Genomic DNA, 72,089 nt, shown 5'->3' with positions numbered 1-72,089 from the left:
CTTTCAAAAAGAAGATCTGGTTACTTGGTTTGAAGAAATCACGGAAAGGGAGAAAAGTGAAGTGCAAATAGTTGCGGAGTGTTACGCGAGAACTACGGTGAATATAGCGACAGCTCTCGGATTCTTCTCGAGAATGTGTAGTCTACAGTCACTGGAGAGGCTAGAGTCTGAACACCATTTAGTGACGGCGTTGAGCGTAGAATCATGGCCTGGGGTGTTGCAGGTGACTCAAAAACACATCCGGAGCTGGAAGGTTGGTCTCGAGGCGGAAATGGGGTTTCCCATGAGCGAAGCTTATGGCCTGCCATTGAACGCAAAATCCCTGATAGGGTCAATGATGGCCAACTTGTGCGGAAGCCACTACCCACTGCACATGGCGATGGTGGAAGCATCCAGCCAGAGGGTATTGGTGGACAAGGCCTTCTCAGTGCCCAAGTGTGTGAGGTTGGCTCGGGTATCGCATCACTCGCACAAGTTGTTGAGGAAAATCAGAGAGACAGTACCGAAAGGGTTGAGAGATGACTTGAGTGAAATCTGGGGAGAAGAGCTTTTGAAGTTGGAAAGCGAGAACACAAGCGATCACGAGAGACAAAACGTGACCGGAAAACCCGTGGGGGTGCTCCAAACATGGAAGAGAACGACACGATACATGAGAAAATGATGGAGCTTGAGCCTCTCTTGGAAGCCTCGGGAGAGCGTAACCTCAGGAGCATTGAGATCACCCATGGAGAATGCCCATGCCACTGTTTGGCACAAACGGTGTGGTATCCAGGTCATAAGAACCTTTGCCTGGTGTGGGATATGGAAGAAATTCGGTCGATCGGACTACCGGATCACCGGCAGAAGGTGACGCTCTTAGTAGTGAGTACGATGCTGGCTCTGAGATGGATAGAAGAGAATATAACGAAGTATCGGAAAGCGACAACGCCAACGGCTGAATCAATATATGCGATAGACTACAGCAGGAGACTCGAGTTGTTTGAGACTGCGTGCAAAGTATTCGCCATACCAACGGAAGTCAGACACGTATGGAGCCGTTTGAGGTACTTTCCATGGTTTCGGGCGACACTGACGTCTTGGTTGTACATGACGACGAAAGATCACATGAGAAAGCATCAAAAGGAGTATCGACAGTTCCAGGCCGAGATTGGGCCGGAAGCTTTCAAGAGACCCCTGTTAACCCATCGAAATGCGATCACGACAGGATGGAAGAGAGTGGGTAAAATGTCTAGAGACAATACCAAAGCGAGGGAATCAATACTAGAGGAAGACTTGGCGAAGAACGTGAGCTTGAGCCTGCACAACTCCTTTTCTTTGAACAGGGAATCTAGGGTGAAGGCACTACCCAACCAGGCAAAGAGGTTGCAGGAGCAAAGAGAATGGATGCGATCCTATGAACAGCTGAAGGCTTGGGAGGAGATCGTGATTAGCTCCGATGATGAAGAAGAACTGTTGAGACAGTTTGCCGTATCTAGTACTTCAGGGAGCGGCACCTCCAAGGCGAAGAGTGCGAAATGAGCGGATGGTTCGAATGGATCTTGAGTCTTGAGAGGGAAGGGGGGCTTGAGTGTGGATCCGGGTGAAACCTGGGTTCACGAAAAAGAAATTTTAACGAAACAGATATTGTTATTAATATGCTATATCTATTATATAAATCAAAATGCTGCATGACAATTTCCTAATTGAATGGGACAAAAGAAATTTTAAATAATTGGCTTGAAAAGCGAGAAATCAAGGGTGCAGGTGTGTGCAGATTTTGATTGCTGTTTAGCGATAGTGTGATAATTTTACATGGCTGTGAATTTTGGGGTGTAGATAAGCTTAAGTCTGCTGCAAACTTCTGTAAATGACCACTGGCACTGTACCTTGAGCAACACTCGGTTTTTTGGGACTCACTGGCAGACGACAGCACGCGATGAGGACATCGATCTTGAGTCCGGGGAGTATGTGCCAGTCGGTCATATTTGGAAGTTTGACCTTGAGAAAAGCAAGAGCACTTAATTTTGGGGTGAAATTTAATTTTTCAAAAATTCGAATGGAGCCTGTCATGCACGATTTTCTCGCGATAACTGAAAACCGAAAAAGAGAAATGAGAACGATCGAATAACAATCGCGGGAAAGTTGTCAGATAAAAACAAGTGGGAAATTGCTATTCGCAATTTCCATCATAGTGAACAAGAAAAGAGCTGTCCTATCTGAAATAGAAGACAGAGTATTCTCGAGAGAACAATTATTCGAACTGGACTAGAAGGAACCTTCGACGGAAAGGTTGACAGCTTGAGTGTCCCAATGGTTCACATAAAACTTCATTCTAGAGTTCAAACTTACCTCGGCCATTCAAACTGATAAACATTGAACTTACCTAGTTATCTTAGTTAATTCTAGAGTTGCTCACCCATTTAATTACCTCCTGTGCTTGAGCGCATCAGCATGTGAGTCCTTAATTTAAATTCCTAGAGTGTGCTTTATGATTGTCATGTTGAGATATGGCGAGTTTTAGGTTGATCCATCTGAAATGGATCAAAGTTCCACTGTCTAATAAAAAGTAACTTAATGGATTGTTCCGACCCGGTTTTTAACGGCGTTCATGTATTTTGGGTATCTAGAGACCTAAGTATGGGGACGTTCTTAATTCTAGAGTGGGGGGATATTTTGGTAGTAGCCTTTAAGCTGTAACGGGTCGTAGTCTCATGTCACAAGCGAACCGAATTGGCTCCGACTGATTTGAGGTAGAAAAACACAAGAGATAGTGTCCCTGACTCTTGAGCCAATGGTTATAGGGCCTATTTTTCTTAAGCCTCATGTGTGACTACAGTAGACGAATGTTACAAATAATGAACAAATAGCTCATCTAGACTGTCAGAAAGACCTTGGACTAATCGTATCAAATGATCTAACATGGAGCCAACATATGGAAAAAGCATGCGTAAAGGCAAACAGAGTGTTTTTCATGATAAAGAGGAATACATCAAATCTACAGTGGAAAGCAAAGTTAAACCTGTATAAATGGATGGTCATTCCCGTAATAATGTATGCTAGTTCTTGCATAGGTCTATGAAAATACGTCATGACACAATACGAGATAATTCAAAAAAGGGCGGTAAATTGCAGGCATTTCGGGTTCGGGTTCGGGTTTTCGGGTATCGGGTCGGGTTTTCGGGTTTTGAGACAAATTTCGGGTTTCGGGTCGGGTTTCGGGTTCAACAAATTTTCGGGTTCGGGTTCGGGTTCGGGTATTCAATTATGTCGGATTTCTAAAACCCGACTTTTGTTTGCTGTTTTCGGTTTCGACAAAAACTTTCCCAATTTTTCTTTTGTTTGAGGTTTTTTACTTTTTTAATTTTTATTTCTATTTCATTTCTGAATGCGATTGCATTGTACGATGAAGGAAGAGTGGCGGATTTTTGAAACCAAAAATCCAAAGTTGAAAGACAAGTTTCTGTGCGGTTTCATTGACAAGAAGAAAACAGAAGCGCGGAAGTGCGTTCGTTGCAAAAGTGTATTTTCATGTAAAAAGAGCAATACGTCAGCTCTTGAAAGGCACATTAGCACCTGCACTTCCACTGAGTCGGAAGATGTAAATCAAATTTCCATAAGAAAATTTCTGAACTCGAATACTGAAAAGTTTTCTTTCCATTCCCAATTCGTATATCTTGACAATGTGTCAGTAACAAAAGTTAGCAGTTCCCCTCGCTTCAAGAAACTGTTTCAAAAGTCTGGCCTAGCTGTACCAACTTTTGATGATCTCAATCGGACACTTAATGCCAAATACTTCGAGCGCATAGATCTCATTAAGAAATTACTAGAGGGGAGAGAGAAGTTAGTCTTGGCTCTAGACAAATGGACGAACAATCATCACGAAAAATTTATTGGTGTCTATGTGTATCAAAAAGGCAAGAGCATTTTTCTTGGATTAATTAATTACGATTTTTCATGTGGCGCAAGGGAGATGAAAAAATATACAAAAGAACTCCTTGCCAAGTTTGGCATCGCAAAAGAAAGACTCGCCTGGCACATGTAATCAATCTGATTGTAAAAAAGTTGATAAATGCCAGTTTGATTCATGATGATGTTATTGAAACCGACAATGAAGTTGCTATTCAAACGGATGAAGAGATAGTGATTCAGAATGAAGATAGCAACAACGAGAACGACACCGACGAGGCCGATGAAGACTTTGACACATTGAATACCCGTAGCATCGAACCGTTTGATTTTTTGCAATTTTGTGAATGAAATACGACAAGCTGTAAAAGACATCCGCACACCCAACAATAATGCAACCTTCATGTTTATGCAAAAACAGTTCCAGAAATCAGAACTAGATGTTGTCCTTGACAACGAAACACGATGGAACTCCACTTATTTGATGCTAGAACGTTTTCTCAAACTTCGCGGGTCAGTGGAAAAGTTTTACCACGAACGACGTTTTGATTGGCAACATTAAGACTGTTTAGTTAAGGTGTTGAAACCATTTTACGAAGTAACACTAGAGCTGCAAAAGAAAGAAATACCGAAGGACTTTGACTTCTATCTCAAGACCGTCGAATATGTGCGAACATTTGTCGAACGTGAAAGTGGTTTGGAGATGGTCCGTGATGACATGTTACAACTACTTGACAAATGGTGTGGTTCCAAAAACGCAGTTGTCCAGGCGTTTAACAAACGCGGTAAATTATACAAGCGGTTGGCGAAAGAAATTGATGACAATATTGAAAAATTGCAACAGACCGAGCATACTTATGCAACGCCAACTTCTTTCAAAGACTTCTTACAACTTGAAAGGGCAGTTGGACCAAAAGAGGAACAAATACGAAGAACATTGAGACAAATTCCCGCAACAAATTCTGACATTGAGAGAGCGTTCAGTTATGCAAAGTACTTGAAGAAGGATATTCAATCGCGACTTAAGACGGAGAATTTTACACGCAACGTGTTCTTGAAACTCACCGAGGAATGCGTTTAATACGTACTTGTACGTTCCCATTTCATAATAATACAGCTTTATATTTCCGTTGAACTTTTTTGTTTTCTATATACATTCCCATTTTAATACACATTTATTGCATAAATATTGTTTTTACAGCTATTTTTATTGTTCACTGTAAGAGAAAGTTACACTCTAAAAACGCATCAAATTTATTGCGTCAACGTTCATACCATTTAATCTACCTGAAAATCGGGCATGTCGGGTATCGGGTCGGGTAATCGGGTTTTGAGATCTTTTTCGGGTTTCGGGCCGGGTTTCGGGTTTGAAATGAATGTCGGGTTCGGGTTCGGGTTTGAAGAAAATGTCAGGTTCGGTTTCGGGTTTTAGCTTATCGGGTAATTGGGTTTTGGGTTTGAAAAATGTCGGGTCCCGAAATGCCTGGTAAATTGGATTTTGCATAGTAAACATACCAATTACAAAGATAAACCTAAACGACTACAAATTTTACCACTGCCCATGTACATACAATTGAACAACCTGTTACTGCTGGCAAAATTAATTTTGAAACGATACGATACTTATATGATTGATGTTCCACAATACATAGATTTCTCTCGCTATCCTATGTTTCAGCTAAAGCGTCCATCAAAGTACAGGTGTGAACAAAATTTCTTTTACCAGACATGTCGTCTTGCGAATGCACTTAGGATAGATTTGCGAAATTGGTCTGGAATGAAAGGCGCCCTGCTCCAAGTGTTCTGGAACAAATTTGCTCTCTATGACGAAAGAAATAAATGCACATGGAAGCTTGCATGTGATTGTGCGACAAACAATTGTAGAACTAGACTTGCGATATGAGACGTGAAGGATGACACTGGCCTGGACCCCTTGTGGAAACACTGAATCCCTACTACTGCTACTATTACTACTATAGAGAGTTGCAAAAAGTTCGGACAGACAGAATTAATTAAAAAGAGCAACTGTCTAGACATCAATGGAAATTAAAACTGAAATAAACATAACGTCGACAGTTCATAAAGCAGAGTTTTCGCTCAAAACCTATAACCACGGCGGGCAATTGCATTTCGAAGCCGAGTAGGCACACTAAGGGCAAGAATTTGCGCATAATCTTCTGGCAAAGAAAACCAAATACCGCGAACTTTTTGGGCAGCTTCTTCAGGAGTTTTTGGAGGATCTAAAGCCATTTTTTTCTTTATTCTCCCCCACACATTTTCAATTGGGTTTAGATCAGGGCTATTTGAGCAGTGGAATATTTTTTCTCGTAAATAGTTTTTCGTCACATTTGCAGTATGGGGTGTGGAATTGTCTTGTTGAAAAACAAACGTTCTTCTTGGGGGGTTCAGCATGTCCACACTAGGGAGCAAAAAATTTGGTAAAGTTTCTTCTGTATAATGCTGGGCGTTCATCGTGGAATAGAAAGTTTCAATACAGCCGAAACCAAAAAATGAAAAACAACCCCAGACTGTCACATTTCCACCCCTCTGAATTTGTGTATCGATTGAAATTCGTGTTTCAAATCGCTCGCTTGACCGTCTCCAAAAATATATCTCCGAGTTTTTTCTCGTTTTCCTAAGTTTCACAACCATTTCCTCGGAAAACATAACCCGACTCCAATCGAAATTCAAATAACGATTTGCATAAAGTATTCGTTTTTCTCTTTGTTGTGGCGTCAAAAAATTTTTGCGATGCTTTTCGGTAACGAAATCCTGCTTTTTGAATACGTCGTCGAATAGTAAACCTTGAGACGGGAAAATTATTGCTCAGGGTGGCTAAGGTTTTTCTGCGATCAGTTTCCAAATTTTGAATAATTTCATCATCTTCACCTGCGTTCGTTTTATTGGGGCGGCCTAATCTCTTTTTTTGTTGAATAAAAGTCCTTGATATTCGTCTTTGTAAAGCATCATAAACGGTAGATTTCGACTTTTTAACCAATTTTGCTAACTGTTTTATTGTAAAATCTGGATTTTCATCGCAATATTTAAAAATTAGGTTTGCATAATCATCGGATAATCGACGACCTCGCATTTTGAATTTGGTCTGACAAAAAGTTCAAGGTTGCTCGGCTTCAGATTTTGCATGCAAAAAAACGTCGAAAAGCACTGATTGCTCATTTTAATTAATTCTGTCTGTCCGAACTTTTTGCTACTAATTATACTAATCGCTTAAAACCGTCAATTCGGAAGGTTCGCTGCTAAAATCGGAAGGTTCGCTGCTAAAATTCCGAATCTGCTGAATCTGCATTTTGTCCATTCTGGTCGAATGTCACACGAATTGGCTCCAACAGAATGAGGTACAAAAACACAAGAGGTTATAGTGCATATTTCTCTTAACCTCATATGTGACGTAAGCGGACGACTGTTACAATTTTTAGCTGGGCCCTTAGTTGTTATTTATCAAGACATTCGAAAATTTTGGTTCACCTAGTTTTTAAACTCAAATTTTCGACTTAGGTTTTTATGTTTGTATCGCTAATGGTGCTGTTTTTGTTAGTGTGGTATCGCTAATGGTGCGAAGCTCTGCTTCGCCTCTAGAGTTAAATATGGACTGTGCAGTTGTACACTGTCCTCATTTTAGGGTTTTGAGTCTGAGTTAAAAATGCGAAGATCTGAAACTGTTTTTCGCAGATTGGACCATTTTAGTTTGAAAAGAACCCTATAGTTGATATTCTTTTTTTAAATCGTTTTAGTATTTGAAAAAAAGTGTTGTTGGATGGCCACCCGTCTGTTGTAATGGTTGCATTCGTTTTGTTGTTTTTTCATACATTGCTTAACACGCATTTTCTACGTACATTAATCTGTTTGAAGCACCAGGGGAGCGTTACTCGCTAGTTATTTTGAAGTCACTGCAATGCTCGATGGATATGAACAGATGTGTTTCAGATTCATGGATAACATCGATATACTCAATTCAGTTAAATTATATCGATGACTTCAACTCCTCTCTCTGTTTTCGATCAGGTAGTAGAAAAAGTAAAATCTGAAATACAGAGGAGTGAGTTCTCTTCGAAAGAAATTGACTTTATTCGAAATTCTCTGGAAAGTATACGATCTGAACGTGGAAGCTTTCATGGATTGAAAAAGAAAGATCTTGCCAAGCTTGTTGCGAAAGAGCTTAGTTCTACTGATCTAGCACTCTGCAACGATCCTGTTCTTGATAGCGAGCCGGATAACGTTCACGTGTCACAATTGATCATTAGTAATTTGCCATCTACTCAAGTTCAGGATTCTAACAATAATGAGCTACCACAGTCAGGTTCAAAAGATGCGCTTGATCATCAATATGAGCCAGTTACCATAGCGGCGGAAGAGTTAGAAAGCTGCGGGGATTCTCAGCTTTTAGCTTCCAACCTAAAAGAGGTAAAATCAGGTTACGGTGATATCAATAGTTCAAGCACACCATGTTGGAATAAATATGAATCACATTGGTGTGCCGATGATCAAATTAGTACACAAATTGCGCCTTCAAAACGACAAAGAAATCGTCACAATGAAGTTATATTCCCTCAAAGAGATGACCCATTTGAAGTCGTTCCGTCGTCTGATTCTCTGAAATCAAAAAATAGCTGTACACATCTTTCAACTGATTGTTCAGATACAAGTGTTTCTATCTCAGTCTCATCCGAAAAATCAGTGAAGTCAAAGTCAGATACAGTTAGTCCTGTGCTGCCGGAAAATGTCATTGTTCTACCGTCAAATAAGTACCCACTGCCATCTGAAGTTACTTCCCCGAATTATATGACGGGTCGTGTTTTGATTAAAGATATCGTCTCATACATTTTGACAGAATCTAGAAGTTTGGATCCCAGTTACTGGGAAGTGATTTCTATACTTTGTGCTCTTCTGAAAGACGACCCAAAGAATGGCTTTGATCGGTTCAAGTCACCGGATAGTTTGCTCGAAGAAGTCAAACAGAACTTGCGTCATAACAGGAACTTTCAGAAACTGATAGACAATGTCTCGACTATCACCACTCACAACAGTATTAGTACAGGTGCTTTATACGTTCCCGAATTAATTCAAAAATGTGATCACACAAATGAAGAAACTGAACCTGATAATGATTTCTTGTCTAAATGTAATTTTGTCAATGCGAACAGGAGTTTGACGTCTTCAGCGGAATCTGGAAGTATAGTATCAGATTCATATCAAAACATGTCAAAAACTACAACCAGTGAGCCCAGAAGAGCGGGACCAGAGGACGCACCAAATCCTAATGAGTCGCATTATCTAGAGAAAATATGGCCACGTCAGACTTTAAATTCAGAATCGAGGCCTAAAGATACTAAAGAGATTCCCAGAAAAATTCAGGGACAGGATCCTGGATTGCCTCCCGGTTTCGAAACATTCCCCCAACATAGCTTTTCTTATGCCACTACCACACAAAGAGGTGCTTCGGAAAAACAGGCTGCTTATTCCACGTCGATCATCCAATCAGAAGTGTCTAGTTTGAAGTCAGTTTCCAGTTCATTGTCGCAATCTAAGATGAAACGCGGCTTGTCAGATTGGGAAAGCTTTGAAAGTTCCTCATCCGTTTGTAAAGAAACATCGACTGATGCTTCGTCAAATTTAGATAGTCTGCCATTGCTACAGAGACGTCCCTCAGTTGAAGCGAAATCATGTTTTCAATGTTCCAATTCATTAGTTCAAGACCAGGGTAAGTTGGAACAAATGACATGTGGTCACTTTCTACATCAGAGCTGTGCAAGGTTCAATTCACCTGGATGTCCCGATAACTGTGCAAATAGGTCTCCAAGTGATGTCAGTAAAGTGCTAGACTTGGAAGAATGGTGCACGGTCAATCCAAAGAAAGCTGTCCACGTCAAACCGACCCCAGAAGAAACTACCAAAAAGGGGTCTCAGAAAAAGAAGACGAAAAAAGGAAAGATTTACGAAAAAGAAGGTTCAGATTCTACTAGCAATATTCAGTCAGTTACTGTTCAGAACAGCTCTTCAGACAATCAAGCAAAAAGTGGTAAATCAAACATCGATTCACGCAATACAAATCAGGTAGCTTGTGCTGGCGAAAAAATGGTTTCCACATCATCTGCTTGGAAGCAAGTTCAAGTGCCGACAACGTTTGAACGAGATAATTCAACCGAGTGCCCAATTTGCTACTATGAGCTAGACAAAGCGCCCAATATTGAGCTAGTGTGCAAGCATCTGTTCCACAAACACTGCGTACAGAAATGGTTCAAGATCCAAGGGAAGTCGTGTCCAATTTGTCGCAAATTCGGAATGACGCCGAACGAATATCCACCCATAAAATGAAACTTTCGAATTTGAATGCAAAGGGTTGTTTTAAAAAGCCAAAGACTAGTAAATGATACTGAATTCTTACTATCTATCAGAGGCCTTTATAGGAACTGTTTCTTGCCTTTTTATTGGTGTTCTTTAAACTATTTTACTAGCAGTGAACTATTTTGCTATAGTCTTGCGAGCCACGAATTATTCATGGTCAAGCTTTCGTTTCAATGTATTTTATAATTTTTGGATAATTCAGGAATTAGAGAACGTCTTTTTAGAGAGAAAATAAAACTTATTTTAATTTTTCAATAATCAATCATGAAGCTGCTTTTTTGATATATTTAAAGGCATCTGTCAATAAACCTTGTCATGGTTAAGTGTTTTTGTAGCGTATGTGTTTGCGCGTTTAACGCATGCCTTTTTTTTATCTTTTGAATACAGCTTTATATCGGAGTTTGCAATTGTTGCATGCATGATCAACAGAAATTGCTAGTGTATAAACTTTGTTTGAGAAAAAAATATCTGACCAGGCTTAAGAGTAATTGCCGTGTCACCATATATATGATCCGACAATTGAAAAAAGGGAGACGTTTGTTTTCGGATGTGTTTTTTTTTTTCGTTTTCCAGGCAAAATTAGGTACCACATATAATCAGCAGAATAGATCGAATGATGTGTCATATTAATGATCATTCAGTCGTGATTCGAACGATATTTTAAAATTGCCCATTAAATTTCTCAGTGTCAAGAAAAGTATGTTTAAAATTTTTGATATATGATCTAATTTCGAAGGAATTAAGTTAGCGAGCTGGCTCATTTTGTTTGTAAACCAAATCAGTTACCAGAAATATTCTTTGGAATGGGTGGAGTGGTATATCATATTAAAAGCCATTTCACTTCTGATTCGAACGACACTAAAAATTTCAAAAAATTTATCCCAGTGTCGAGAAATATTGTTGAGTTTCAGATAAATTTTGGAACTTATATATTGGTCCGAATATTATGTACTACTTGCACAGCAACCGGCTATCCTTGTTGTTCCGACCATTGAAAATGGGGGGAGTGTTGTATTCGGGTGGTTTAATTTTTCTCAACTTTTTTTTCCACTCAAAATCAAGTAACGCTAATAATCATCGGACTGGGTTGAATGATATGTCATATTAAAGCTCTTTCAGTCGGAATTCGGACGACATAAAAAAGTTTTCCCAGTGTCGAGAAAAATCGCGGTTGGAAATTTTCTATGTTCCCTCTAAATTGAGCGAGCAGGCTCATCAGAGTAAATTAGTGGTAATTAAGCCGTTAGTTTTTATTCAAGCCCTAAGAAAGCTAGTAAGATCAGATGTCAATTTTTTTGCGCCGTCTTGTAATGAAAAAAAAAAACGCATTTTTTTCGATCTTCTTTTTAAAAATTTTTCGAAGAAAATGGTTTTCCAATATGCCTTTTTCACTATGAATATAAGAAGTTTCTAAAATCTATCCTTTCGTTTAGATCCTTTTATCACACCACGCTCAAAAAGTCAAATTAATTTTTTTTTAAATGTAGTTTTTTAAGAATATAGTCGGAGGATTCTGTGCTACTTGCACAATAACCGGCTATCCTTGTTTACATTTGAAATTGGTTTGACTTATCTTTATTTTTTTTATTTCGTTCAATTTTTTTTATTTATTTTGCTTTCGTTCAATTGGATGTTACCAGAACACTATGGACTGTTTTAACAAATCGAAAGAAATTTGCTTGCCATGAAATCAATCCGAAACATGTTGGTATATCGGTTTTTGATATTTCATCATCACGCTGCTTATCACTGATGCAATGTGATATCGGCATACCAATAGTTTATATATTCTTCAATTGGCGTTCCGATTAAAATGTTTTGGATCATTAGGTGGGGTGGGGGGAAATTTTTAAATTGTTTTCATAGATCCGCATGTTAATAGGCGTCTGTATAAAAATTTGCACGTATACAGTTCACTCACTACACATAAAGGAACTCTCGGAGAGATACAGTTTTCAAGATACGAACTCAGTTTTCAAGATACGAACGTGTTTTTTTTTTCATTTTAATGGTAAGTTAACCCATTTTGATTTGGTATAATTTCTGTTTTTTTTTTGCTTATTGGGGCAATTGTTTTGGCCTCATCTCATGTCGGCCAATTAGCGTCATATTGCCTCGTTTGCTGACTGAAAAAGTTTTCATGTGCATGTGTGATTTAAGGGGACGTCGAAACTTTTTTTGAGTTAGCAAGTTTGTTATGAGAACTTTTTTCGGACCAAAGGTGTCTGCTCAAGAATTAGCGGCTTTGTTAACGCTTGGTAAATTTTGTTTGGATGCTTTTTTGCGCTTGCGATTAGCAAGCGTTATCAAACTGGAGTAAGACTTTTTCAGCGTGTACGGCTCACTTAATCTGGAGGAAACCAATACGTCTGGGACGCCAAAGGTACTGGGTTCGAAACTGACTGGACCTGTTTTTTTTTAAAACGGGAAATAGTCCGTTTCAAAAAAATTGTCGGCTTATTATTGTCTGCTTATGTTTCGTCGGCTTAGTTGTTACATCTCGGAATCTTTTTCTTTGCTGCGCGCATTTTTCTTTATATTTTCTGGATCGCGCAAAAAGCTAAATTTCTTAACAGTTTTTCTTGATAACAATTTTTTTCCGGCTTTTTACAATTTTTTCTTTTCTTGGCTTGATAGGTTGCGGCGTAATTTGTATTGGATTATTGGTCTCATTTTGTGTCTATTGATAAGCGAAAAAATTGTGTGCGTGTTTGTGTTTTGAGGTTGAGGAGGACTTAACATCTTTTTAGTCTTAATGTTTTGTTAATTTTTTGGGCTTTTTTATTTTGCTTTCTTGGGCTTAATAAGTTTCGGCATAATATATCGGCTTAGTGTCCTCATATTGTTTCCTTTGACGAGCAAAACAAAGATGGTGAGGTGGACTTATTAACTTGTCAGAAGTCTTGTTGGTTTTTTTTCGGCTGTAAGGGTTCCTGGCAAGGTATTTATTTATTTAAATAGATCTATTTTTTCTTTATTTGTTTTGTATCGCACGGGATGCGAAGCTCAGCTTCGTCTCTGTGTTAACATTCAGTTGTCTTCATTTGATTTTTTTTCTGAAATTGAACTTTAATCGTGGCAAAGCGAGACAACGAGATGAAAAGAAATTTAGTAGGAACTTTGCATAGTGTTAAGACGTTGACTTTGAAAGCGTCAGATCATGTACTAGATCCCATGCCATGGCAATGATAGTGTGTGAGGACAAGCTCTCAATTGACCTTTAGCTGCAGGTCTACTATAGCCTGACCGATTTCGGCTGCAATAGTGGTACTACGTGAAAGTTCTAGACGCAAAAAAACGGACTTGAGTTGCAAACAAAGAGATTCGCTCAACAAAATAACACAGTCTAAAATGTGTTGAGATAATAAAAATGGACTATCATTCGACAGCATTGTTAAGGCTTACTGATAGCGAGTCGCAGGAACTGCATAAAAAAATAAAATTGTTGGTCGAAAAATTTTATAGCGTAAAAATTGCCGTCAAATTGATTCTTAAAATGGAGTCAATTTTTCAATTGTTTTGTGCAATACGAATCAAACAATAATTTTAATGAAAACAATTTTTTTTACCTTCTTTGACGTAGTCAAAAGGCGTTTGAAAAAACAACATGCGCCGTCTTTCCTTCCCATTTCGTGAAGTGGACGGAATAATAATAGTCCAACTATTCTAGAGTTGAAATTGATTCATTTTGATATCTAACCAAGCATGTTACAGGTTCTTACTTTTTTGTTTCTTTTTTATTGCTGCTTTTTCTAGACTATCGATGTTAGAAGGTTGTGGGTTAATAGATACCGAATCCGTATACCTTACTGAGGCTCTGGGTGTTCAAAAAGTAATCAGATTACTGTGAAATAACTTTCCGAAATACTGCAATGGGGAAGCCTAATGAGTTATAACCGAGGTGGTTAACTCATAGAGTAATTTCGGATAGGGTACACCGTCTGCTCGTCACGCTATCTTATTTTCGGCCGGATAGATTCGTGCAACTTCTTAGTCTAATACCGATCCTAATCTTACTCTTATACTATCTAGTCTCAGGGTGTTTAACTAGTCTCTGCTAGGCTCAATAGATCTAGGGTATACTGGTTTATTGCGGCTGCTGAAGTCTTCTTGGAGAGTCAACTAATTTCTAAGTTAAATTCAAATCTCTCTGGTGCTGAAATTACAAGTAATTCCAGCACTTACAAATAAGTGGGTTGTTAGTTAGATGGATCATGATTGGTTAATATTAAATACTTTACAGTGGTAAAATATCTAATTTATCCAATCATAAAATGTAGTTTAGATCAGATTCCACCCATCCGGGTTTTACAGAGTTTTTTAGAATAGTCTTTCTGCAATTCAAAAGATGGATGATGGACGTTGGTATTTGGCGAACATCATATTTCGTCTGGGTTCTCTTGTTAGAGAAGTTCCAGATTCAATCGTTGTGTCTTCTCATGACAACGACTGGGTTTTCGCAACAAACTCAAATCTGATTTCAGAATGGTTGGCTATGACAGGTTTTTTCGTTTCATGTAGAGAACTTCTTTGTGTTTGACCTTGTCTGGGAATGGCGTGGAGATTGTGCGTGGAGGGGATGCCTGAATACTCGGATCTGTACGTATACTTGAACATCGAGGTGGTCATTGTTCTAGTTCAATGAAGTCCTTTTCTGCGAAGTCAAGTCGTACTCTAAATCCTTTGAGTTGTGATTGTGGGCGGCATATTGATTGTGGTTGGCCATTCTTTTTCGAGTGTAGTGGGGTCATTTTGTCTTTGGATGTTCGTCTTTGGTGTTGTATGCTGATCTATATACTGCAAGATATAATTTACATTTTATAAAATTTTTATTAGTTTAGTGTTTTAGTTATGATTTTGGTTAGTTGTTTTCACAAAAGCTTTCTGTTTTAGTTCAGTTATTTTGAAGAGTTACTCACCCTTGAGTACCTCTTATTAAAAATAGGAGTGTGGTCACAAAGCGTGGATGTAGCGCGTTGGGTTAGGCCGGCTATAGAGCATGCTCAGGACGTCCTCTCTGGTGGGTTAGGCCAGGAGTGGGAGTATGATTTCGTGCGGTTTCTGTGAGAGGTCCTGTTATGTGATAACGTTTTATGTTGGGTTTATTGTGGTTTTTCTTATGTTTCGTTGGTTGTGTCCTTTTTTTCAAAAATCAAATTGTTTTTGGTATGGTTTTGTCTTTCGACTTTTTTGTGTTTTATTATTTCTTTCTTAGACTTTATAATAGTCTTCAAAAGAATAAATTATCCAGTTTTAAACCTGGTTAATCCGGTTTGGGTACCGTTGGTTTCCTTTTCTTAGTCATGCTGTTATTCTATGTGTTGTGGTGTTTAGTAAGCTGCATTGGTTAGTTTTGTTTAGTATATAATTCCTCTCCAACCGGGTTAAAGGAAAGTTTGAAACCTGTTATCGTGTGTTAGAGTTGTTGAGTGTGAAAGCTTGAAACTGAAATTCATTATTTAAACAATTCTTCGTGGGCGAGCTGTGCGAGTTTGGATAGAATTCTTGTGCGAGTGAATGAAAATATCAAAAGGTTAGTACTGCATTTGCGTTTTATTAATTTACTACATAGAATTTCAATTTTATTGCTTGTTTTGGGGAAAAATTAAGTTACAAATTTTCATCATTATTAGAATTACTGCTTTTAGGGAAATAATTTATAAATTAATTTATTACATTTGTATGAATTTTATTTAATTTAGCTGGTGCAAAAGATTATTAGAGTTTGGGACAATTTGAAGAAGTTTTCTATTTTTTATTTTTCTTTTGTGTATTTTGCAGATGATCGTGAGATGAAGACTAAAAATCTAAATAAAACATGGATAAAGAATGGTTAGTGTTTTATTTTTAAATTTATTAGTATATGTATAAATTATACTTACCTGTTAGTCGTCGGGGAAAAAACCGTGGGGAAGATGTCGTGGATTATGTCGGAATTTGTTAGTAACTTTGCTAGTATGCGAATGATGTTTTTAGTTTGAAGCAGTGGCCAAAGCAATTGAAGTGCTTTAATGGTTTTTAGTTCTTCAGTGCCAACTGCAAAATCATAAGGTGTGTTTTGGATGAGATTATATAATTTGTGGTTATATTTAGTGTTGTGGATGAATTCTAATATGGGGATTTCTATAGGTTGAACAAATTCATGTGGGATAAGGAAGGGTCTGGATTCTTCTGCGTTGAAGGTCTTTGTGATGGGACAAAAAATATACATTTGGGTTATGGGATCATAATTGCGAAGAATACCGTGAAGGTTAGTATCTTTGATGCAATATGTGAAGTTAAGAAAAAATGGTGATGTGTATTTAGAGTTAATAAATTGAAAACGATGGTGTGGTTGTCTTGATGGAGTGTGTAGGTCAAAGTGATTTTGTATAAAGCGGTAATATGTATATGTGTGGGTTTGTTTAGTGCGTAACATAATGTCATGTGAGCAGTGCAAATCTCGTTCGTGTGGTGCAAGGAAATGAAAGATTAGTGAAAATAATTGAAATCTTTCTTTAAAACTTTCGTAAGCTTGTGTGTAGGTTAGTGCTTCAGAAATGATGTGGTCGAATTTGCGATCAAATATATTGAGTGTAAAAACATATGGTGTTTTGATGAAAAATTTTTCTGTGATTTGTGGGTTAGCGAAGCGATCATCATCTAAAAATTGGTCTTGGTTAGTTCGGATGATGTTATGATCGTAATATTCTAGCGTATATTCGTTAGCTCGGGGTGCAGTGTATGTTTTTAGTGATTTTTTATATCCGATGTAAGTAAATTGTCTATGTGTTAGTGGTGTAGTGAGTCGATATAGCATATATTGATTTCGTTCTATATCGATGTGAGTATTAGATAAAGGTAGGCAAAGGGGGTTAGTAAAATGATAATATGATGTCCAATGAAGTGTCGGCATTAAAACTTGTTCATCTACAAAGCTACGTGTATCGTTAGTATCTGTAGGGGTGTTCAAAGTATACTGTGGAAATGAAGGTAAGGTGATTGCTAAAAATTCTTTCGTGTTAGTGTGATTTGGATGATTAATATATTCACGGGCTGTTCCTGGTTTTGTTGGAAATGGATGGTTTGGGAATTTTCTTTTGAAAGTGCGGTAAGCTCTATTAGTGCTAATTGATGATTCGGTGGATGTGGATGATGGTGCTAATGATGCGGTATAAGCTGAAGAGGGTGTAGGGGTAGGTGGGTTTGATGATTCTATTGTGGATGAAATCTGATTTATAGTGGGGTTTTCAAGGTGGAAGGGTTGTTGTTGTAAGGTGATAAAATTATCTAGTTCTTGGGAGATTTGGGGGGTGTCTGGAGAATTGGATGATCGATCTGAATGAAGTGAAGAGTAGGTTGGGGTAACTTGTGAAGCATAGGAGGGTGTAGAAATGGATGGGAGTGGGTTATATGGTGGGATTGGTTGAAAAGGGGGTTTCGAAAAAACTGAGGGATTGGTTTGAAAATTATTGGATGGAGATGGTTCAGAGTCTGCAAATTCGTCAGGGGTTTCAATATCTGGGTTATTGAGTTGTGAGATGGAGTATAAAACTGAGATGTGTGAATTAGTGTCTGAATTCATGCCTGATGTTATATTATTGGTTGGGAAATCGGGTGGTGGGAAAGCAAAAAGTGGAATTATTGTAATTGGAGTGTTGAGGTTGGTTGGGTGTGAATTTGAGCGGTGTAGGGATCCAAGTTGTCGGCTCATCGTGGGCTAAAAAAATTATTATTTTGAGACTGAAAAGCGGTGGTATGGGGTTGTTCTATGATTTGTTCGTATGTATTTTCATCTAGTGAATGGTGTGTCATTATATGTTGAATGGGACTTGTGATATAGTTGGTCTAAAATTTGAATTATTTGTTATTGCTAAATTTCGAAAATTTCGTGGGACTAGTGATAATGGATGGTTATGTGGTAGTGGTGGTAACTGTGGTGCTGTAGGCGTAATGTCTACATTGTTATGTTCTTCGTCGTATGTGTTCTGTCTTGTTGCTATTTTTGTGTTGTATTCCTTTATTTGTGCATCTAAAAGAATTTTGTTTATTGATGATGAAAAAATTCCAAAAAATCCTGCAAATAGTATGCGTGCTACACTTGCTTGTCTATTTACTTGTGTGTGTATAGCGCATGTATTATAGATTCCTTTTAAAAGCGAAAAAAGATATCCTATAAAGTTAAACATTGCGTATAAAATAGTCAATTTTTCTAAGATGTAGTAGGGCCATCCTAGAAAATCGAGAATTTCATTTTTTAGTGTAACAAAGCTAAAAATATTTATAGGTGAATTATCTTGTGGTCGGTATTTTTCACCGTTTAGATATATATAGTCTTTAATGTCTTTAAAATATCCGCTATAGTCTTGTGTATAAATATCTGCAAATCCTGCTGTTTCGGCAAGTTTGCGTAAGTTTTGGTCAATTGATTGTCTTTGTATCGTGTCCATTTGTGTTAATAATTCTTGGAATTGTTGTGTTCTAATGTGATGTTGTATATCGGATTTTGAATATATTCCAATTGATTGTAAGTCAATATTTGGGTTTCGAACAATAGCTCTAATGCTTTCAGGTGAAAATTTTTTGAGTGATTGCATTAATGTGGGATATGGAGTAAGAAGATAATATTTATCTTCATCAGGGTTCAGTTGAACTACATTGTGGCTTTTTTCTGATCCACATGGGACTGCGGTATCCCAGAAATAGGTTCGTCTTGAAAGTGTGTCAACGAAGTGTACTTTATTCTTATAAAAGATAGGGATTCTTTTATAGCATCGTTTATCTTCAAAGTGGTGATACTTTTTTGGTACAGGTATAAAACCATAAAATGTTTCCTTCATAATCTAAAAAATTTGATCTATTTCCTGATAGTAAATATCCTGCGTAGGGTATTTTTAATACTGCTAGTGCAAGTGATTGTAGGATTTGTGTCCTTTCTAATTCGCATAGCTGGTGAAGTGTTTCTAATTCAGATAGTGACATTTCTTGAAAAATTCGGCTAATTGTGTAGTCTAATTTCATATCTAGGTGAATATCATAGTGGATGTTACCGAAATATGTACTATTCATTAGTGATAATTCTTGTAAACGTGTGCTTCTAGTGTCATGGGGCTTTAGATGTCCACCAGGTTGATTTTTACTTTTTTGAAAATCAACTGGTATATATGATGTTCCTTCGTTTATAGGGTGACTTGTGGCGTATGGGTCGATTTTTACTTTTCCAGTGTTCATGTCGAATCCTTTTTCGTATTCAACTAATATCTCGGAGTATTGTGTTTTGTGAAGTGGATTTCTGTATTTACATGCAAGTTCTGTTTCTTGATATATTTGAAAACGTGTCAATTTATTTTCTATATTGTGTATGTTTCTAAAAATAGAACTTTGTCTTCGTGATGGATGGACTTGTTCATATGGAATTGATTGTATGAAATATTTTTCGTGAAATTTTATCATACGAGCGTGTATTTTTGCTACTTGAAATGTTGTACATGTGTCTTCAGGGAACCAAACAATTGTTGCTTGTGTTCGTGTTGTAGGGTCACAATAGCCTTGGTCGTTTTTACAAGGTAATCTAATTCCTTGATAGATCATTGTGTTGTCTGATAAATCGCGTGTGAGTTGTATTTTTTCGAGTTGTATTCTCCAATCAAAAAACATGATTTCTTGATATCCTTTATTTTTTGTGTCTGCTTTGCAGTTTGATGGGTCATTTATACCAATGTGTGATATCCAGTGTTTATCGTGTATATCTTAAGTTAATCTTCCGTGTGCGCCGTTGTATGGGTATTTTTCATCTAATTTTATATGTCCTTGATATCTTTCAAGTTTGCTTGATGTACAGAATCTGCAAAAACTTGGAAATATACTAATTTTCTATCAGTGTTTTTATTTCTTGTGATATTGAGTCTTAGTAACTCGTTTTTACAATCTTCGGGATTGAGATGTAGAAGTCGTTCGATATTACTTTGGTAGAATGATTCGTGGTCAAGTCGGTTTTTATTTCCATTTGAGACTTGTGAACAATGTACTTTCTTTTCGGAAAATGTCGCTGTGAATTTATATCCTTTACCTGTTGTTGCTCGGGCTTTTGAATAAAGTGTCGCTATTACATTTGTTGTTTCTATAGCTTGTGGTTCTGTTTCGCATTGTGATACTTGATTTATTGCATATTTGTGTAATGTTTTTTATTCGTTTTCGTCACAATCGTAATGTGTTACTAATAAATCTTGGGGTCCTGTGCGGGGGGAAGGGTTTATGTTTTCATTTGAGGTTATTAAAAAAAGGAGTTGGAGAAAAATTAAAATTTTTAGAATATACATGTGTATGACAATCTGAGTATGGGTTATAAAATGTGATGTAACCAATTGTCTTTTTGGTATATCTGTCGTATTTGTATATTACTTCAGTTGTTATAAATGGTGGTGGTAGGGATTGAGCTGTTATATTTGGTGGATTTAATGGATAGGGATGTTGAGTAATGTTGTTTAATTTAACCGTGATTTCAAATTTTAATTGTAGACTATTCTGTTGGAGTATTTGGATGTTATGAGCACGAATGTCTTCGTGAATGTCTTGTCTATATTGTAGTCTATTTAGTGCCCAGTTGTAGAGTCGGTTACTTTCTAGGTGTTGTCCAAATAATGGTGGAGGTGCTGTGAATGTATTCCAGTCTAGTCTTAAAGGAATATTTGTTGATGATTGTTCTCGATATCTAGCGTCGAGGTTATTTGGGAAATTTAAGTTAAAAGGTGGTGGTGAAATCTGGCTTATTGATGGTGTTGATGGTAGTGATAATGTTTCTGGTAGTAATGAGGATGTTGTTGTATCCGTAGAAATATCTATTGGATCATTGATTAAATTTGGTTCACCTTGTGTGAATGAATGTGTTGTCCAGTATGGTAGTCGTGATGTTTGGTTTGTAGGGTTAAAGGGTTTTTCACGTATTTGTTCAGATGTTGGTGTTGAACCTAAGTAATCTGATGGTAGGCTTGAGGTGCTACGTTGTGAAAGAAGCGTAGGGGTTTCTGGTAATATACCAATGGGGTTTTCTGGTGTACTTTGTGATGGGGATTGAGGTATATCAAAATGAACTCGGGGAGTTTGAAAATTTCTGTTTCGTCGAGGATGTATAATTTGTCTATTTATTTCGACTGTATTTTGGTTTTGACTAGGATTTCGTATTCTACTTAATTCTTGTGGTAGTGTTGGGTATAAGTTATATGTTGGTTCGCTTAGAGGTGCTTGTCGTTGAACTGGTTCTAGTGGTTCTGATAAGCGAGCGTGTCGTTCTTCAAAGGTATATGGGTTATCTTGAAAAGAAATTCGTGTAGATGTTTGGGGGTTTTGGGTAGTTGAAGGTGGGGGTCGGGTTTTCCTGGGATGATGTCGGTGAAGACTGACTGTGTGATTGTTGGTTAGCAATTTTTGATGGTTTTTGATCTATTCTTTTAGTGAAAAAATTTATGTTTATTGTAGTATTCTTCTAAAAAAAGTATTAGGAGGATTGTTGCTAGGGCGAATGTGATAATTGCTTTCTTTATACATTTGCATATTGTCAAGATGAGGGATGATAGAAATGTTATAAAAATTACAAATAGTAAAAAAATATCTGTTCTACTAAAAATGGTTCGTATCATTTAGATAAGTTTTGTGAATCGTACCTGTGGATATAGTCAATAGCTTTTGAAAGCTGGAGGTATATTTCAAATATGGAATAGAAAATTAAAAAAATATTGCAAAAAATGATTAAGATTATTATAAAAGATTCAAAGGTATCAAAAAGAAATATGATGAAAGGTTTAAATATTGTGAAAAAGTTTGCGAGAATGTTTAGAATTATGGTAACTGGTCGAGAGAAGAGCATTTAAGAAATGGCTTCTCGATCGAATATTTTTTGTTGTTTGAGGCAATTTTCAAGTGTGGTCGAATTATTTATTGGTTTTTTGACAAGTGGGTCGAGTTTCGTGAAAAATTGTTGGGGGCAAAGTTATAGTTATAGATATGCCTGGAGTTTAATATCGTTCGTCTAGTTGATCTGTGTTAGAGTTAGAGAAGGTGACGGATTGGATGAATCCTATTGGCTAATTATGAACTAGAATCGTTGCGTATTTGTCAGCATGTTATTTTGAAAAATGAAAGTTCAAAATATTTCAGAGGTGCAAAAATTATTAAATATAAATTTAAAGCTGTTTTTGAAATTCGACTTTCTTTAATATTTTAGATTGTGGAATGAATGTTTTATAGTTTTTACGTGGTTGATTTCTAAGTCGTGATGACTCTCTATGTTCTGATTTGTCGATTTGTTCTTGAGGTATTATTTTTTCTATCATTTTTCTATTTTTTCTTTCTTTTTGTGGTGTATTTTGATCTAGCTTTTTTGTATTGTTTTCTGTTGTAGTTGATTTTTTATTTTGGTTATCGAGGTGAATGTCATGTTGTTCCTTTGTTTTATTTTCCGTATGTGAATAATTTTGAATAACTTTTAAACCTGTGAAAGAATATAATTGAGTTAGTTCGCGTAGTGCGTACTCTTTTGTGTAATAAGGTAATAGGTTGTTTCGGTGTTGAACAATTTCTTTTTTGACTGAGGCGGTAATTTTATATGTGACATCAGTGGGTTTGGCAATTATTTGGTATGGTCCTTTACGAAGGGGTTGTAGTTTTTTAGAGATTCCTTTTTGAGTGTTAAAATTGGGTATTAAAACAAATGTTCCAATTTTTAAATCGGAGGCTGGTGTAAAGCGTGAATTTATTTGTTCATTAATGTTTTGTCTTTGTAACAACTTTTTTGTTACTTTTTGGTAAATTTCATTGTGTTTTTTATCTCTGTTTAAAATCCATTCGGTGTGTGTACCGGAGGCTAATTTAAGAATTTGTGGGTGATGAAAATGATCTTCATCGTGTGTATGTAAAGGTAAGTTGTAACAAATTGATTCTTTATTCGGTTGACAATAACTTTGTGCATTTTTATGAGAGTTTGCTGTAAACATAATCGGTTTGCGTGGCTTTTGATTAAAAACCATTTCATATGGTGTCATTCCTAGAGTTGTCGTGATTTGTGAATTATATGCTAAGGGAAATAGTTTTACATCTGCTGACCATTCGGTATATCTTGTATCATTTCCATTGATGATACATCTAAGATATTCTTGTAGTGAACGGTTCATACCTTCGACTAAGCCGTTTGTCCAAGGTGCGTGAGATGTACGTGGTTTGTGTTTGATGTTATATAGATGACATAGTGTGATAATTTCATTATTTATGAATTCTGTACCGTTGTCTGTAACTAAAATTTCTGGTAGTCCGAATTTGGCTATCCAGTGTTCATAGAGTGTTGTGTAAGCGTAATAAGCGTTACAATGTGGTACTGGGTTAAGTGCTACATAATGTGTAAACGCGTCAACAATTACCATAATGTAGGAGTTTCCTTCGGATGATGGTGAAATTGGTCCTTTTGTATCAAATGAAATACGGTGGTTAAAGTACAAACTTTGTCCTTTAAAATCTTGTTTTTGTGCTATTTGTTTTTGATTTGGATAAGGTTTATTTAGCTGACATACTATACAATCATTGCATAGTACTTTTATCCAAATTGGTGCATTTGGAAAATAAACGTTTTGTATGAAATTTGAATATGTTTTCTCTGATCCAGAGTGTCCTTTAATGTTTTGTGTATGTGAAATATTAAAAGCTATAAGAATCATACTTAGAGGGAGACAGGGAACTGTAGATTCATTTAATTTGTATTCTAGAAGGTCTGTGTTTTCGTTAATTGTTGTATTATTGAATTTTCGAAAATATCGGAGGAGTGTTTTATTTCCTAAAATAGTTGTATCTGCCTTGACGGGTTTAGTTTTATATTTGTGCCATGATTTTAGTTGTCTAATTACTGGGTCAAGATTTTGATATTGTTTCAAAGTATTAATTGTAATTTTATCTGTTGGGGGGAGAAAAATGTTTTCTATTTCTAATTTAGATAAAGGAATTGTATCAAGTGGGTCATGGAGGTCAAATACTTGATTTATTGTGTATTTTGAATCGTTTGTTTGTGGTCCTGATAAATTTATTTTATCAGTTAGGTTTTCTTTTTCAATTAATGGAAAAAGGTCTTTTTTATGCGAGTGTTGTTTTACTATTTTTTGTTGGATGTTATTTTTTATCCATTGTGAGTATGGAATTGGTTTGAAAGTTGATGTTCCAAGTAGATCAACTTCGTAGTGATTATTTTGGCAATCTAAATAGAGTGGGAAGTGTTGTAGATTGTTTATCTGTGATTGTTCAACGTCAGTTTTTACTGCATATTTGCATTCTAGTCGGGGTGATTCTTCGTTTTCTGCAAGGTAGAATTTTTTATTTTTGGGTATTTCAACTGTAGTTTTACGTGTAAGTAATTCAGGTGGTGTATTTCGACTTAATGTGTCTGGTAATGCAAGATTTTTTCCTGCTGTCCAAACTATATGTAAGTTTGGGAATTTCATTAGAATTAGTTGAAATCTATAAACTCGCTGATTTGGATTAGATTTTTGTGTAAAGAGAAAAATGATTGGTTTGTGATCTGTGAAAAGAACTGTTGGATGTTTTGATCCAAGTATCAGAAATTCATATTCTGTTAGTGTATATATTATAGCTGTACACTCTCTCATTAGAGTTGAGAGTCGTAGCTCTGCTTGAGTGAATAATCGAGAATTTGCTGATATAAGATTCATTTTGTTTGTGCCATTGTGTGATTGTAATAATGCTGCGCCGATGCCAAAATTCGAAGCATCGCACATTGCATAGAATGGTTGATTTGGATCTGGAATTGTATTCGAAATTTGTTCAGTTAGGAGTTTTTTAATTTCTTCAGTTAGGAGTTTTTTAATTTCTTCAAATCGTGCTTGATGTTCTGTGTTCCATTCAAAATTATTTTGTTGTCTAAGTATATTATAAAATGGTCTTAGGTATAATTGCATTTTATAGACATATTTACTTAAAAAATTTAACATTCCAAGGAATTCTTGGATTTTCTTTTTGTTTGTTGGTGGTTGGAGTTTTTGAATAGCATCAATGCGTGATTTTAATGGGGTGATTGTTTTTCTTTCTATATTATGTCCTAAGAATTTAACTCGTGTTAAAAAGAAGTGTGATTTATCGGGGGCGGCCTTCAAATTTTCGTTCTGAAGTATTTTGTGATAATGTTCTAAAACTTTAAACATTTCTTTTTTTGTCTGTGATTGCATAAAAACATCGTCTAAATAAGTGATTGCGTTTTTCTTGAGTATTAGTGGTCTAAAAATTTTGCTCATAAAAGCTGAAAATGCTGCTGGTCCTATGGATATTCCATAGAATAGGCGGTTGAATTCATATTGCTGATTTCCAATAACAAATTGTGTTAAGCGTCGCGATTGTTCATCTAGTGGCATTTGATTATATGCACTATTCATATCTGCGGTTGTAAAGTATTTTCCGTTTATTTTTGTTAAAATAACTTGTATTGGTTCAATAGGCCAATTGCATTTTGATTCGTCTATTAGTGAATTAAGGTATCTAGCGTCTAGAACTATTTTTAATGATTCTCCTTTTGCTAGGATGATAACAGGGTTGATAAATGTGTTACCTTTTGGTTGTTCTTCTTTGTTTACCGGTGAGATTATATTGTATTGTTCTAAAATATCAAGTAATCTGTTCACTTTATCGTGTAAATGAATTGGTACTTTACTTGCTCTTTGTTTTTTGAAAACTGCGTCAGGTTTTAATGGGAGATGTAGTGATGAACTGATTTTGCCAACATCAAATTTAGATGTTGCATAGACTGATGAATATTTTATTAGCTGTTTGGCTAATTTATCAAATTCGTCTTGTGTTATTTGTGAATGTTGAAAGTTAAACATTGTTAAAAACGTCTGTTGAGTCTCTGTGTAGTTACTTATGTTGAATGTAGGTTTGAAATATGGAGTTTTTGTGAAATAATCTGTATTTCTTTTTTCATTACTTATTATATTATTTATGGATAATTCTTCATTAAGAATTGTAGATTGACAAATATCTAATAATTGGAGTATATTATTTACGCGGTATGCTTTTTCATGTATTGGTGATATCGTAGCGTTGGTTTCGCAATAGCCTAAAAGTCCTAAAGGGAATGTTACTTGATAGGGTGTACTGTTGTATACATGTAGAGAAATAATATCTGAATTCGAGTTTTTCAAATATTTTATGGATGAAATTGTGATTTTGAAAAACTTATGGATAGGTTTAAATTCAAAATCTGACATATAGAGTTGTTGTTTGTTTTGTTTTTATCATATTGGTGAACTTGTTTTATTGAAAAATTATATATGTTTCCTGATAGTGGTTTCAGGTGTTTTCTTTGTTGATTATATATCGGATAAAATTTTGAAAAGAATGGTGGTTGTTTGTTTAATCTTTGAAAAAATGTTAGGGATGTGTCTTTTGTTTTTGTGTATTTATCTTTGATTAGTATTTTACTATTCAAAATGTTGATTGTTGGTATATATTTAGAGATAAATGGTATTCCAATGATATTGTGTTAAATATCAGTGATATGGAATTTTTGTTTAAATGGTTTATTTAAAATTTTATTTTGTTCTATTGTTCTTGTGGGGAGAAGAAATAATTGAATTTTTCCATAGTTTACTAATGTTGATCCTTGTGCTGTTGCTAGTTTACTGGATGTTTCAAGGGGCGTTAGCTTTGGGTGTAGTGATTTTATCTCATTCCATGTGGGAATGTTTATTATGTTTGATTCTGCTCCTGAATCAATTAAAAAATCAATTTCAAGATCTGGTGGTTGAAATTCTTTGCTTCTTGGACTTTCTAAAAGAAATGGTATTGTCCAAATTTTTTCTTTGGGTTGTTCTTTTTGTATATTTTGATAGATGTGATTTGTATTCAAGCATTTTGTTTTATTATTTTCATTGGATTGATTTGTAGTGTTAATTTCGTTAGTTTTTTGTGCCGTTTGTGTAGAATGGATGAGTTCAATATAATAATTGTGAAGGAGTTCTAATTGATTTTCGTATATATGTGATGAAAAAGGTTGTTCATATATAATAGGTTCGTAGTCATTTTCGATTGCTATCATATTTATGGAGGTAGTGTTTTCTGTATCACTTTCTGAATCTGATGATTCACAGTTTATTTGATTTAGTTGTAGTTCGTTATTTCCTGTGTCATCAATACCTGGGGGGTCTGATGTTGTTTCTGGGTTTGATTGTACTTGATTAATATTTCTTTGATGTTTAGGTGTACTACTTCTGTGGCGATTGTTAGAATTATTATAATGGTTATTATTCCTGTGTGGTGATTGGGAATAATTTCTATAACGATTATTATAACTTGAATGTCGATTTTGTGAATTATTTCGTGATCTGTTTTGATAATTATTGTTTGGTCTGTTATAGTTTGATCTATTATATGAGTTATTCCTTGATTGATTGTTCGGGTAATTCTGGTTTCGGTTGTTTGAATAACTTCTATTCCGATTATTGGAGTAGTTTCTATTTCTATTGTATGATGAGTTTCGTGATTGATTGTTTGGATAGTAATTATTTCTTGATTGGGAATTAGATCTAGAAACAAATTGTGTTGTATTTGAATTTGATCTGGAGTAGTTATTTCGACTATTTGGTCTATTGTAATGATTTTGTGACGAATTTTGTGTATTTCTTCGTTCTGGTGATCTTCCTCTATAACTTGAGTTATATGGTGATTGATTTCTCGTGTAGTTGGTATTGTTCGGTATTGGTTTTCCTGAACTGTTGTTGCTGTATACATTTTTGTTCGGTAGATTTTGATCTTTCTTCATGTATTGATTGAATGATTTATTCGGTTCTTTATATTTTTGAGGTTTGTTTTGATTGTCCTGTTGTTTTTGTCTACATTCGGAAATTCTTTGTCCGTATCGTCGGCAATAATTACACCATTTTTTGAAAGATGGTTTTCCTTTAAATTTTGGGTGTTTTTCATAAATATTGAGTATTTCAGTGATTTTTTCAACAAGGTCTGTATCTGAATCCTGTATATTATTGATATTTGTGGTATTTGTTTCAATTCGATTAACATATTGTAACTTCAGATTTTCTGTTTCTTCAAGTTTCATTGTGATTTCCGCTTGCTCTAGCTTGTCTACTAGTTTTCGAAAATCTAAATCGGGCTCTCGAATTGAGGAGGGATGGGATGCTCTCTTTTTTATTGCTATTTTCCTTAATTGAGGTGTTAAGGTCATCATTAAGATTTCTGTCATTTTTGTGTTTTTATAATCGTGTGTATTTAATGAATATGCTTTTCGAACTAGTGTTTCGATACGTACTGCTAATTGTTTGATGGTTTCATTTGGTAATCTGCGAATTTCATTACATAAAACTCTTTGTTGTTGTTTATTTCTTTCGGAGTCAAACATTTTTGAAAATTCTTGTGTAAATCTCTTCCAATTTGATTTTATTTCTATAGGCAATACTGAAAACCGTTTTTGGGCTGCGCCGTCTAGGGTTGTCTGTATCAACGCTGTGCGTCGATGTATCCAGTTTTGATGTAGTGGCGTATTAATTGGTTCAGGTCCTATATTTAAAATTAAATTTGCTGTTACTGCATTTAAATAATCTTCTACAGAATATTCAGGGTCTGTTCCTGTGAATACCATAAATGGTTTGTTTGATGTTATTGATGATCCACCCATAAGGTATGGATTCATTGTCATTTGTAATGATTCTGCTGCATTTGGCATTTGTGAAAAATTAGAAAGTTGATTTTTTGTTATTTCGTGTTGTTGAAGATAATATGGAAGTGGTATTTCATTTTGCATTTGTGTTGGTTGATATGAGTGTGTAATCATTGGGTTTTGTGGCTGAATTGGTTGAAAAGATTGTGTATTAATTGGGTTTTGCATTTGTATTGGTTGTTGGTTTTGTGTATCTACCTGGTGTGGAGAAAAATTTCTATGATGTGTATATGGTTTCTGCATTCCTTGTCCGCGATATTCTTGGGTATATGGTGCAAATATATCTGGTTGTAAATGATCATCATCAGAGGATAGGTAATCCGTTTGATGAGGTGCTTGTTTTTTATTTTTATTCTGTTGAAAGAATGGGTAATTTTCACTATGATCCTGTGGAGGATGTGGATTAGCTTGAAAATTTACTGAATTGGTTGTTGCCATTGGATTATTCCAATATCGAGATCTGATTTGATTATTATTATTATTTCGTGGAGGATAGTTTGTTTTTGATGAATGTGTATAATTATAATTATGTTCCGCAAAATTGTTTCTTGTGAATGTTCTGCGTGTTTTTGACGGTATTGTCATGGGTCTATATGTTTGGTAATCCATTTGTGAATATTTTGGAGCAACCGAAGGTTTAACGGTTGATTGTAAGGTTACCTGTGCTAGCGAAGTGTTTGTATTTCTTGGTGTTGTTAAATTTGGACGTATTGGTGAAATACTTTGTTGTGTAGTTGTTGTTGTTTGGACAATTTCTTCATTTATGAAGTGTCATGGTGTCTGAATATCTTGTTGAGTGAGATTTCTAGTTCCATTAAGGTTTTCATTGTGTATGACGGTCGAATTTAAACTGTTATTTCGAGTATCAGGTAAAAATGTATTGTAGTTTAATGGTGTTGCGTCAATGGTTAATGGTACTACTCTTACATAATCTCTTATATAAGATATTGTACTTATTGCTTGGCTTGCAATTGATTGTGGGATATTTATAAATGCATAATGAGACCATTCGGGGTCCCAAACGTAGTCTGACTGTTCTGTGATGGCGGTATCATCGTTTGAATTTTGAGGTCTAAAATTTTTTCTTGCTTGTGAAATTAAATCTATATTATGTGTGAAATAATCTATTATAAACCATGCCAAAATTTTTTGTAAGTCATGTTTTGTATGTTGTGAAACATCATCTGTGGTGAAATTTTCTTTAATTATATGTAGAAAAGTTGAAAATAGTGTGATTTCATGTCGTACCTTTATATGTTTGGATGTCTCTGTCGGTGAGACATTTGAGATTGGGATTTCGTTTTCTAATATTGAGATATAACTATATATTATTGCAAAAACTTCATTAGTAAATATGGAGTTTGCTCTTTGTGAGTTATGATATTGTATGCTTTTTATATATTCTGAGAATACTTTTGAAAATTGTAAAACAAGGTCGTCTGTTTGAATTACATATTTGCGGTGATTCGGGTTTGGTGAGGTGAATTCTATGGTGTAAATTCCGTAGTGTTGTGTCAAATTACATATATCTTTCAGATAGTGATCAATAATTTGTCTTTTGATCTTTACATCGGGGAACTCTGCTTTACATGGGCTGATTCCGGGTTCAAATAAATTTAGTAGTAAATTCTTGCAAAGTATATGCTGTCCTCTATCAGTGGGTGCATCTACGAGGAAGGGGAAGATATCGTCATCATCTGGACTATCTTCACTTGGAGTGTGTGTTTGGCTCATTTTTTCGTTTAATGACTGTTAATAGGTAATTATCGATGTGTCTAATTGGTTGATTCCAGTTGTATAAATGTACTGGTTTGTGTTTATATTGCTTTTTTATTCGTCTTTTTCCTCTTTTTGATGAACTTGAAGTTGTTTCTGAGTCAGAAAAATATAATTGATCGTGTATGGGGCAATTTTTATCTATAGATTCTTTTAATTTATAGAGTTCGTCTAAATTGTTGGCTTTTGATTCTGAAAATGCGTTTCTATTTTTGGAAAATCTTTTTCGTGTTATTTGTCTTTGTTTAGTTATTATTTTTCTTTTTAGTGTTTGTCGTTTTGTTCTAATATATCCAACTGTTTGTGTGTGAGGTGTGATTACAAGGTCGTATTTTTTGTTTTCTATTTCACAGTTGTGCAAAACGATTGTTTGTTTGTTTCCTAGATTTTTAAATGACATAAGGTTTAGGATGACGGATGCAAAAAGTTGTTAGATGATTTCTATTTTCTTAAATTGTTAGTCCTTACGATTTTTTGGTTAGCTTAACCTGGGTCTATTTGTTCAGGGTTGGAGAGAAAAGTATATCGATTCCGAAGACTGATTTTTACTTTCTTGTGGCTAGTATAAGCTAAGGTGTTAACTTACTTAATCTTACTTAGGGGTAGTGATTGTGTTCAAGGGTTGGAGAATAGTAAATCGATCCACAAGGTTCAGGTATAATTAGAACGCGAGTAGTTCGTTAGATACTATTTTAAACTTACTAAGTCTACGATTTATCCTGGGTCTTGATAAGAGGAGGGTTCAAGTGAAGGATGAATAACCGAAGTTTTTCACTGTTTATCCTAATTTGAATGGTTAGTTTTGTTGAAAAATTTCTATTAATCTTGGGTTTTTTGAAAGGGTTGGATAGTGAATCGACGTTTGAGGTCGTTAGACACTAGCTAAGTGGGTGGGGGAGAACAAAATTGTTCTCTTTGATCCAAGGATAGGCCTTGATGATCAAGTTTAAATTTTAACTGAATAGAAAATGAATTAAGATCCAAGGATAAGCCTTGATGATCTAATTTGAAAATTAAGTGAATTTAAGTTTAAAATTGTTTAAATTTGTTTAAGGAAAAGATTTAGTGTTTTAATGATATTAGTGAGTTTATGATTGCTGTTATGTTTTAGGTGATGAAGCTGGGACAATTGGATAATTTATGATTACTAACAGTTTATTGTCATGCTACTAATTTTTGTTTTGATTTTCAATAAATATTTTTTCAAATATGTTTTATAGAATACTGCAGAATTTTAGGAGAACGATCTGAGATCTTTTTATCAATCGTTATTGTATATTAATATTTTGTTTAGCGCCTGAACTGATCATGAAGATTGACTTCAAGATTTAAGTTTGCTAATGAAAATCTAAATTCATTGCTAATAAGATTCTAAATATAAAAGTTTGTGTTGGCTTTTGCCTTACTATCATATAACTATTTGTTAAGTTTCTACTTTGTCGTATGTCGTCTCTGGTTCGAGGTGTTCTTCCAATTCCGGGTAGTTGTTCGGAATATTGGCTTTGATCTATTGAGTCGTAGAGACATTTCGATTAAATTATCGTCGTGTAACATTTTAAAAATGTTTTGTCTAATTTCTAATCTATTTTTGGTTAATTCTAAGCTATTAAGGTCTTGTTCGAGACTTATGGTCGCACCAGATGAGTTATAACCGAGGTGGTTAACTCATAGAGTAATTTCGGATAGGGTACACCGTCTGCTCGTCACGCTATCTTATTTTCGGCCGGATAGATTCGTGCAACTTCTTAGTCTAATACCGATCCTAATCTTACTCTTATACTATCTAGTCTCAGGGTGTTTAACTAGTCTCTGCTAGGCTCAATAGATCTAGGGTATACTGGTTTATTGCGGCTGCTGAAGTCTTCTTGGAGAGTCAACTAATTTCTAAGTTAAATTCAAATCTCTCTGGTGCTGAAATTACAAGTAATTCCAGCACTTACAAATAAGTGGGTTGTTAGTTAGATGGATCATGATTGGTTAATATTAAATACTTTACAGTGGTAAAAGATCTAATTTATCCAATCATAAAATGTAGTTTAGATCAGGTTCCACTAAGAAGGTTCATTACCTCTTTTTAGTTTTCCTTGAATATCTTTGCGCAGTTGACTGCTGCTTGAGCATTTTAGAAGTTTGAAGATTTTTCTGGGATGGATGATATTAAAGGGGTCTATTTGGGGGGGGGGGGGGGATTGAAGGATGTTAACTTGATCCGTTTTTCATTTTGCGATGAAGTTATCGCAAAAGTTTTTCTTCTGAACATTTAGGTTTATTTTTTTTTGTTATTTTGTTTATATTTTTAGTGAGATGTCTTTTTAGTGAGTTATTTTTTCAAGTTGATAGCGAAGTTTTAGGCCCCTTTAATAGAAGCTGATTTTCTCCCTTGGCTGCGCGAGTTGATTTCCAAGTATAGCCAGCCGCTATGAATAAATTTGAAACTAACTTCTTAATGCGAAATCTGACATTCACTCATGTGAATACCGTAGAATTATTAAGTGCAATCAATGGTTATTTTCCAGTTTCCCACCCCTCGGAAAAGTGCAAAAATTATTTGACCAAAAATTGACTTCCATATATTGAATTTCAGAAGAAATTAAAGGGGGTGGGAAACTGGAAAAGAGCCCAATCAATTAGTACATAAAGCGCGTACTAATTCATGTACCAATGCGGCCAAATAAGTCATTTTCAAATTTACAAATATTTTTAAGTTTCCAGTATCAATTTTTATAGCTAATTTTCTGATCACCAACTACTTTTTTCATCATTAAATATTTTTCAATAAGATTCATTTAGTTTCTTAGCTTTTCTTGAATTGCCCTTGCGATTAGCAAGAGTATTGTAATCGGGCGCTAGAATTATCTCTCGTAAACAACTTTGCTGACAGATTCCGCATCATGTGTTTACATAAAAATTCAAAAGCAATGACGAGTTTTGCTTAAGCGCAGAGGTAACGCGCATGCTTGGATCAAACGTGCTGTTTCGATTGCGGTCGCAGCATTTTTTCCCAAATTGAAAATCTCCGCTTAAATGTCGAACTATTGTTTGTCTGCTTAATTTTATCGGCTTACTTTCCAAAGCCTGGATTTTTTTCTGATTTAAGCAATCTATACTATAATTGAAATTCATTAAAAAAAAACTTGTCTGAATGTTTTTTGCTAAACAGACTAACTCACCGCTGGGCTCATAAACAAAACAAGCACTGTAGTTTTTGTTTTTATGGGGTTTTGGACATTTTAAGCTGAGTTTTGAAGCTGACAAGGTTTATTTTCCCTGCACAAAAAAAGTGGAAATTTTTTTTTTAAATTCAAATGGTTACCCTGTTGTTTCGACGACTCCCTTTTGCACGCAATATAAGGTATCAGTAATAAACACCAAATAGTGAAAACGTTTCAAACCTTGTTCGGTTTCCGAAAGGAAATACCTAAATAGTTAACCGAGTGCCGAAAACACCGGTCTGAATGTTTCTATTTTCCGACTTTTTCAAGAGGGTATTTGAAATGTTTTTCCTTAAAAGTTTAATTCCATTTATTGTTCCGACCATTGAAAATGGAGAGGATTTTTGTATTCGCGTGTGTTTTATTTTGTTGTTTTCGACGCAAACTCAGCTACCACAAATAATCATCGGACTGGGTTGAGTATTATATCATATTAAAGCCCTTTCAGTCGGGATTCGAATCACATCAAAAGTTCTCAAAATTTTTTTTCTAATGTCGAGAAAAACTGGTTTGATATTTTGTTTTGTTTTTGTCTAATTTTGAGCCACAAAAGCCAGCCAGCAGGCTTATTTATGCTTAATTTAGGCCAACTACAATAGCTTAATTATGCTTAACTTAAATTTTTTTCGAGTGAAATGAGGTTTTGGAGATGTTTAATGCCATTTTGGTAATCAAAATTTCAAAAATTCAAGTAATTTCTGCACTAATTTGAAAAAATGTGGTATTATATGGTCAGTTTGGATTTCAAACATGTTTAGGGTAATAAAATCTTATTTGCAGCCTATTTTATTCATGATTGCTAAGCAATAAATGGGCTCAAATTTTGCAAGAAAAGCTGAGAAGCTGGAATCGATTTTATAAATGAGATTTTTTTGCGATTTTTTTTGCATTACTTACCGTGGTCGGAGGATTGCGCTTCTTGCACAGCTACCAGCTGTTCTTGTTGTCCTCAGCACTGTTCACTCTCAAACTTGAATTTTCGCAGTTTGACGTTAAATTTTTTAAATTTAGTTCATTGATTTCCCAAAGGAGTAAAAAGAAATACCGCCTGATCCAGTTTTCTCTAAATTGGATACTTTTAAGAAAAAAGTGGCAATTATAAATAATTCTTGGTTTCAGAGAACTTTAACGTGTTATAGACTTCTGAAATTCGAAGGATGAAGAATGTTCAAATTTTGATCAATTGTTTCCGGTTTTTTTAACTATCGACTTTTTCCAACTGAATACGATTTTTCTCAAATTGTGATAATTTCGAAGTTTTTAAATGCGCTAGCTTTAATTCGGAAGATCTTAAAGTTCTGCTTTCAAAGTTCGAATGAGTGTAAAGAAAAATGAATTTTGTACTTGGGGTTAATTTTTCGAAAGTCTTAATAAAGTTTTTGAGATCAAATTAGAACTCAATAAACTCAATGAACTTTCGACAAACATTTGATATTTATACTCGACCTCCGTTCAGAAAACTTAAGTCGTCGAATAACTTTATCGTCTGGTCAACTAAAAAACACTTGTCGAATTCGTTAATATTTTATAACATTGGAAGTCATGTTACCTAAAATGAACAATTATTGCTAAAAGGAAATGTTATAATCGAAAAGAGATGTCAATGATATTCTATCAGGTGAAACAAAAGTAGTATAAAAAGGAGCTGAAAAAAAACGTAAAAAAAAACGTACCGATCATTGTAGTCACTGATGTAAATCGAGAGAGTTGTTATATGTTAGACTGGTGACTCGATCTAATTTAGCTTTTAAGGTTTAGGATGTGACCAAAGCAAATAAGGGATTCGGAAAATGCGCGGCTCGAAGAATGGAACAACTGATTTAAGATAAATTACTCTCTTGATTTACAACAGTGACTAAAGTGATCGGTACGTTTTTTGCTGCTCCTTTTTTCATACTACTTTTGTTTCACCTGATAGAATATCATTGAAATCTCCTTTCGATTAGAGTATTTCATTTTGGCAATAATCGTTCATTTTAGGTAACATGACTTTCAAAATTAATAAAAATTAACGAATTTGACATGTGTTATTAATTAACGCAGAGATTTTCAATAATGGGTGTCTTAAATTTACAATTTAAATGCATCAGTTCATGAATTGATTTCAATGAATGATTTAGTACAACTTTTGGGGTATTCGTTTTGGTCAATTGAGGATTCCTCAGTATTTGCGACGTCAAGTAGCTTTCTGAATTTCTGCTTACCAAAAATAGCAGTTTTATTCAAGTATTAATCAATTGATCTGGGGTGAAGTTTATCGTTTTTAGTGTCATCATTAAACACGACAGTCTCCAGTTGTATCTTTTCTTTCTGATTCGGTCGGATTTCAGAAAGGATGATATCATTTTTTGTACATGAGCGAATTTATGATAAAGGAAGAAGAAAAGTACCTGGAGTCCAGTTAAGACGATGAATGATAAAATGCTTATCATTAAAGACTGTTTTAGAGGTTGATAACTTTCAAATTGTCGGTGTGGGTTTATGTTTAGAGGTTGATATCTTTCAAGTTGTCAAGTGTGGGTTAATGTTTTTTCATGGTGTTTGCCATTGGAACTGCTATATTCTCTTAATCTTTAAGTGTTGGCGATGTTGGTAATTATTTGAGTTTTCTCTTACTTGTCTTAACATTTCAATGCTCGCATCTGCTTGTGTGTTATAATTCGGCATGTCGTTTATTGATGGAAAAACGCTTAGTAGGTGCTTAAGTGGGTCAGGCAGTCTTACTTTTACGTTCACTACTGGGATTTTGTCACAGGCACTTAGATCGCTTCGAATTTTTATATTGTCACCCATGATTTGCTTTCCACATTCGAGTGGGATAATTCCGACTCGGGATCCTCTCAATTTGCGCACTCCTGGGTTTTCCGACTTGAGAATGTACAATTCAATCAATGGATAGCCTTCATTTGATGACAATAAAAGCGAAACTCTGTATCCAAGGTTAAATTTTTGTTCTCGCATCGGTAGAAAGACTTCTTTTGTTTCACAAATTTGCATGGCATCAATGGTTCCTTCAAAGTATAATGTCGATAGGCATGAATCTTGTCTCATCTGTGTGCAATATTTTTATGATATATTTGGTACGTTAAGGATCCAATGCATTTCTCCAATTCGTCTTTCGTCACCGGCGTTGATTCAATTTGATCTGATATTGCCAAAAACGGTGCTTCTGTTTTCCATCGAGGTGAAATTTCTCGTTCTGGTTGAGGTATCAGAAATAGAAATGCTCGAAAAACTGTAAAAGCTGTTTGGCGGCTGGCAAGGGTTATGGCTAATGTCATTAGCAGTCCTTCTCGAATCGTAACTGTCCTTCAGTAGTTCCGCTTCAAAATAGGACAGTTTTTCTGTTGTTGGATGATTCGCTAATGACAATCTATCTTGTGAACTCACTTGTTCTTTGGCTAGGATGTCAATTGATTCAAATTGTATGCAAAAAGGGCTGATCGATACGTTTTGATGTTCGTAAATGCCATTGCCAGTAGTGATGAGAAACTATCAAAATTGAAAGTTATCTGTTGCTGAGATTAGAGCAGTTGATCACAGTTGCGGAGTCAGTGTATTTGCTTTTCGAACACCTCGAACTGTTCCTCGATTGTTCTACATTTTGATTTTGAACCTTCATGGTTTCGTCCTGTGGCTTTTTCAGTTCAGACAAGCCTCGACTCACCATAAAAAATTTCTTATCCGAATCTTGCCTTAGTGTGGACATCAGCAGTAACTTCTTCTACAAAATCGGCAATTCGTAAAAACTTTTTCTGCGTTCTCTTTTAATTTGTCCTGACAAATTCCAAAAATTCCGGCTTATCCACAATTGTTTCCTCCCATGAGAACACCTCCAAAAAGTCCAATGGATGCCATGGCTAATGCGGCTACTGGTAACGCTCGTTTCTGCCTTCCATTGAATGTTTCTTTTTTGGGGTTGAGGAAGTCTTCTGTTTCGCTCTGTATTTTGTTCAGTTCTCTTTGGACGAAGGTTGTTTCGTTTTCCAATTGTCGAAGCAACCAATCCACGGAAGAAAAAATTGTTTTTGTTGAAATTGGTCTAGAAATCTAGCTCGCAAAATAGACTTTGCATAGTCCACATTTCGCTTAGTTGCTCCGAATAGAGTTTGTATTCTTCTATGAATTTCAAGTAGAACTGTGGGAATGGGACCAAAAACTGGATGTTGATGAACTTTTCCGCCATAAGGATGCTGGTCTCTGGTTGAACATTATGCCGTTTGTCATCATTTCGTCGCTGTCGTGTATCGCTTCTAAGTTTGATTCCCATGCTGTAGTTATATAGGTCAATGCCAATCGGATAAGTGTTGTGTGACTCAATTTAGGTACTTTACTACGCGAAATTATTTTTTCGATGTCATCACTGGCATTTTTATGATTCTTTTAACGATGTTCTAACTTAATCAATAAAAGTTGAGTTTCAAGTTTGTTTTAATATCTCTCACATTAACAGTTCAGTTTCAGCGATGTAAGCTAACATGTTTTTGAGTATTGAAATTGAAAATGTGTTTCAATGTAACTTTGAAAAATTTTGACTTCTTATGCTGCCCAAATAGGACTGCTGGTCGAAAGCTGGTGTTCTGTCATTCAACGAACAAATAGCAAGTGCTTGTCCCTCAATAAGTGAAGCAGAAGTAAATGAGGAAAGTGAGGAAGTACAATGATGTTGATTGCAGTTCTACCAATTTTGTTGCTGGCAGTACTATTAAAGAATAGAAACGGAAGAAAAATGTGTTAAAAAACTATACAAAACTTAGTGTTTGTTGAAAGTTCATTGAGTTTGGAAAAAAAACTTAGGTTGGAAAAAGAACTTAGGTTGGAAAAAAAGAAATTAGGTCACACTATTACACTACGCTAGCTATAGCTCGAAAGTGTAAACATGTTAAGTTGGCTTTAAAATGGCAAGATACATGTCTCTCTCAATTAAGAATATACAAAGATGGAAGATAGAGAGATCGCGCAAGTAGCACAGATTAAACTCAATGAACTTTCAACAAACACTGAGTTCAAATTATATTACGGTTTCCTTGAAATAAAGTGGACTCTATTGAGATAATTTTGTTTAAATTTGAAAGAAATAATTTTCATTGTACAACCGAGCTCAATTTTTCCTACCTAAATTGAAAATTTTAGCGTTCAATTTCAGTATCTACAAATCTACCTGTTTCGAATCTACTTCTCATAAAATACTGCTCATCTTAGAGTTCACTGTGCTGGTTAGCATTGGCAATTTATAGCGTTTGCTTGATACACCTTAATAATGATTTTTTGTTTGTTTTTTGAATTTTTTTTGTAGGAAAAAGTCTTAAAATTCATACTTGACTTTTCGCGGTTCGAATTTTGATTTCTCTTAACTTCAGTTTATTACCTTTGTTAAGATGAGAGCAAACTCCTGTCGAACAGCAAAAGTGAGAAGGTCACGGAAAATTTGCTCGATTTCTAGTTTTGAACGTGGATTTCAATTTTTAAAATTACTTTACCTATTGATCCAGTTTTCTCAAAAAGTTAATTTTGAGATGATTTCATCAAAAAAGATAATTTTGAGATAATTTTATCAAAAGTTTTCAATCGTAAGAGGTTCTTAAATTTAAAAGAATTTTAAGTTCCTGTATTTTCTACTTCGAATTTCGAAATTGAAGTTTTTCAAAAAAAAGTTCGCTTTTTCTCTCTTTGCGTTCATTGACTTTTTCCAACTGAATGTTGACTTTGTTTTTTATCAATTTTTCCTTGGCAGAATCAGGTACGACAAATAATCATCAGATTTAATTGAGTGATAAATCATATTAAAGTCCTTTATGCCGTGATTCGAGCGCCATTAATAACTTTGTAACAAGTTTCATTAGACGAGAAAATCTGGTTTCAAATTCAATTTTTTGCTTTTATGTAAATTTTGAAGCTAGAAAAGTTCATGCTTTGAGCAAAAAATTTTATTCGTTATCCTCTGGGCTAGTTGCACAGGAACCAGCTATCCTTGTTCTGAGTATTCGGGCGTGTTTTAGTTTTTTGTGCCACGCAAAATCAGGTACCACAAATTATCATCGGAATGGGTCGAGTGATATGTCATAACAAAACCCTTTAAGTCGTGATTCGAACAAATGACATTAAAAAGTTTACAAAAAATTGCCCCCATGTCGAGAAAAACTGGTTGGAAGTTTTTGAGATTGTCTAATTTCGAGCGAGTTACGCTCGTCATATGCAAATAAGCTTCGTATAGACTTTTAGGGTAATAAACGTGATTTTACTATATAGAAAATTAGGTTGGGATGTTTCATTTATCGCTTAATAGGCAAAAAACACTTTACATTGTGCTAAAAGCCGGAAAAAATATGTTTATTTTTCATTTTTTGTTTCGTTATTAATTTTTTGAAAAAAAAATGTTGTCGATCATGTTAAATTCACTAATTTGCTAGGCGATAGTATAGTTCTCGAATTACAATATCCACTATAAACACCACTAAATTGAAGAAAAGTAAAAATAAAACTTTTTTTATTTTATAGGAGTAATGAACGTAGTGAAGACTCTTATATAGATCTTGGTGATTTTTTTTTATTCGGAAAAAGTTTTAAAATTCTTTTATAACTATAGTTTTGCATTCACACATATTAATGCATTTATGAATGAATTTAGGTATATATCCACTTTTTGTGTTCAATTGAAATTCATCTGCTGAAAGTGTCGTAAAGAGCACTCTCCAAATACGAGCGTGGAAATGGCGAGAAAAAACGCGAACGATTTCTAGTTTCGAAAGTGGAATTGAATTTTTAGAATTACAGCGGAATAAAAAATTTAAGTATTGATCTAGTTTTCTCAAATTGGGTTAGTGGTATCAGAAAAGTGCCAATCGTAATATTTTCTAAAAATTCAAAGAGCTTAAAGGGCATCTATTTTTTTCTTTGAAATTCGAGATTTTTTTCTAACAAAGTCAATTTTTTTTCTATTACTTGCTTTCATTACTCTTTTCCAACTCTCAGTTGGCTATGTTCAATATAGTCGGAACATTGTGCTACTTGCTAATTTTTTTGCCTGACCAGCTCTTTTATTTTTTCATTCACATTTTGTCATTTATCGGAATTTATTTTTAAATGATCCGGTAAGCTATAAAAAAAGTGGTCATTACGTTTGTACATAAGTAGATGTTCATCTGTGAGCCGTTCATCTGTTATGAATATAGCTTCTCATAGGATTCGTGAATAATGGTCAGAAGAAAAACTATTTAATAAAAAAAAGAAATATAACACGTATACAAAATGAGTGATAGCAAATTGGATATATTACAATGGCTTTGAAATACAAAATATCGATAAATAGTTGCGATACTAATAAAAAATGAAATCATCATGTGGCTTTTCAAACATTTTTCGAAATTTCTTGCTCTAACTAAATCAAGTAGATAATACAGCTACTGATACAAAAACTCAAACTTGATTATTTTAAACAAACGGTTCCAAAGATTGCATAATCTAGGTTCCATAATAATAAAATTTAGGTTCCATAATTTAAAAATTTAAACCAATGGCGCTGGAAATGGCTTAAGTTTTTTGACCACCAGTGAGGCGTATATGTAATAATTTTGTCGGTATCTAAATACAAACCATTTTGTTATAAAAATTATTTCAACTCGCCAGCAATTTCAATAATCTAAATGAAAGGGCAGCATCTTGTCATTAGTGGAAAATTAATTGCGAAATTGCAGATTCAAATTTTATAATAGTCTTTGCGATGAGGGGATGGAGTTGTGTGGATGGAATAAGTTTCATCAAATGAAATCTAATCACTTTGACAAAAACGGGGTAGAACGGATTGGAGGGAGTCATTATAATAATCAATCATATCGTTATAAGTATTCATCATAATAATCGAAATAAATGATTAGAAACAGCACTACAATGGTTGTTTTGGGTTAGAGCAGGTGCGGTCGAAAGTTTGCTGGAGTAAGTTTTTTGTAAACCACAAAGAACTAAAAGTAAGCAGAATAGAAATAGCTCAAACGAAATGCAAGATTTTCTGTCTGTAAAGTCAGATGTATCATAACTAAATCAACTATAAAACGTTTAATTTGCACTGAATATTTGAAGGTGCGTACAGATCGTGACCGATGAAGTGTCACTGTTCTTTCAGCGTTTAGGAAAAGGACTATGAATTATTTTCTAATTTTTTTGTGTAAATTTCTAAGCTGCTGTTTCTGCATGACCTGCTTTGGGAGTAGAATCTGAACTCATTCCATTCGCAGCATCAGATGGAACAGCTCCGTTCAAAATTTCATTGAGTCTCGCCTGGATCTCGGGAGTTGGAGTAGTTACGTGGCGCAGTTTCTCCCGGAGGGAATTCCCGGGCGCAAAAAGAGTCTTGAAAAACGCGTAGAGCGGTATGACCATCATACTGGAAAGAGCCATACACCAGCCCATGATTTCAGCCCATCCTGGGTACTTGTAAGTGTCGCCATATTTCGGTGATGCGTACTTCAGAAGAGTGAAAATAAAGATACAGCCAATCATAGCAGGGGTCAGGCCGAACCAGCATATTTTCCACCAGATGTGAGGACGGTAACCTATCATATGTTCGAGACATGAGATGAAATTGTTTGCTCCGAAAACCCATGAAATCGAGACAGTCTCGAAGAACGCAAGCCATAGCAGACTGTAACCACTGGCCGAATATGTATCGAGGAGTGTGAACATATAAATACCTCCTTGTGAGATACAACTAGTTCCGACGACATAGGACAGCAGACATACTAAGCCTATGAATAGAGGTCGGTACTTACGAAGGTACCTGGGGTACTCGTCTACCATAGCTGTAATGAAACCCTCGACCGTGCAAAACTGACTGTCCAACCCCAGAAGCAAGACCATAAAGAAAAACATGACCGACCATACTTGTGAAAGCGGCATTAGAGTTACGGCTTCCGGGTATACTTGAAACAAGAGTCCAGGACCTTCTTGAGCGACATCGGAGACGTTCTTCCCCTGATACCAGGCCATGTATCCAAGATTTGAGAAAATCACACATCCCGCGAATAGACTCGTGCATGAGTTGATGCAACCGACAATCATTGCGTCTCTATAGCAGTTGTTGTTGTAGTGATTGTAACTTCCGAGAGCAATCAGAGATCCAAGAGCCACACCGTACGAGAAGAAGACTTGGGATCCGGCATCCATCCATACGTTGGGTTCCAGGAGTTTGGTCATGTTTGGTTTCAGGAAGAACTCCAGACCGTCGAGAGCGCCATCTAACGTTAAGCCTCGGACTAGAAGAACTGTGAGAACTACGTATGGAAACAGAGCTGTGAAGTAAACCACTTTTCCGGTTTGTTTTACTCCTTTCCAAATACAGAAGTAGCAAAGAAGCCAAGCAATGAACAACGTGATGGCAAGTTCCCATCTTAAGATTCCGGGCTCATCAATTCCAGAGCTCTCATCCAAGACTTTCCGATACCAGTATTGCTGAACTGCGGGAACTAAGTTTAATGATTTGTTCGCCGACGACTGGTTTCGCATGATAGCTGCTGTTTCTTTTCCAGTGATACAGTTTTCGTCATTCCATTCGTTGTCACATCTAGCCCAAGGGAGATTAGTTGTGAAAGAGTTAAATAGATAGTAAAGGGCCCAAGCTATCACTACTATATAATAAACATTCAACCAGCACGCTACGATTGCCGCCGCCCATCCTACGCCTTTGAAGATCGGACATAATTTCCAAACTCCTAAGCCTCCTATGGACATGAACTGACCTACTGATACCTCGAGCATAAAAAGCGGGATGCCCATAAAGATAACTGAGATTCCATAGGGAATGAGGAATGCTCCGCCGCCGTTTTTGTAACAAAGATAGGGAAATCGCCAAACGTTGCCGAGGCCGACAGCATAGCCGACGCACGACAGGATGAAGTCGAGTTTTCCTCCCCATGACTCCCTCTCACCTCCTTGACTTTCGCTGGACTGCTTTTCTTTGTCTACATCGCCACCAGTGTCTTTGGATTCCGACATTGCGACGACAGGATAAATTGAATATGCAACTAATTAGCAATTTTTGGAAGCAATTAAGTTTTATCGAATAATTATCAAAAATTTGAAAAATAATTCAAAAGAAAATTTTATTAGTAGAAGCAATAAGTGTGAAGTGTTTATTGATATTTAAAAATTTTGATTAATGAGTAAATTTTGGACGGTGTGAATTTTGGACTGTGTGTAACTAGGAAAACGCTCCTAGATTTTTTAAGGAACTGTAACGTTGGAGGTGGGATTGGATGGTTGTGATGGGAGAGTATGTCGTTCAGTTATAACCAGACGCATAGATGATAGATTTAGACTTGAGCAGATCTGGCCAACGGTTGCGATAGAGACTTGTGAATGGGTTCAAGGGAGGATAACAAAAGTAACTTCAGTAGCTGTCAACAAGTGACAACCAAGGGCGATGGTTGCTCGATGTTTTTGAATGCTTACTGAAAGAAAGTGTGAGAAATTTAAGGTACTGCGGAAGGAAAAGAAACTCCAGAAGTAATGGAATAATAACAATATGCCCACAATTAAATACAACGGTCACTGAGTCAAACGTAATATTATCTTAAATTCTTTCAGGTTGTTGGGCAAAAGAGCGTCTTAATAGTTACAATTTATTCTTGTTAATCCTGTTGTTGCAAAGTTTCCACCAGTTTTTGGCTGTTAAACCGTAAAACTAACTTCGATGGATTGGCAAATTGTTTGGAGTTAAGTTCTCCGGTGGGTTAAAACTCTGTTTAAACTAAAGTCCGGCTTATTTGAACTAGTTTTTATGAATGACCAGCGCTTAAATATAGACCCAAACTGAAACTAAATTAAAACAAAGTTTTCAAACCAGTGTAAAATGTAGTTGTGCTTTCTAGTGACAGATTTAGTATCGCTAGTAATTCAGAATAACAGAAAACACGAGCGGATTAAAGCAGAATTAATCTGAAAACAAGTCAGCACAACAGTTGATTTGAACTCTCCAAGAAGCTGTTTTGGAGTAATTTTGGAGGTATGATTGACTGACCGAGTTTGCGATAAGAATTAGAACAGGGCTAAGTGTTGAGACACATCTTCGAGACACATTACGTATTAGTTTGGCTTGATCCATTTAGAAGAAATCCGTTTGCCTCTCAATATGTAGTTTGATGCAACCCAGATGAGTAATCAGAGCTGTGTAAAAGTGTGTAAAACTGACCAGAGGTTGTTTGAAGGACAGCAGTACTCAATCAGCGGCGGAGATGGTCTTCTAAAGCTGAAAACATTAAACACATATGATATCAATAATCTCTTTGATCTTTTTAGAGCCACTATCAATAAATATTCAGGCAGCAGTATGTTGTAACTTGAGTTTTTGGTTTTTTCGCAAACTTGAAAGCAACTAAAAAGCTTACACAAACAACAATTGTTCAGATTTATAGTATATTTAATGATGGAAAAGACAACCTTAGAAATTTAAACAAGTAAGTGGCTTGCGGAGCAGTTTTTTGAGGAGGGGGTCAATTTTTTCTGAAATATTATGACCTTTTTTGGTTAACAATTTCAATTTTCTCAAGCTACGCTGAATAACCAGAAAAACCCCATTTTGCAGATTTTTGAAGAAATAGTAGTTGTTTAGCTTTTTGTGAAAGACTTCAAAAACAAAAAATACCATTTTTTGGCGTGCTCTCACATTTCAAAACAGAATTTGGGCTTCTATTCATGCGACGGCACCTATAAAAATATTGTTGCGGCTAGTCAGCCAAAAATAGTTGTCGTAAGTTAGTAGCAGAGGGAGAATGGAAAATATTGGGATTCAGAATAGAAGCAGAGGTGGCTTGATTGTTTTCGGCAAAAAATAAGGTAACTCAAAGAAACGTTTCAAGCTTCCTAGTGATGTATCGTAAGAATCCTTTCAACCATAAACTGAGAGTACATATTTTGGTGAATGGTTGATGTATAACAAACCAAAAGATTTTACGATGTTAGTTTATAACGACTAAATTTTCGCATTTTAGATTACTTGAGTTTTTTGACAAGGCCATTTTCCATACGAAACAAAAAAATTACAAAGAAAACTTTTTGATTTATGATCTTACATTTTAGAAGGAAATTTTGTCCAAAGTTGGACAGCTCTCTTGCAAATTTAGGTGCCCTAAAAACCCGTGGGCAACTACCTTGCTCAATACCAGCGAGCTACCGATCGTAAAGTTAAACTACAAAATCTGATTTTTTTTAAAAACCCAGCTCGCAAATACATCACGAGGCCAAACTGTGCAATATGTGCATTGTAAGCGGATTCCGCAACAAGGACGCTCCCTTTGATCTTCTTTTGTTCTTTCATTTTCTTTGATCGTTCCGACAAAATTTTAACATGTTCAAAGACTTGTCTATGGAATCCAGGAGCATACAGACACAAAACTGTGCGCTTATCCAGTGAACAGTTTGGCCTCGTAATTTACCAGTACTAATTCGGTAATACTTTTGAATCATAACCTTGGCAATTAATTAGCATCTGTTTCTGTTCTATCTGCTTGATTAATGGCTAGAGTCTTCCTACTGTCAAGCGATTGTAACGCTGATGTGATAACGTGACACGCCTAGTTTTCTAGCTGACGGTTCATTTTTGGAAACAGGTAAAATTTTTCAGTTTTAAGGCTTATTTACTGTTTTTTATTATTCTTTTCCATAGCTTATTGAAAGCTTTTTCGAAAATTTTTTCACTTCGGGTTTCGAAGTGCAGCTTTTCTTTTTTTTTTGTAAAACTGGTTACTATTCCGCTCAAAAACTTTAGTAAAATCATTTTGGTCCGCAATACCCTCTCCTTAGACTACCATTACGTAGTTTTTTGCCCCTAACGGCTAAGTATGATAACACCAAGAAGTTTTTGTTAAACATATTTGCAAAATATTGGTAAACATATCGGTCTATAGCGACTAGTGAATAACCTAAAGAATAAATATGAAAAACAGCTATATCGAAGTAGCTATTAACAGAAAAGACAGAGTAAAACAATTCTAAAACTTTTCGTATTGAAAAAAAAAACACAGTGCAGCATATATACCGCTTAGAATTGTAGATATAGTTAATACTTGATTGTAACTCTTTTTTATATAACTTTTGAGAAACATTTGGGCTGACGTATTCTCCAAAAAATGATCAGATTTTAACGCTATTTTTTATGTGTATTTTGTATTCTAAAACAATAAAAAAATTGATAATTTTTAAAAGTCAGCCAATGTACTAAAAAAAACTACGTAAAAATTTTCTCAATGAAGAGAAGAACCGTTTTAAAGTTTTGATTTTTGATCTAATTTCGAGCTAATTAAATGAGCGTGCAGGCTTACAGTTGCTTTTTTAAGATTAAATTAAGTCGTGAACAGTTATTTTTACTAGAATTAAAATAGATTTTGGAGCTTTTAGCTCACTTTTAGGAAACTAAAACTTCAAAAATTCAAGCGATTGCTGCAATAAGTTATAAAGTTTTTTAAAGATTTTTTCCCTTTCTAGCCATTTTTCTACAAAAACTGTTTTCCAATTTGTCTATTTGACTATGACTGTCCTAAATACCTAATTTTTTTATTCTTTCATTCAGATCATACTGTGACACCAAAACACAAAAACGACACTTTTGAAAAAAAAAACTTCTATTAAGACTATGGTCGGAACATTCTGTGCTGCTTGAACAGTAAACGGCTGTCCTTCTATTATTTTTTGGCCGTAAACTGGACAAAAAATCAATATCAAACATTACGATGTCAAACTGCATTTTGTGAATTTTAAGAGGATTTTGCAATAATGATGCTCTCTTTGTTCTTTCATTTTCTTAGATCACTCGACAAAAATTTTAAATGTTTATATTCTTGTATCTGAATCCAGAACCATATAGACATAAAATCGTGCCCCTAGCCAGTTTGGTCTTTTAATGAAACAATTGACTGATTTTTTGGTTTTCCTGACTGAAATTCAGCTGAGCAAAAGTAGTAGTTCTTAGATTTCAAGATTCAGAACAAGAAAAACATATTTCTTCTATGTTGAACATCTCATTGATTCATTATTAGAACTTATCAAAAGGTTTTTTGACGGGCGAGCCAATCATTGAACTCCAAAAAAAAACTTTTAATAATCAGAGAATACTCGTGCTTTTTTTAAAGAAAAGTTGATTTTGTCTACTTGTTTGAAGGAAGTAATAACTTACAAAAAGCTATTCAATATCGAAAGTAGGGAAATTTTTTAAGGTAAAGGAATGCCGTGGGTAAATTTTGTGGGTAATCTTCATACGGCAAATTAACTTCAACAAAATTGAAGTTTTATAAGCTAATTAATCAAAGATGGAATCATGAAAACCTTGAAAATCATTCATTTTTTCTATTATCTCTAGTTTTTCCCCTTCAGGTACCTTTTTTCTCCTTTGCACTATTTTGAGATATGCATTTTTGGTTCGGACCCTAAAAATTTTCTAAACGCGTCTTTGGCACCAATATATACTAATTTTGAGGGGAGAGCGCGCACCGAAAAAACGCGACTTTTTGGTCAAAGTTTTCCAAAAACTGCCTACAAGCGCCTTTTTGGCGTGTTTTTTCAAAATATTGCCTGCGGCGCAAAAAATTTGGCCAAAACAGGGTCTTGTTAGTTCTTTGGGAGATCCGCCCCTGTGTCTTTGGGAGATCCGCCATTCCTTAAAAAAAATAAAAGTTAATCACGCAGTGTTTTTTTATCATTTACTCTATTTATTTTGAACTAATTTAATAAATCACCTCAAAGTTGGGCCAAAATTTTTTTTAAATGTAAAACTGGTTTGTTATCTTTAAGTGTTGAACATATTGGATCTTGATGACAGTCTCTTGGTATAATAAATTATTTTTTTTCTGCTTATAATAGAGCCATTTTCTCCCACAAACTGACCAAGTATGCAATTATTTTCTAACATGCCAATCAACGACGGTTGGAAGAGAGAAAAGCGTGTTGAAAAAACCGACAGTGTGGTTAATTTGACTGACGTTCGGTGTCAAGTTAAGCTGCAAATTGGATCTTAAAATCTGTCTCCAATTGCTCTTCTTGCCACAAGACTCTACGTCTCAGTGCGCATGGAATCATAAGTATGAACAATTACTCTTTCATTACATCCAAAAATAGGACTTTTTTTCGCTATCGTTTTGCAACAATTGTTCTTGGGAATAAAAACATGAAAATTTTTAATGACCATATTTAGCAAAATTTTCAGCGCGGAAGGCAATATATTAGCAAAAAAAAAACGTTTTTGACCAATTTTGTGAAGATTCTGATAAAAATTTGCGGTTTTTTGAGGCGCGCTCCCCCTCAACTTCACTGTATAATAAACTTTAGTCTCTTCAAAAAAAACTTTAAGCTGGGTCTACAAGAAAAGGCCGAGGTAAATAATTAAGAAAGGTGGAAAAATTGGCAATCAGAATTGAGGAGAGGGCTACTGAACGGAGGCTACTGATCAACTCAACGTTTTCTTGCAAACATTGCAATAGATTAGTATGAAGCTATTTGGTGTATGACACAGAAAAATATGCTTATAAAATTTTAGGGATTGATCAATAATCGATCGATCTCAGGCAAAATCTCTTTATTATGGTCAAATAGCCCAATGTGGCAAAATTTTACCAAAAAGTGTTGAGACCAGACTATTCCAAAGTCAGATGAAAATGCATTTAAAAAAATTTATATGCTCAAGTTTTTACTAATTTAAAACTCAATAAACTCAAACAAGAGCTCTGGCTATTTTAAAAAAAAATAATTAGTCGGTGCATAACTAACTAGTAATTCGTGAGGCTAAGTTTGTCAGACCAATTTTACTCAGTTTTCTCAGTTTGTATATGCAAACCACTATGTTTTCTCTGTCCTCAGTTGAAACTTCAGATAAAGTCACAGTCCTCAAGCCCCCAAGATTTATTTTTTTTTGCTCTAAATCGGAGCCTTAACAGATTCTAGTCCTGATCTCAATTTTTTCTTGAGTTCTTTTTTGATTAGAGTTAGCTATTGGCTAGTAATCCTAGCAAGAATGGATTCAAAACTGGCAGCTTTCTGTGGAAATTCTGAGTAAACTAAATTTTGTTGATTAAGTTTATGGCGGTGATGCACATAAAAGAGTTGTATAGGGCAGTGAGAGGGCGATTACAATGTCCCATAGGCTCCATACAATCTCCCGTTTTTTCTCCATTGCTAGATCCAATGCTGAACAAAGGACAGCCTGCGTGACCATAAAATAGAAGAACGCAGTTTTGATCCAGCAGAGGTTACAAAAAGAAAAGTTGTGCAGTCAAACCTTGCTCTGATCCTTAACAACAACTTTTTGTATGTTAAAACGGTTAGCTATGAATATAGTACAAAGCCCTGGATACTTGCTGAGCTACGAGGCCGACGGTGATCAGTCCAGCAGACCAGTTTGGGAAGCAGCGCCTATGATCAGAGGAAAAACTAGTTGAGCCAAGCAAATACTGTATACTTTTTGATGCGGTAGTGGCCAGGGGACTGCAAGACAACTAAAAACTTTTAATGGTACCTGGGAGCTTTTAACCAACAAAGAAGTTTCCAGAGCTGAAAACGAGCCTGAGGAACTATGACGACTCAAGAAGGGCTCAAAATGAAGAAATTGATGACCATTGACACAAAGTCGTGCAAACCGCGAGAAACCGCGAGAAAAAGAGAGTGTCAAGTTGTAACTGCTATGTGTTCGGTCAGAAGAAGCATATGTGCCGAGGATGCCACCAAAATGTGTGAGTGGTTGATCTAGTGCTCATGACTGTCGGTCGAAGCAGGGATGAACAAAACAGAAAGCTTCACAATTTTGGACGCTCTGAAGTTTTTGCAAGGGACTGCAAGCAGCCAAAGACAGGGTTATGCTGTTGACCATAATGTGTCCGAACAAACGGTGCGCTCGTAAACACATTGATGAACTAGATGGCCTGATCTTTGCTGGCCGAAAAAAATTGCCAAAGCTGCTCTAGGGCAGGAACGGTTTCAACTTGTAAATATCAGATTTTTTAAAATTATTCTCGCAACGAGCAGCGCACTTTTTCTATGGAAGTAAATTTTAGTACACCATAAAAACGACTCCTTGCGGGTTTTCGCATGTCTGGCGTGCTGTTTGGACCCAGGCAACAGACAGAAACTAGATCCGAAAAGCGAAAAAATGCGGCTCATTGAACTCAAAGGGGAGACAAAGCGAGTACTAGGAGCAAAATGCGAGACTTTTGCAAGGAAATCGTTATAAAAGATTTTAATTAAAAGTTCGTTATTGCATGCCCCGGGGCAGCAACTAAAGAGGACACTACAGCCTCACTCAGTACTAGTAGAGAGAACGCCGCCGGAAAGAGTCTACTTTCTATTGAGTGTACAGAGCATATGTCAATTAGGACATGGTACATACCATTTTGATGCAAAACGGCGTACATCCATGCCTCAGCAGTAGAAAATTGATAGCACAAGCTTTTTTTTCAAAACAGTGTTTGAAATAAACAAAAGCAATTACTGGCAACTTCCTTGAAAATTAAGTTTCTAGGACCAATGTCATCATGGAGCTTAGTCAATAGACGACGATCTCGAAACTTTACTCCTGACGCAGGGTTCTTACTGTATAGAGTAATTGAATGGGTTAGTGGAGCGGTGTTTGTTTCAATTCAGTGAAAAAAGTAAACTTTAATGAAATGCTCGTCTCAATCTGTTATCCATAAACAAAGAAGGTACGACTACTGGCTTTAAAGATACAAGATGATTTTAAAGATACAAGATGATGTTTCTTCCTCAAGTATGAGTGAAGCCTGCCTTTTTCCTTAGAAAAACAGTCTCCAAGGAGCAGTCAGCGACTTATAGAACCGGTGAAAACAAGAGTATTTGTTGAACCGAAGAAAACGAAGTCTCTATGGGCTGCGGCAGACTAGTACGAAACTCGGAGCTGTTTCGTAGTCAACAAAGAGTTCCCTAGAAGCAGCAATGACTTCTGCTTGTTTATAATAAGGGTGAAATGGTTTATAGGACTTTATGTGGGTGAAGAGGAGGACATTTGTATTGTGAACAGACGTCTAGATGAAGTTGAAAAAAACAGCGGCCGCCTCTGAGACCGGTTCAAGAAGAAAGATTGAGATAAAATGCTCTTGTTTTTTAAAAGCAGTTCGAATAGTCTCCTGGGCTTAGGATCAGGAGTCAATCAAGCTGCAACAATAACAACTTCGTGGATCACTTTGTCTTTCACAGCATCACACCAGTGGGTTTAACTGCGGAAACTAGCAGACAGGGGAAGCAAGTTACTACAGAAGCATGATGGAATCATCTTTGTTATGTGATGTAAGCAAACAAGCTACTGAGTCTCAGCTTTCCAGCTTCTTGCAGAATCCTGACAGAGAGCACTTGGTGGCTACGAACTTTTTTCCAATGCAAAGCGGAATGCTGGAATTGTGTTACATCAAGGACGATGATGGTGAAAATAAACAAATCCACATATGCTGACTGGTTTGGGGAGGTGAATGACAGAACGTCAGCTAGTGGCTAAGAACGTCAACTAGTAGCACAAGCCAAGGGGTAGAAGATCGCTGGATCTTTAGGAGACTGTGATATGCGTTGCGATATCAATTGAAAACAAGGTATAATTCAATACTGTATTCTGTTTTCTTTTTCTTTGCTTTGTTATTGGTTACTGAGAACTAGATCAGCGCTGAACAACTCTGATCTCTCACTTGGTCTCAATGTCATAACACACTGTGACCTTGAGTATACCATAAAGTAATAACTAAGCACCATAGGTTGGTGGTACATACATAATCAATTACTGCTATTGCAGTAGCGGTATGACACACCCCCCTCGGTAAAAATAAATTATACAACATAAGTAGGATAATTTTTTTAAAAAGAGTTTACTGTACTCAGTTCACAAGAAAGTTGTTGGGTTACTTGAAGGTTTAGTTTATAGTATTTTCAATTTTCTTCCAGCTCTATTTCCCAACTCGGGTTCCATTTCACTCCTTCATCTAGCGTAGCATACCCAACACTTTCACTTATCTGATCGCATTCCTCTACCGATCCTTCCGAGTCTTCCGCAACTTCACTTACTTGTTGAGATCTGCACATTTTTGCAAAATGATTGGGTTTACCACAGTTCTTACAAGTTTTCCCCATCGCTGCACAATTTTTCAAGTGCCCTTGATAAAATGTCCTTCCACATCTGTTACATGGTTTTGTTTTCATGTTGTGATTCTTGTTATTATTTTGTCTTTTATTCGATTCCTTTCTGTTTTGATTCTTTGTTGTCCCTGACAAATTTCGAACTGCCATTACAGGTTCTTGTTTTATTCTCACTACCGAGGTGTAATTGTTACTTGATCCTCCTGTAGCCGCCGCATTTGTCTTTTGGACGCCATTGTGGTTAACTTGCTATATTCGAACTTTATCGCCCTTTTCAGAACCTCTTCCGGGTCTAGGGTCTCGAATGTCAGCGTGTCCTGCAATGTCATGTTTTTCATTTTTGAAAAAAAAAATCACGGACTATCTCATTTTCCAATGTTCCCAGTTCTGATCGGGCTGCTTGCGCAGTTAACGCTGCGTGAAATGATTCCAGAGATTCTCCCGATTCTTACAATCTCGTAAACAGTTTGTATCTTTCGTACCTTACACATTTCACCTTTTGAAACGAAACTTCTGCCAGTTCTGTAATTTCCCTGAACGTCATTTTCGATATTTCAGCATGTGGGTTCTTTTGTAGGAATGGTTTCTTTCCTTCTGTACCCAAAGATAAACATAATCTGGACACCAATTTCTTTTGTACTTCGTTGTAGAAAACATTGTGTCCGACTCGTGCGCCTCTTGTCCTTCTCTCTTCATTCTCCAACAATACTCTATCCCTTGCTAGCTTGTCTCTAAGGATCCTCGCATTCCTCGCATCTTCATTCTCTCCTTCTCGGGGTGTTTCTGGTCGAGGGGGGGGGGGGTTCCTCTAGTATGTCTTTTGGTTCTTCCAAAATAATCTCTGGGTTCACATTTTCTTTAACCGTAACCGCAATGAGAAATTGTTCGAACCAGATTTTGAATTGCCACGGAGGATCTAAGTTCGCTGACGCCCAAAATACAGGGGTTCCCATATCCGTTCTGTTGTCTTGAGCTGCGAATTCTGCTGGCTGCGCCATGTGATATGCGTTGCGATATCAATTGAAAACAAGGTATAATTCAATATTGTATTCTGTATATTGAATTTAGTTTTCTTTTTCTTTGCTTTGTTATTGGTTACTGAGAACTAGATCAGCGCTGAACAACTCTGATCTCTCACTTGGTCTCAATGTCATAACACACTGTGACCTTGAGTATACCATAAAGTAATAACTAAGCACCATAGGTTGGTGGTACATACATAATCAATTACTGCTATTGCAGTAGCGGTATGACAGAGGCAAACAGCTGCAACTTTTCTTTAAAGAAGCTGAACACCAATCGATTGAAAAACTGCGCTAAAGGCTCTATAAATTTAATCAATACTCTGTGAGATAAGTTTGATGGGCGATGGGCAAACAGTTGTCAACGAAGACAACTGAAACTGCACCAAGATGAGCAAGAAGTCTGTGAAGCAGAAGTAAACGAAGCTCTTCAGTGTTAAGTATCATTTGTTTCACAAACGATTTCAAGGTGGGACCGTTTTAATTCAGTACTGTGATGCCGAGAACTTGCAAACTGACATGTAATTGAAAGCCCTGCGCGCAGTTAAAGACGATAAATATCATCAGGCACTGATGAGCTTCAGCCTCACCTGGAGTCAACTGAGTCCCAGTTGAGGGTATTGAGGTCAAATTAATCCAAAGTGGATTAATTAAAGATGAGTTTTTTAAAGAGAGCCTGCTTCAAAGTCAACTGGACTTAAACTCATGAAACTCAACCAAGATGAACAACAGATGGTAACTTAATTCTATAATTAATTAACTGATTAGCTTGTAATTAGTAATGCTCAGTTTGGCAAATCACAGGTTTTCTTTTTTTCTCAATTCATTTAGCATCATATTTCGTTCCTTAACTGAAAGCTCAGGTCAAATCCCAGTCTCTCAGCCCAATCCCTTTATCTTAGTTGATAAAGCTATAAAACCTAACAAAAATAACGAAGTCACGTGCTTAGCTCGTTCGACTTAAGTTTGCAGTGTTTAGACTGACTGCGCTGAAAAATATGGATCTTTCGATTGTTTGAATCAAAATTCAGGAGATCGCATTCGTTGAAAGTTTTCAATAAAACACTGACATCCAATCCTTACTTTTGTACAAGGTTTTATGTGAGATTCAATTAGCAAAAAATATAGATTTGTAGTCCAACCAATTCGCTCAACTGAATCTTAATGCTTAGAAATAAATTTTCTAAAATATAGTTTTTTTGTAATATTCTTTTGTATTTTTGGGTACCTTTGATATTTGTCGTTAGCTTAAGTTTTTATCAAATTTTCAAAAAAAAACTACGTAATCTATTATGATTGAACAAATTTGAAATCGTTTTGTCATTTAAAATTTTCGTGTCTAATTTTCGTTTTGTCATTTCAACAATTTTAAACATGTTTCGCATACCTGATTACTTAAGCATTGTTGGATTTTTTATCTGTTTTTTTAAGCCAATAATCGGTCGTCTAGTAAATAAAACATAAAAATCAGGGTTGGTTTCTTTCATGTCATTGTCTTAAAATTGAAATCATCACAACTGCTTGTGAATAAAAAATAATGCTAATCGTCTTGTCGAGGATAGTTCATTTGTATTATCCCCCACATTCCAGACTGTGTTTTTTTATTGAGCGAAACTCTTTTTTTGCGACTCAAGGCCGTTTTTTTGCATCCAGCGATTTTGCGTGGTACCACTATTGCAGCCGAAATAGATTAGGCTGTGGTAGACCTGAAGCTAGAGGTCAAGTGAGAGCTCGTACTCACACACTATCATTGCCATGGCAGGGGATCGAATACACAATATGACAATTCAAAGTGAACAATTTAGTTACCACTATATGCTAAGTGCCTCTCTATAATATTTTTTTATATCCGCAGTGTGATCTTGTTTGATTTAGGCTCCTTAAATTCTTGCTCGTACTGCAAGTCGTTGTCACGTGAATTCGAAAAATAGTCTGGCACAATCCCGTCCCAAAGAAACTCAAAGCAAGATAGAGAACAAATCGTGATGTTGATTGTGCTTATTGATCCTGCCTAACATTCCCGGCTAAAAAATTGCTGCCACTAAAAAAATTGATTTTATTGATCATTGATCTTTCCTTGATATTGAATTTAAACAACAAAGTATTTTTTCTAAAAAAAATTTTTTCACAAGGCTAGTGGTTTGCTGTGGAAAAACTTTTGATGACTGTAATCTCTTCAAAAAAATCCAAAAAATAAATACTTTCAAGCATAAATAGAAAAAAACTGCCAAAAATATCATTTTTCAAATGCGTTTTTAAATTTAAAAAATATTTATTTTTTTGAAGTTTTTTTTCTGTTTTCTCGAAATTGAAGTAACTTTTTTGCCAAAGAGTTACTGAAATAGGCGAAAACTAACTTTTTTAAAAAATGAGCAAAAATGCATAATAGATCAATAATAAAATACCTACGTGCGCTGAATTTGGCAGAAAATATCTGGAAACCAACTGCAGACAAATAGGGCCTGAAAGTTAGCAACCAAATTCAGAAAAAAAAATGGTGAAATTTAAGCAATCTTAAAATGTGATTTGCTTTTTAAATGAACTTTAATGTTTGCATTTTTGCCTGTCTAAATAAAAATCATGTATATCCGTCAGCCTACGGGTTGAAACGGTCAAATCATGAATCCACCGAACGGCCCGACTGTCGTCCTATCTCAAACTTATGGTTAAAATTGTCCCTTTGTAGCCCTATTGACTATCGTTTAAAAAAATAAAAGCCACTAAATCAAAATGAAGTCTCTTACCTGGGTTGTTTTTAAATAAGAAGATGGAAAATCTGCAAAATTGTCGCTTTACAATATAATTGGGAATTTAGACTTGAGAAGGACTGTTTTATCTTTATGGAGCGGAAACAGATGAACAAAGTGATGTTCGTGAATAATTGGGAGGAAACAGACAATGAAGATGAAGTTCAAATTTGGTTATCTCTAATTGGTTACCACTAGTTAGCTTAGGAAAAATAGAAAAATGGTAACTAGTTTTCGGTAGTAGAGCGTTACTACTGCTACTATTATACTTTGTAATAATACGGACATTTACCAAGTTAACTTAACCTTTTCGATTTTGAATGACTAAAGTCCAATTTAATACCGCTTACATTCTAAATTACTTTTTCTTGTGGGAACAGTTTAGATCACTAGGCAAAAATTTTTTTAACTCGAATTATTTAAAGGAACAATAGATGGACCAAAAATTGGAAAAAAAATCCTTCTGAAAACTGTTGAGAATTTTTCTACTAAATGCACTCAGATTTCCTTTTTTTAAACGGGGAATGAAAGAGAAGTTTATTTTGCAGAGTTCAAATTGTTTTTTGTTGAAAAGTAGTTTTTTATAGTTAACTTCTGCTTCGACCGATTTTTTCCCTCTCTCTCTAATTAAATATCGGAATTTTTCCAAAAAAAAATGGTCAAAAATTTCCGTTCATGTGAATTTTTACCTCTCTTGGTAAATTTGGTCTGGTATGAACATATTTCATTTTGCAATTGCCCAATTGTAAACACTTTGTTGTAAGTTCTATTTTTATGGTATGTCTATGTTATCGCGCCTCAAAGTCCCTGCCTCGGTGTATAATTCGCTCGAGGGGCAAGAGAAACTGGGCAAATTAATTCAATTACTTCCCACAAAATGACAAATTATCCCACAAATAGAAGAGCTTCTTGTACATTTTCTTAAGTCTCCGCGTGTCATTGTAGGACATTATTTTGAAGTTGGGCTTTTTTGGGTAATCACGTGATACCAAAAAACTACATAATGGTCTTTAGAAGCAAATTACGATGAGTAAGTCTAGCTTACTTACGCTCTCTTAACTAGTAATTATATCTTTTAATGACCCTCTTGAGGTTTCTAGTTTCAATTTTTTGCTTAAAAATCTTGAAATTGAAAATGAGCGAAGGAATTGATAGCCAAATTTTATACAAAATTTTTAATACTCAAAAATAGTACAATTTCCTTTAAACGGTTCTTAAACAAAAAATATAGAAAAAAAAGTATCCTTAACAGTTGTAATTGTACCTGGACTCTTACGCACCAGTTAAGTCGGTGTAATTTTTAGCAATTTCGTTAAGAAAAACCTTGATACGGTTACAACTATTTCACTGAAGCACAATTCTCTAATTTCCCCTGAAGAATTTTCGCAGCAAAATTGATCATTGAGTCGCTAATCCGCCCTATAATGCCATACCGACAGGACAGTATTAGCAGTCACAAATCAATGTTATAGGGTTTGATTTATTGCTCTAAAGCTCTAATTTGATACAAAACCAGGGTAAGGCCATCGCACATTACATGAAAACTTTTTCGGGGTAAATAAATCTGAGCTAATGATATTTGAAAAAAAATAACTTGCTTCAATTTTTGCTCACCAAAACTTTCGTCAAAAAAATGAAAACGTGAGAAAGGAAAAATTCAAATCTATAGAAATATTTTTTAAAGCATTTAGAAAAAAAAAGTCTCACAAAATAATTAGCTTTGAGAAGGCTTCAAAAATCGGTTTAAAAATTGAACTAAAAACGAACAAAGCAAGGTCAAAACCGTTTTCGAAACATAAAACTTCTCCTTGGTTGAAATTCTAAAAATTTTGCAGCCAAAATAATTTGGTTGGGTCACAGTAATTAGCAAAAATAATTTTGCAGCCAAAATAATTTGGTTGGGTCACAGTAATTAGCAAAAATAAAACTTTCTTTTCTTCTTTCTAATCACATCGCAAAGTTCGCTCAGAAATAACACGCTGAGATTGAATCACTACTGCATCTTTCTAAATGTTTTTGTTGGACAGCATTGAATTAATCTTTCAAAAATGAAAAATTAAATGTAGGTTGGAGAGTATATGAGCCGGAAATATTAGAAAGGGAACACAACTGCTCGCATGAGGGTAAAGGTTGGAATGTTCGGACTACACTTAAGCTAACTGAATTCTTTTTTTGAAAAACTATGAAAGGATTTTTACATTTTAAAGTTTTTAGATCTCCTAATCACTAGATGGGACCTGTTGCATCTTGTATCTTCCACATAAAGTGGCCAAACTGGGTATTTTCAAATAGTTTGCGGATTCCGCGACGAGACTGCACTGTAATTTGTCGTGAAATTAAAAAAAATAATAATTTTCTGGGGTCTTTTGAGGTTGTGGAACCCAGAGGTAAGTGGCTAAAACATAGTGCAGCTCCAAATGCTATCTCATTGCATTGAAGTTTTTGCTCTTTGCTTTTTGCCTTGATTTGTTACCTCGTTGCATATTTTGGGACAAACTTTATGCAACGAAAAAAAATAGGTCACAAGGCATTTGGTCGTGATCTTCCAAAAATTTTGACAAGTTGATTATTCCTGGAAAATTAGTATGTTTGAAGGCAGATGCGGATCTAAGATTTTCATCTTTTAATGACCCTCTTGAGGTTTCTAGTTTCAATTTTTTGCTTAAAAATCTTGAAATTGAAAATACGCGAAGGAATTGATAGCCAAATTTTATACAAATTTTTTAATACTCGAAAATAGTACAATTTCCTTTAAACGGTTCTTAAACAAAAAATATAGAAAAAAAAGTATCCTTAACAGTTGTAATTGTACCTGAACTCTTACGCGGCAGTTAAGTCGGTGTAATTATTAGCAATTTCGTTAAGAAAAACCTTGATACGGTTACAACTATTTCACTGAAGCACAATTCTCTAATTTCCCCTGAAGAATTTTCGCAGCAAAATTGATAATTGAGTCGCTAATCCGCCCTATAATGCCATACCGACAGGACAGTATTAGCAGTCACAAATCAATGCTATAGGGTTTGATTTATTGCTCTAAAGCTCTAATTTGATACAAAACCAGGGTAAGGCCATCGCACATAACATGAAAACTTTTTCGGGGTAAATAAATCTGAGCTAATGATATTTGAAAAAAAATAACTTGCTTCAATTTTTGCTCACCAAAACTTTCGTCAAAAAAATGAAAACGTGAGAAAGGGAAAATTCAAATCTATAGAAATATTTTTTAAAGCATTTAGAAAAAAAAAGTCTCACAAAATAATTAGCTTTGAGAAGGCTTCAAAAATCCGTTCAAAAATTGAACTAAAAACGAACAAAGCAAGGTCAAAACCGTTTTCGAAACATAAAACTTCTCCATGGTTGAAATTCTAAAAATTTTGCAGCCAAAATAATTTGGTTGGGTCACAGTAATTAGCAAAAATAATTTTGCAGCCAAAATAATTTGGTTGGGTCACAGTAATTAGCAAAAATAATTTTGCAGCCAAAATAATTTGGTTGGGTCACAGTAATTAGCAAAAATAAAACTTTCTTTTCTTCTTTCTAATCACATCGCAAAGTTCGCTCAGAAATAACACGCTGAGAATGAATCACTACTGCATCTTTCTAAATGTTTTTGTTGGACAGCATTGAATTAATCTTTCAAAAATGAAAAATTAATTGTAGGTTGGAGAGTATATGAGCCGGAAATATTAGAAAGGGAACACAACTGCTCGCATGAGGGTAAAGGTTGGAATGTTCGGACTACACTTAAGCTAACTGAGTTTTTTTTTTGAAAAACTATGAAAGGATTTTTACATTTTAAAGTTTTTAGATCTTCCTAATCACTAGATGGGACCTGTTGTATCTTGTATCTTCCACATAAAGTGGCCAAACTGGGTATTTTCAAATAGTTTGCGGATTCCGCGACGAGACTGCACTGTAATTTGTCGTGAAATTTAAAAAAAATAATAATTTTCTGGGATCTTTTGAGGTTGTGGAACCCAGAGGTAAGTGGCTAAAACGTAGTGCAGCTCCAAATGCTATCTCATTGCATTGAAGTTTTTGCTCTTTGCTTTTTGCCTTGATTTGTTACCTCGTTGCATATTTTGGGACAAACTTTATTCAACAAAAAAAAATAGGTCACAAGGCATTTGGTCGTGATCTTCCAAAAATTTTGACAAGTTGATTATTCCTGGAAAATTAGTATGTTTGAAGGCAGACGCGGATCTAAGATTTTCTGGAGGGGGGTGGGGGGGGCGGATTTTCAAAAAAATTTTGAAAATTTTGGTTGACCTTTTATTTAGATCGTTCAAATTGATTTTTCAAGCTCTCTCAATGAAAAGAGTTAAAAGACCCTGTTTTGGCCAAAATTTCTGCCCCGCAGGTAAAAGTTTGAAAAAACAAGCTAAAAAAGGCTTTTTTTGGCACTTTTTGGAAATTTATGATTTTTCGGCGCGCGCTCTCCCCTCAAAATTAGTATATATTGGCGCCAAAGGCGCCTTAAAAAAAGTTTGGGGTCCGTCAGCCAAAAATGGATATCTTAAAGTAGTTCAAAGGGGGGACTCTTTGGGTCGGCAGGGAGTCGAATCCCTGCCGACCCTAAATCCGCCCCTGTTTCAAGGATTATCTCTGAATTCCTCAAACACTCACACTCACAAAGATACGCGCCCTTAAGATACACGTTTTGGTATCTTAATTGATGAAATTATGTTATGCCTCAATTAGGGTTTTTAGACACAAAAGAGTCAATAAAATTTCAAAGAATCATTTCACACAGTTCTTTTACAGTGTTTTTTTTTCGTATTATTTTTTGTTTCTCAAAATATGAATAACTGGGCCTATTTTTGAAGTTATTGCTTTGACCAAATCTGAAGTATGTTTGTAGTGGTTGATTTTGTGCAGCAAAAGAGAACGTGTGCGCGAACTTTCCCGCGCTGGGGTTTCAGTTGATTATAATTAGTTTTTAGTGACCAAAACATTGGACACTATAATCGATTATAGATGTCAATTTTAAATTTTAATTCTTTTTTAATATATTAAATTTGATTTGCTTATAAAAAAATAATCCCTTTGCTCATATTCCATTTTTCTTCAGTTATAATTAATTTTTTTCACAACATAAATCCATAACAATCAACCCGGGTTGAACAAAAATGCGAGTCATACAATTTTCATATATGGAAAAATGCAAATCATACACTTTTCATGCAATTGCATAAGTACAGAAAATTGCATAAAAGGTCTGTGATTAGTATTTTTTATATATGGAATTTGTATGTTTAGCATTTTTCCATAAACCAAAAATATTGATTTTTTACAGTTTAGTTTCTCAAAATTTTTTGGTTGTGTTCGTAACCAAACCTAAATGACATAAACCTCGATTACTTAAAATAGTAACCAAAAGTTTGGCCGCCTCGCATTAAAAACGCATTGGAAACAGCCTGAAATGTTTTAATTCTGTCTCACACAATTAATATAACGAAATTTTAAATTCTGGCAAAAGTTTTCAAAAATGAATATTTCTAAAAATTGAATTTTTAAATTACCAGACGTTGATCAAGGCTTACAAATTATGTCATACAAAAGAAAGAAGAGTTTTAAGCGTTTTTGAAAAAAATTATGAAGAGAAAAGGAAAAAATTCAATATAAGTATATCCAGGACTAGGTTATACACACAAAAAATTAAATTTTGCATGCAATTTTTTTTTCAAAAAATGTTTGTTTGAGTACGAAAATCAATTTGCGGTTGAAATAAACACAAAAAAAATTTTGGGGGGTAATTTCAAAAATACTTTGAAAAATTTTTGTCGTCGCCATCAAAAAATGCTAGTCGTGCATTTTCTATATATGGAAATTGTATGATTATTTTTTTTTCAAAAAAAGTTTTTCTTTTTTATTTAGTTCGATACACCGAATTTTAAGCCAAAACAAGAGAAAAGTTTTTCGAAAATTCGACGACACCAATTTAGCAAAGTGTATGAAAGTTGTATGATTAGTATTTTTTCATAGACTTAGTTTATGGAATTGTATGATTAGCATTTTTGGTCTATGTAGGTCACCCCGGGAATTCGTTTTCTCCACAAAAATCCATTAAAATCAATTGTTTTCTGCAAAACAATGTTGTTTTTTCAGCTTATTGCCCTTTCTCTGCAAAACTATGACAAATCGAAGATAAATTTTGAACCAAAAACTGAACAACATAAAATAAAGAGTACATGAACTTACAAAATCGTTTTTTGCAGCCGTCTTTGTTGCACTTCTGTTTACCAACCCCACTGTGTTACAGTTGACCCTAAATCCCTCCCGCCCCTACTCAACATAAACTCTACCTCTTTATTGCCCCACATCTTAACCACTTTAATTTTTCACGTTCAATAAAGTGTGGAGGTTGGGGTGTTTTTAGTAGAGTTGGTAGACCTTACTTTAAGCCTCTCCACGTTCAACCATTCCTTAACCCTTCAACCATTAAATACTGCCCGTGCAACCATTTTGGACCATTGAACAACCCCCTTCACTTGAATGTTAATGGGCAATGGGCGAGCGGCGATAATGATCGTGGGATAATTGCGATTGCTTACCATGGCGATGATAAAAAACAATTAAATAAAATTTCAAACTTTTAAACAATTGAAAAAGTAGAAAAAAATTTAAAAATTAAATTATCATGTGAAAAGTATAAATTTAGGAAACGTAAAACGTAAAAACTGCACTACACAGGAGTTGAGACAATTTAGAAAGATGAGATAATTGTAAACAAGAACCTCTGATTAAAAGAATTATAGAATAAATAGATTTTCACAATGATTATGTTGGAAACTTATTTAGACTGACAATGAAAACCCAAAATAATTGATTATCGTCCATGACTCTCCAGCGCGTGTTCCCTTAAAATTTGGGTACCGTAATCAAAAAATAATTACAAATGTTGCACACTGAATTGTATAAAGGTTTTTATGTGTGTTATTTAACGATTTCGTTTCCTTTTTTGAATAATTTTTTGCTAGTTTTAAAAATTTTGCCCAGATAGCAAAACTTCAGACATTTGTTTTTAACCAAAAACAAAAAATTAACAGTACAGTTTTCTACGTTTTCTGTTTGCTTATTTTCTAAAACTTTATCGCAGTGAAACATGGTGGAATTAATAAGAACTTTTTGAAGACGGTTTTGGTGGCAAATTTGCGCAAAACTTAAGAATAGTGCCAAATTTGAATTGATATTTTAATCTTGTTTGCGGTCTAGCAAACTCGCTTGCAGCTTGCTGCTCCAGCAAAAATTATGAAAAATTTTAAAGCTTACTGAAATTACTATCTACAAAATTGTCGTTGATCAACGTATCACGGTACTCATGTTTGATCAAAATCAAAACTTATAATAAAGTCTGTGCTATATTTAGTCTTTAAAAACCTCATAAGTGAAACTAATCGTTAATTTTTTCCTTGATATTGAATAACAAGATTCAAGGGCGAATATAGCGGAGCGGACGCCCCACCGCCCTCAGGGATTCGACGACCTGCCGACCCAAAGGTTCCCTCCTTTGTACTATTTTGAGATATCCATTTTTGGTGACGCACCCTAAAATGTTTCAAAAAGCGCCTTTGGGCCAATTTATACTACATTTGAGGGGGGAGCGCGCGCCGAAAAAACGCGATTGTTTGGTCAGAGTTTTCCAAAAACTGCCTAAAAACGCCTTTAGGCCTGTTTTTTCAAAATTTTGCCTGCGGGCAGAAATTTTGGCCAAAACAGGGTCTTTTAACTCTTTGCTTTGGGAGAGCTTGAAAAATCAATTTGATGGACCTAAAAAAAAGGGTCGATAAAATTTTCAAATTTTCGAATTTTTTTTGTAAATCCGCCCCCCTTCGAGAAAATCCTAGATCCGCCCCTGGCAAGATTATTGACTGTATTGAATAAAAGAGAAAAGCTCTAGGCATTATTTTATTATTTTAATTTATTTCCTGAGACATTAAAGCTTACTTTTCATTTGATTATCTGAGACACCAGGTTAGATGCTAGCCGTATGATGTTCTCTCAATTGATGTTTTTGATCAATAATTTTTTGTTTTAATATTTGTTCGTGTAATGACCTCACTTGCGATTGATTTTCATGATTATACTAATCGCTATTAAAATAAATTTTTAAATTTTCTGATGCCACAAAAATTTTCCGAATTGATCTTTCAAAGAAAAATTGAAATATTTTTAGCATGATACCCAGTTATGATTACTCAATAGTTCTGGCACTCTATATTTTACATTTGAATTTTTTCAGTTTCTTCAATAGCCAGGCGTAGGTTTTTTCAATTACGTGGCACAGTTTTTCGACCAAGAAATTGTGAGTGCCAAAACTAAATTAAAAAATCTCTCAAATAATCCAAAGTTTATAAAAAATGTCTTTCAATTTTTAAAACAATGCGCACCATTTGAATAAAAGTTTTGGTTTTTCATTACTTACCGATTCCGCTGTTGGCAAAAAACCTCTTGCGCAGTTTGAATGACAGGTCCCAATACAAACAACTGGCGCACAAAATAACAAAAACTGACTTTTTTGATACTTTGTTTGACGAAAGACAAAGAAGGTAAACAGCTTTAATTTTTGATGACCCCTTTGGGGGAAGAGCAGAGCATTTTTTTTACCAATGCGCTGCGATAGTGCGAATAAAAGCTGATCAAACAAGTTAAATAATTTGGAAGCAAAATAAAATTTGGTATGAAGAAACGAAACGAAATAAGCGCTTGAGGAGATTTATGAGGATGGGAAATTTATGGATGTGATAGGATAGAATGGCATTGTTTGTTCAGTTGGGAAGAGATAAGACTATTGAAAAAGTGTCTGATCACAGTGCCAGTTTCTATACATGTTTAATTCATCAATCCGGTCGGGCTGGTGCTACTTGTGCGGGTGCTGATTTTTTTTTGTTTGCAAACCAATCTCCCCAATTGAATCTCTTCATCCTATTATAGGCTTCAGGTCAAACAGGGGAGGCGCTTAAAATATTTGGCGTATTGATTTTCGGAGATCAAAAAATCTGAGGTAGGGTGAGCTCAATTTTTCGCGGGTCGAAATTAAAAGTTGATGTTGCTCTTTTTTCAACTAGGATTTTTTTGCTTCGCGAAATTTGTAACGATAATAAAAGGTGGTATTCAATGAACACATTGGAGGAAAATTTAAGGAAAAAGTCTAGAAACGGGGAAGGGAGAGTTTTTGGTTACATTAAATTGAGATTGACGTTTGACATTTGGCTTTTGAATATCAACGGAAATAATGAGACAGGAAAAACTACAGAAAACGACCAAAATCAATTTCCTTGTGCAAACCATTTGCTAATTTGGAGTGGAAATTTTAACTCTATCAGCAACAAACCATTGGGGTGCAATATGAACACTTTCAGCATTCATTTCCTGATTGTTAGAAAAAGTTATTTTTAAAACAAATTTAACAATTACAAAAGGTGGCTCAGATCATGAAATGTGGCTAAATGCGCTAGGAAAATAATCGGAAGCAAAAGTTAATGCTCCGTGTATTTTTGAATGTTTTTTTTGTAGTGATAAATTATAGGCCTCAATGACATCAGTTTTTGGGAAATGAAGCTTATTGGGCCTATTTTTAGCTGGCAAAACGCTCGACATTTGACGTGAAAGCTCAGAAAATTTACCGATGTGGGAATTGAGCAAACTAGGAGCTGTTCAGTTTCTTTGCAAAGAGCTGCCGTTACCTCGATAACACTTAAATGAAATTTTTTGGACTACTGGAAAATTGCCTCAGCATCAGACATCAAAAACAGACATCCTATGATTAGCTTCGATTTACCGACCATTAGTTTGAGTGAGAAAAGCCTCATGTGAACGTCGGAGGCTCCCACGTAAATGACCATTTTGGCTGTTTAAGCAAATTTTTAACGGTTGGTCGGCCAAAAAAACTTGCCGAGATGATTGAAGTTCTTGGCGGCGAGATGGTAGAAAATCCCAGGACAAGTGTGTCCCCCACCTTCTTAAATCCAACCCTGCGTGCGCACTTAAAGATGTTGTGTGCGGTTTATCTAGCAAAAATAAGGTTCCCTATCTAATATCAATTCTTTTATTACCATTTTAAAATTATAATCATCATCATTTCTAAGGCTCTGAGCGCTTTTTTGCCCTGTTATATGCTTTCAATAGGATCTTTACAGCATCAATTTAAAGACTTTTCGGCGCTCATTCTTTGCACTTTACAACATTATGTCTCCCCTTTACTGTCCGTGTAATTTTTCCTTTGAACCAATCTGTCAAATTGACCCCTACTACCCATTCCTACCATCATAGCCCCCATCTTTCCCCTTTCCATTCTCCTAGAGCACTCTCTGCTGTCACCTGTCCGTCCAAGTGTCACATTTCATCCCATCTCATTTCATCCCACCAAATCCAAACAACCGAAAGCAAAAATCAGCAGCAAATGCAACTGAAAAATAAACACCATGTGTATATATTCGGTTAAAAATTGCAAGGGACAGTCTTTTCCAGGTGATTTAATTGATATAATGAAACTTCTCAATTATTAGCAGAAAATATGAGAAATATAGATGGACAACCTGAAACGTTTCTTTTTCTTCGTTGATACCGAGTCCGCTATCGAGAAACTCCTCTCAGTCGGCTGCTTATCTTGCATAAAAAGGAGTTTGTGAAAAAACTGTTTTCGCAGGCTTTGCCATGTGCCATTTTCCGCTAGCTCGAATTTTCTCGTTTCCATTGTAACCACACTCTCCCTTATCAAACAACGAATTATTTGATTTGTTTTTGGTTTTAAGGTCCCAGGAAAAACGTGAAGCAACACAGTTTACTTTCTTCACAGCCTTTTTAAAGCGTATCTAGAGGCTCATTATTGTCTCAAAACTTTATTGCAACTGATTTGATGATTTTTGATATCAGCAGCAGATTAAAGAATAATTTAATGGACAACCCAAACTTTTTCTACAAATTTTGAACCTTTTGGTACTGTTTTCTACTTCGGTAGTACTATTTTAATACGCATCCATGATTAGTTGAATTAACAGAAGAACACAAAATGATGGGAAGAATGCGCATCAATTGAGGAGAAACTGAGAGCCCTGAAAAAATTAGTCAAGAAGAGAGTCAAGAAATTAAGGAAGTTTCTGTTCGATTCTATACCAATGAAAACTTGTCGTGCCTGATTTTGCGTACAGAAAAAAGTAAACATGATAGAATACATAATTCATCTCCCCTAATTTCAACGAGCGACAAATTTTTTTTGAAGACAAATAGAAAAAAAACAGGCATGGTGTAATAAAATAAAATTGATGAAAACAAACGAATGAGGGAAAAAAAAGAATAAGTATAAAATATCTGCTACATTTTGGTTAGACTGGAGGGCCTTGAACGATGATTTGAAAAAATTGACGTTGGCTATGTGTGCACGTCTAGACCATGAGTTTGATTTTTATTGTATCTGAAAATTAGAAACCATTAACCGATGATATCACAGGTTTAGTAATATAGGTTTAGTAAAATGTTTATGCAGGACATTTTCACTCAATAATATGAATTGCAAAAAAAAGAGCCGTAAGATTCTTTCCACGGCCATATTTTTCACTACAATTTTTAAATAACAATTATAGAAATACTCAGTCAACTACAAACCCACCAACTACCTCAATTTTTTCAAATCTGCAGTAATTTTGCAAAATAAAAGAAAAAATCATAATTATTCAAAAAATGAAAAACTCAAAAAATTACTTTGTTAAGCATTTAGGATTAGACAACTAACCTCTAACTGAAATCTTTCAGTTTAAATCCTAACGTTCATTTCACTTTTTAAGCCTTTCAATTAAACTTTACCAATGCTTTGAACCTAATTTTATTTATTTAAAGCAGATGATCACGGCTATCCTTGGATATAATACGTTTCAGCTAAACCCTAAGAATTTAAAGTTTTAATCATAACTGTTTTAATCATTAAAAATTTTATCCCCCCTCATAGAACTAGTGTCTAATGACCTCAAACGTTGACTCACTTTCCAAGCCCTATTTACTACCCAGAATTAGTTGACAATTTTCCAAATATTAACCATTACAATTAGGCTAAGCAGTGAAGAACTTCGGTTAGTCATCCTCACTTGATCTCTACCTGTGAATTGACCCAGGCTTAGAACAAATTTTGAAACTAGTAAGAACTGAAAAAGAAATTAACGATCTACTTGTGTTCTAATTATACCTGAAGCGTTTTGATTGATTTACTATTCTACACCCTTGATCTCAAATCAAACCCAACTAAGTAAGGTTACGTTTTACTTAGTTGTAAAAAACATTACACTAGAGAGCAGTACAAACATTCTAACGAATTGTTATATTCTCACCCCATCCCGTCACTTCACGACAATCTAACCCTACGGTTAGATCCAGTCGTAGGAATTAATAGTTTGGGAAAGAAAAACTGACGCCCGGATTTTCATCAATCATTCTAACACTTATATCAAGAGTTAAATTGGGAAACAAACAAACGAAAGTTCTCCAAAATTGTTTTATTCAGAGACGAAAAATACGATCTCGTAGTTACATTAGACAGGCAAAAAGTAGGATATCTTAGATCAAAAAAGAGTACAAAAAAGGCGAAAATTTCAAATCAAAAGCAAGTAATAAAGTCGAATTTTCCAGAACCCGAAACAATTTTTTTGGAATCTGACACAACAACAAAACAAAGACATGAAAAACTCCGAGACCACGACAAAATAGACCATTGGACAATCAAAGTCAACTTTCGGAATCTGAAGCCACGACATCATCAATTACATAAAGCAAACGTAGAACAAAAAATTATGATTTTCGAAAATCTTAAAGACTCTACAATTGGAACCAACCGATGAGACTTATTGGAAGTATTACATTAAGCAAAATAGCTCAAAAACAATGATTCAATACGATGACAACTTTGACGGTAACACTATCTTCCCAATCATCATCGACCCAACAAGTGATCCGAAAAGAGGGCAAATCTAATCTTGTCACAACTTAATCGAATAAATTGAAATGTGTTCCAAAAAATAGTTTGTCGATAAAAATTAGAAATCCCAAAGCTGAGAATCAGAAGGCAAATACTAGATTACTATCTACCAGGCATATGTCAGATAATCTCACACTTTGTCATATTCAGTATCGAAATTTTACCACCAAATACATCCAATCACCCATCACACGAGTACAATAATTTGATTAGAATTGAATTTTTCACAATTTTATAGAGAAAATATTGAAAATCGCAAACATCAAAACTCACGAAGAGCGAACTCAAACTTCACAAATTATGTTTTCTCAATTTTTTATAGTTACGTTTCAAAATTATAAGCAATTGAATTGTGTATTGGACCAAAAATAGTGCCATGTTAATTTTAACATACTGAGTTTATGTCCAGAGTGGCTCGCTCATAGAGTAATTTCAGATAAGGTATCTGAAACTTCGGCCGGATAGATCCGTGCAATTTCTGAGTCTAATGTCGATCTTAATTTTACTCTTATATCTCATAGTCTCAAAAAATCTAGTGTATACTGGCATTTGCGAGATAAGGTATCAGAGATTGAACGACTTTTTCCTATGTTATATTTATACTGTTCTGTTGCTGAAACTGTGGATAGTTTCAGCTATACAATTCATTTTAAGTGTTAGTTTTGGATCATGGTTAGTTAGTTAAAAATATTTTACAGAGATAATTTTATGAATTTTAAAATTGGATTTAAATACCAGTTTTAAAGAGGGTCTTAGAGAGTTTTAATTTTCATGTTTATTGTAATGAAGGTTGGATGGAGAAGTTTCTGGATTCTTGGAGTAGATTTTTTGAAGCAGTGGCTGCGTGAATGAGGAGAAAGAAATAGTGGCTCGTGTTTTGGACTAGTTGTCTTCATGGTGAGAAGGGGCAAAATTGCTCATTCTTCAGAAGTGGATCTCCTGTATCTGGATCGTGTTGAGTGATCGCGTTAAGATTTCAGATTTGTGCAATGATGGATTGACTTCGTTAAGTTAGAGCAAGACTACGTGCTATTAATCGAATGGTGAGGTGGGGTTTAACTTCTCTGTGTGAAGCGCCAAGCGACTAGGATTCGTATGTAAGATTATCATCGAGTTGGCTGTTGTTGTTCTACAATGATTACCTTTGCTGCGATGTTGGTTCCATATTTTAAAACCTTTGAGGGTTGTGACTACGGCAACAAACGAATAGATTTGCTCTTCCAGAGTCGTAAGGTCATCAAGTTTTCATCCCCTTTTGCAGCTTGTTTCTTTGCTTCAAGAAAAAATATTACCCTGCAAAGTTTTATCTGCCTCTTGTTAATGATATCAGTTTTAGTTATGATTTTTGTTCTTTAATTCCGGAAAAACTTTTTGTTTAGTTTCGGTTATTTTATAGAGTCGCTCACCCTAGAGCTAATCTCGTCAAAAATAGGAGTGCGTGTTTTAAGCGTAGTGTAGCGCGGGTGGTGAGGCCGGCTATAGAGCGTGGCTCAGGAAGTCCATTACTGGTGGGTTAGGCCAGTTTTGAGAGTATGATTTTATCGTCTCTTGGAACAGAGTCTCTTTTTGTGTTCAATTTTTTGTCAGGTGTTTTTCTCTTTTTGTCTTTGGTTGTGTCTTTTTATCAAAAACAGATTGTCGTGTTTTGTGTTTTCTTGAGTTTTTAGTGTTTCAATTGGTTTTATAAAAACTTGAAAGTTGGTTTCATAAGAATAATGAATCCAGTTTCAATCTGGGTTTAATCTGGTTTAGGTACCTTGAGTCTTTCTCATACATGCGGTTGGTTTGTGGAATTAGTCAGCTGCCTTGGTTAGTTTAAGAATAATTTTATTCCTTCAAACCGTGTGTTAAAACATTGTTTTGAACGCGTGAAAGCAAATCAAAATTGTTATCAGTTAGTGCATAAAACTTGAAAATCATCAATTAAACAAGTCTTAGAGGACGCGTTGCAAATTTTGTGTGGAAATAGTGCGTGAAACGTGGACGAATGAATGAAAATAATTCTATTTTTAAAAAAGAAGCACACATAAAAAGGTTAGTGATCATCAATTTACTTTCTTTTATTAATTTACTACTTTGAATTTGAATTTTACTGCAATTATATCAATTTATTGCAAGATACATCAAAATTATAATCCTAATATTTTTTTGTCAATATAATCAATTATAATAGATTTTAATCGACTAAAATGGATTTTTTTGAGAGGTTATTCATGAAATTTACAATTTATTTAAAGTTATCTTATTTCCTGTTTAGTGCAGTTGCTATGTATTACGTGTCATAAAATGTTACATTTCAGAACAAAAATTCTA

General features: G+C 35.2%; 1 protein-coding gene across 7 annotated transcripts; it reads right to left on the bottom strand.

Annotated features, from left to right (window-relative positions):
• Positions 1 to 41,035: 41,035 nt before the first annotated feature.
• Positions 41,036 to 65,639, bottom strand: LOC134853987 (sodium- and chloride-dependent GABA transporter 1-like). Of its 7 annotated transcripts, none has more exons than XM_063870031.1 (3): positions 58,090 to 58,209; positions 56,807 to 56,989; positions 41,036 to 45,172 (listed from the first exon to the last, which is right to left on the bottom strand). In XM_063870031.1, exon 3 carries the CDS (start codon positions 43,918 to 43,920, stop codon positions 42,103 to 42,105), a length of 1,818 nt encoding a protein of 605 aa, XP_063726101.1. In that variant the 5' UTR covers positions 43,921 to 45,172; positions 56,807 to 56,989; positions 58,090 to 58,209; the 3' UTR covers positions 41,036 to 42,102. The 7 variants fall into 7 exon arrangements, with proteins under 7 accessions (XP_063726101.1, XP_063726100.1, XP_063726102.1 ...); XM_063870030.1 differs by lacking the exon at positions 58,090 to 58,209 and adding an exon at positions 57,499 to 57,631; XM_063870032.1 differs by lacking the exon at positions 58,090 to 58,209 and adding an exon at positions 57,499 to 57,631 and having other exon boundaries at positions 56,807 to 56,898.
• Between the last annotated feature and the right edge of the window lie 6,450 nt (positions 65,640 to 72,089).

Source organism: Symsagittifera roscoffensis, chromosome 9 (assembly GCF_963678635.1).
Source record: "Symsagittifera roscoffensis chromosome 9, txSymRosc1.1, whole genome shotgun sequence".
NCBI classification, from domain to species: domain Eukaryota; kingdom Metazoa; phylum Xenacoelomorpha; order Acoela; family Convolutidae; genus Symsagittifera; species Symsagittifera roscoffensis.
Note: the sequence above shows the minus strand (reverse complement) of the source record. Positions and strands in the feature narration are given on the sequence as shown.

Coding starts and splice junctions, on each gene's coding strand:
- LOC134853987 (XM_063870033.1), bottom strand. CDS start 43,920: ATGTCGGAATCCAAAGACACTGGTGGCGATGTAGACAAAGAAAAGCAG.